Consider the following 72,089-nt stretch of genomic DNA (forward strand, 5'->3'; position numbering starts at 1 on the left):
CATTCGTCCAGAAGACTCCAAGGTTGTGAGTGGCCGCTTGATCGGTTGGTCAGTATAGACCTCTACCACATGCGCCAAGAAGTAGGGTTTTAGCTTCTTGATGGCCATGTAAAGGGCAAAGCCAAATTTTTCAACCATGGGGTACCGAAGCTCTACGTTCCTGAGAACATGGCTAATGAAATACACCGGGAGCTGGATGCCGTCTCTTTCAGCTAAGAGAACGGCACTGAGGGCATGATCAGAGACGGCTAAATACATGAAGAGCTTCTCTTTGGGCAAAGGGCTAACAAGCCTCGACAAAAAGTGCAGATGAGTTTTCAGCTTTTGAAAGGCCGCCGCTGCATCGTCCCCCCATTCAAAGTTGGTCTTCTTTTTTATTGCCTCGAAGAAGTAGAGACACTTGTCGCCTGACCGACTGAGGAATCTCCCCAAGGCCGCCAGGCAACCTGTTAACTTTTGTACTTCCTTCATAGTACGGGGCGACTGCATGTCGATTACCGCCTGTATTTTCTCAGGGTTGGCCTCTATTCCCCTTTGGTCAATCAAAAATCCGAGAAACTTCCCAGACTCAACACCAAAGACACACTTTTTTGGGTTTAGCATGACCTTGTGCTGCCTGAGTGTGGCGAATGTTTCTCGGAGATCAGCAAGATGATCCGCCTGTTGTTTGGATTTGACTATCATGTCATCAATGTATGCCTCTACATTCCTTCCGATTTGATTAATGAAGACCGTATTAATCATTCGTTGGAAAGTAGCAGGCGCATTCTTCAAACCAAACGGCATCACCGTATAATAGAACTACCCCTGATCAGTGACGAATGCCGTCTTTTCTTGATCTTTTTTCCATAGGGGGATCTGATGGAAACCTGAATAGGCGTCCATAAAACTCATCAGGGCATGTTCGGCTGTTGAATCGACCAGACTGTCGATCTTAGGCAGTGGATAACTATCTTTTGGACATGCCTTGTTGAGGTCTGTGTAATCAACACACATGCGCCAAGTTGCATTCGGCTTTTTTACTAACACAACGTTAGCTACCTATTCAGGGAAATTGCACGGACGAATGAACTTGGCGTCCAATAGCTTTTTAACTTCGGCGGCTAGCGCCTGACTTCTTTCCTCGCCATGGTTTCTTTTCTTTTGTCGGATGGGCTTCTTTTTAGGATCCACGGCGAGTTTATGGACAACGAGATCCGGGCTGATGCCTGGCATCTTTTCCACTTCAAAGGAAAAGATGTCTTTGAATTCTCTCAACAGCTGGTGCAGGCTCTCACCAAGCTTATCAAATGCAACCGTCCCCACCATAACCGTCCGCTCTGGGCGACTGTCGTCCACTGGGATATCAATGTGTTTGCCAGCAGGCTGGGGACGGAGATCATCCGACCGTTCCCCGGTCAGTGATTGCTATTGTTTTTCTTTTTGGACCACCACCAGCTGATCAGTCTTTCTTTTCTTTCCGGCTGGTGGGGCCGACTGTTCTTCCTCGACATCGTCGAGGTCAATTGTCTGCTTGCCCCGGCCGGATGCTACGGCTGCGGGCTTGACGTCCAAGAGATAACACTCTCGAGCCGTCTTTTGGTCCCCATTGAGGGAACCGACTGTTCCATCATCCTTCTCATACTTGACCAGCATGAGAGCAGAGATGATGACGAATTTACACTCATTTAGAGTGGGTCGGCCAAATATGAGGTTGTAAGCTATGAGCTCTTCAACCACTAGGAAACGGATGGTCATGTGCCGACCGTCTCCTCTGTTCCCCAGGCGGACGGGTAAGTCAATTCGTCCGACTGGGTGCACAAGTCCTCCCCCAAACCCAACAAGGGTGTGAGAGACCTCCATCATGCTATCCGGTTTGTATTTGAGATTGGAAAAGCATTTGAGGCTGATGAGGTCAGAGGAGCTTCCTGTGTCAATCAGAATTCAACCAACCAGTTGGTTGGCCACCTTGCATTCAATGACCACAGGGTCATCATGCGGCCGACGGACTTTGCCTTTGTCCTGCTCGGTGATGACAACTTTAGAGAAGGTGGATGTACCGGCCGCCTCTCCTTCTTCAACAGAATTGACCATCTTTCTCAGATGGTCCTTGGTGCCTCGAATGGTCGGGCCACCTCCGGCAAATCCGCCTGCTATGGTGTATACCGGATCTTCATCAGTTTCGGCACTCACAGCAGGCTGGGGAGGCTTTTTTCTTGGACTTCCCCGGATTTGCCTTTGAAGTCCCTTTGGACTTCACATATGATTTCAACTGTCCTTTGTCAGCTAGACGATCGAGCTCCCGCTTAAGACTGAAGCAGTCGTTCGTGTCATGACCGACATCCTCATGGAAATGGCAATGCTTGTTTTTGTTCCGATTTTCAGCGGAACCTTTCATAGGAGTCGGCTTCACAAGAGTCAGCCGATCCTTAAGTTCCAAGAGGATGGAGCAGCATTCCTTGTGGAACTCGTACCTTGGAACGTACGATTTCCACTCTTTTTTCTTCTTCTGGGCCGGTTGATCAGAGTTATCAATGGCCCAGATTTGTTTATTCTTTTTTCTCTCTTTTGGCTTAGGAGCCGGCTGAGCAGGCCGACTCTCCTTTTGTCGGTCGGACTTCTTAGGGTCCGAATGCTTATTGGAGGAGCAGAGTTCGGTCGCCTGTGTATAGGCTTCCGCCTCTCGTAAGGCTCCTTGCAGAGTGAAAATTTGTTTGCGGATGAGTTCATACTTAAAAGTAGACCCGTCCTTCAAACCCTTAAAGAAGTCTGTGAAGGCGACCTCATCAGACAGCCCATGAATCTGGATTCGTACCAGATTGAACCACCTGACATAGGAACGCAGGCCTTCTCTATCTCCCTACTGTACATTGCCCAAATCAAGGCTTGTCTTTTTGGCAGGGATGTTCATAGAGAGGTTTGAAGCGAACAAGAACTCAAGCGTCTTAAAGCTATTAATACAACTAGCCGGCAGATTGCCGAACCAATGTTGGGCTATGCCCTTCAGGGTGGCTGGAAAACAACGACACCATGTGGCATCATCCAACCCCTGTAAATACATGAGGTGGGTGTATGCTAGCAGGTGGTCTTCTAGGTGGGAGGTCCCGTCATAGGTTCCAACCAGAACGTTTTTAACCTTAGCCGGGTGTTCAGCTTCGGTTATTTCCCTAGAGAAGGCAGAGGGTTGATCTCCAAGGTGTTGCAGCCTGAGCTGCCAGTCCAGCGGCTAATAGCCGTATGCCGCCTGTCCTCCAAAGAGGGCAGGCTGCATGTAAGGTAAAGCCGGTGACTAGTACAATGGAAGAGCCATGTACTGGGCCGACTGGATCATATGAGGGCCAGACTGAACCCGTAGGCTGCTTGTTGGGGTCTCATGTACAGACTAGGAATACCTCACAGAGGTATTCCGAAAGCTATCATGGTAGGTCGACGTTGAAGCCGACTCTGATAGTTGGGTCTTCTTCTGCTCAATGTATTGTCGAGCATAAGAGAATGCTTTCTTGCTACCATCCAGCTGTATGTGCCGGATGGATTTCTTGTGCCCGTTCCTGGGAAACGGAGCCTGGTGAGGTCAAATTAGGGTCGAGCCTTCTCCGTAGGGGTAGGATGAGGAGTCGGCTGACGGTCCCTGACCGACTTCTGTTTGCCAGCTTGGGCTGGCTTCTTGGCCGACCGCTCCTTTCTAGGAGTAGGCGACTTCTTGGAGGCGAGTTGTTTGATTTCACCCCTGAGACTGCTCAGGAGTTTCAAGAGTTCATCTCGAGTGACGGGAGTCGATCCTGCCGCCTGGGAAGGATCACTCGTCGGCACCGAGGTTTTTTTTGGCTGACCAGCAATTTTGCTTGGCCCCGCCTGATCAATGTGACGCTCCCGCTTTTCCCTACTGCGGATGCGTCTTGAGATGAGGGACCCGTTAGGATCCACATAGGTTTCGACGTCAGCGTCGTCCCCTGAGTCATGGTCCGTTTTGACCACTATGTCTTCTGGAGGCCGATTGGTCTCAAGATTCGGTTCAGGGACTTGTGAAGCCATCTTAGAGATACTCTCCCCACAGACGGTGCCAAATGTTTCGGGGGTTTTTGTCCCTTGAGAGAGTTACAACACTAAGACTAGATTCAGCAAAGGGCGCCTGTACCTGCAAAGCAAACGGACCGCCGGATGGTCGGTGGTCTGCCTCCGAAGATTAAGTTAGTAAGTATTCGGAATAAAACGTGAGGAAAAAAATTCATCTGCTCGGATTCCAAGCTCAGGCAAGGTGCTGTCAGTTTCTTGAAAACAACAGCTCTGTAATAAATGCGAAAGTGACGTGTTGTCTCGTATTGCGTGTATTCCTGTCATAAATGTAGGAACTGTCCCTATTTATAGGGTCTTTTTGAAAAGTGTGCCCTCCTTAGGATCTGGTGACCTAGGGATTAGGTCACGCCGTAAAACGGCGCCTCAAGGTTTGGGCCCTTGAAGGCCGCCATTCCATAAGCAATGCCTGAGTGACGCGTGTCACTGAGCCCATAAGGCTTTTGGGCGTCTCTTAGGGTGACACGTGTCGTCCTCTTAATGGTCTATGCTGGATCATCAATCATCTTAGAACGGGGGAATGCCAGCCTTCCACGTGTCACCATCTCAAAGGTCCAGATGGAACCCCTTCTAATGACACGTGGCGGCTTCCGATTGGGCCACCTGGCCGGGTATAAAAATACCAAAATCACATTTTGTTATGTGATGCTCTAAAAACTCTTAAAAAAAATACTTTCTTTATTTATATAGATTAGATATTAGATTTTAATTACAATATTCCGTGAGAATATTGATATATATATATATATATATATATATATATATATATATATATATATATATATATATATATATATATATATATATATATATAGAGAGAGAGAGAGAGAGAGAGAAAGAGAGAGAGAGACTCATATAAGAATCAATCTTAACCCTTTATTAGTTTTGATCTAACTATCTAAAATGGTTCTTTAATAATGACATTTCTGTAATTTTGAGGTATTCATATTTAGAACATAGAAAAAAAAAGAACATAGAAAAAAATTTAGAATATAGAAAAAAATTAAGAACATAAGCAGAAAATATTTAGAGTATAAGCCGAAAAAATTTAGAATATAGGAAAAAAAAATTTAGAAGCTAGCAAAAAATTTAGAACACAAGTGATGCGGTGTCGAAACGCAAACAAATTAATAATATTTACCCTAAGACTACTACTTGTAATTAGCGGAAGTAAGAGTCGATCCCAGGAAGAATGTGCTTGCAAATAACTAAGAATAAAATCCAAAACACTTAACAAAGACTCAAAACAACAAAATAAATGATTGGGGAAGTTTAAGAATAAATAACAACTAACAACTAGGAATTTAAACTAACAAGAACAAGAACAGATAAGGAACCTGAGATACTCAGCAACTATATATAGAGACCACCGTGCAAATGTATAATCCATGACATATTACTTAACCCTTTAGAATAGCTTGACTTATGAAACAAGTTCCTTTGTTTTCCCTTATTAATGGTTAGATCCCGTGCGAATTTCACTAACCCTAACCAACAGATAACCTGTATACTACGAGCAAGGAATTTAACCTGATGACAGCATTGAGAACTAGGAAAACATCAAGCCCAGACAACGATGACATTATTGGAACACGGTTTCACCTAGATCAATAATTACTTTTAAATTAATAGAGTGGAACGTCCTCCTCTACAACTGTTTGCTACTTCATTAATGTTCCCAAGCAATTACGGACTCAGTATTATTAATTATCAAAAGAAATCAGACCTAAACAAATAGTTGTACACCTAATTATAAGAAGTCATTTATATGAACAAAACCATAATTCAAGAATACTCCAGAGCATTAATCATTAAAACCAACAGTAGTCATCTCAAATACTTAATACATGGCTTCAAACTGAGCATAACAAGCTAAGAATTCATAACACATAGATAAGAAAACAAAACAAAACAAGAACCCATCAAGTTCCTCAGATTCAAATATCTTAGGAAGCTCCGAGTTTCTCCGCTGCAATGTATCACGAAGTGTGACGAACTACTCCAATCCCTTGAGGGGTTTAGGAGTGAATCCTCCCTTATCTCGCGACTCTAGTCTCCCATGTCACCCTAATTTCGTGGCTTTAAATAGCCTAACAAATAAGTGGAAATCTTTCAAAGATAAGGAAAGTAATTAGATAAGATTAGGAAAATATATCTTTTTCCATATCTTAACCTATTGATAAGATCTTCTCTTTATTCATATATATCTTTTCCAAATTCTGTAGATCTTGTAAATTATTCCCCATGACTTTCCAAACTCGTGAACCTAGATGAACAAAACATGCCCAACAAGCTCTTTTCTTCTTTGTCAGTTTGTCAAGTTCCTCCGAAGGAACTTCCAGTTGTGCTTCGCATTGACTCCTTTATTTGGTTCATCTATTTATCTTATAAAATCAATTAATAATTTATAAAAATACACGAAAGAGAAATAATCCCGGACAGATTACTTAACCTTTTAGAATAGCTTGACTTATGGAACAAGTTCCTCTGTTTTTCCTTATTAATGGTAGATCCCGTGCGACTTTCACTGACCCTAACCAACAGATAACCCTTATACTAAGAGCAAGGAATTTAACTTGATGACAGCATTGAGAACTAGGAAAACATCAAGCCCAGAAAACCATGATATTATTGGAGCACGGTTTCACCTAGATCAAGAATTACTTTTCAATTACTAGAGTGGAACGTCCTCCTCTATAATTTTTTGCTACTTCATTAATGTTCCGAAGCAATTATGGACTCAGTAGTATTAATTAGCAAAAGAAATCAGACCTAAACAAATAGTTGTACACCTACTTATAAGAAATCATCATTCGTATGAGCAAAACAATAATTCAAGAATACTCCAAGGCATTAGTCATTAAAACCAACAATACTCGTCTCAAATACTTAATGCATGGCTTCAAACTAATAGTTACTGAGCATAACAAGCTAAGGATTCATAACACATATATAAGAAAAGAAAACAAAACGAGAACCCATCAAGTTCCTCAGGTTCGAATATGAGTTCCTCTCAGGAAGCTCCGAGTTCCTGTGCTGCAATGTATCATGAAATGTGACGAACTACTCCAATCCCTTGAGGTCTTTTGGAGTGAATCCTCCCTTCTCTCGCGGCTCTAGTCTCTCAGGTTTCCCTAATTTCGTGGCTTTAAATATATAAACAAATAAGTGGGAATCTTTCAAAGATAAGGAAAGTAATTAGATAAGATTAGGAAAATATATATTTTTCCATATCTTAACCTATTGGTAAGATCTTCTCTTTATTCATATATATCTTTTCCAAATGCTTTATATCTTTTAAATTATTCCCCAAGACTTCCCAAATTCGTGGATCCAATGAACCTAGACGAACAAAACGTGCTCAGCAAGCTCTTTTCTTCTTCGTCAATTTCTCAAGTGTCTCCGAAGGAACTTCCAATTGTGCTTCGCATTGACTCCCTTATTTTGTTCATCTTTTTATCTTCTAAAACCACTCAATAACCTATAAAAATACACAAAATAGAAATAAGCCACAAAATATCAAAAACCTAAATAAAAATACTAAAATGATAAAGGAACTATCCTAAAATCTAGAGAACATACATATAAATAGTGTCGGAAATGACATTCATCATTAGGCAAACAAAAATTTAGAACATATGAAAAATAATTTAGAACATATATGTTGAAAAAATAATTTATAACATAAGAACAAATTTAGAACATAAGCAAAAAAAAAAAAAAAAAAATTAGAACATTAGAAATAATTTGGAACATAAGTAGAAAACATTTAGAATATAGGAAATTTTTTAAAACATACGCAGAAAAAAAATTTAGAACATAGAAAAAAATTTAGAACATAAGGTATTCTTACATAAGTAAGGGTTCTTATATGAGGAGGAATTCTTACCGGATCCCTCCCCTATATATATATATGTGTGTGTGTGTGTGTGTGTGTGTGTGTGTGTGTGTTGGGAATCGAGTAACTGAAAAAAATAATATCGACGGGATGAAAATAAAGTACGAAAACAAAGAAAAATAAGGCACAATACTTTTACGTGGAAAACCCTTTTAAACTAGGGAAAAACCACGATCCCGATCTCGAGGAACAAAACCTCACTATAATATTTTTTGGAATACAAAGGATACCACAAGTACCACAGTATTATACAATATGTGTTTAGGACAAAGTGCTACTTGGTACCCTTCACAATGGTACGATACTTCCACTAAATAATCCTATACCCTCCTATTATTGTTGTATTTGCCTCACACAAATTTACTCCCTCTTACACTTGTGTTTGTGTATTCTTCAACACTAATACACTCACACTACTCTTCCCTTTCACTCCACATATTTCACTTCTTCTTCTTGCATCAAACTAACAACTACATGCCTCTTTAAATAGACCTAGCACGTAGGAATTAAAAATTGACTAAGTACTTCACCTTGGAGGCCCAGGATACTTCCACCACCACTTTTTTCTTTTTTCTTTTTTACAATAATAATAATAATAATAATAATAATAATAATAATATTATGTGATTTGGGGAGATTAACTTAACAAATTCCTCCCTCGACCCAAATCACCTAATACTTGTATCTCATCATAAAATTGGACCCTTTTTGCGGAATTTCTTGGTCTCAATTATGTGGCTTCGAACAACTTGACCATCAAAATAACAAATATTGTTATATTTCTTCCTCCCTTGCAACACCAATCGGTTTCCTTTATAAACCTTGAACCACCTTCCACTTCCAACATACCTACGCCCGCTTCTAGTCATCTCACCCAATGATATCAAGTTGACACGTGCATTAGATACAAACCTTACATTGTGAAAGGTTCGAATCATACCATCATATAGCTTCATTTGTACACTTCCCATGTGTAGGGAATATTTCAAGCATTACCCCAAACTTGAACCCCACTATGATCATACACTTAAGCATGGTGGCATCCAAAGGGAAAGAAGCTAGAGCAAAAGAGTCGCCAACAAGTTTTAGGAACTTATAAACCGTTCACAGGGTGAAGGTTACACCCCTTAACGATCCAGGAGATCGTTAACTCCAATAGGTCTGGAACCAAAACTGGAAGTTCGGGGATGAAGGTACAAATCCAACCTAAAAGAGATTGAACCTGGCCTAACAATAGGCCTCTACTTTATTCTTTTCGTATTCATGTGCGCTTTCTTACTAACATGCAATCATTAGGTTTACCCTAAACCTGTTTAATCTATGTTGGTTGAATATTAATGCACAAATAAATCTATTATTGGCGATCACTTGAATTATAATCAAATTAACCCTAAACAAGATTATTAATTATCTTATTAAGCTCCATTCATTGATTCAATTGAGGAGCACCAAAAAATAATCTTTCCTAATAATAAAAGAGGGCCGGTTAAGTTCTCAATTTTTCTCATGGAAAATTCTCTCAACAAAGAGCCTAACCCGCAAGAACAAGATCTAATCAATCGTTCCTACAAAAAACCTAAACGAAAAATCACTCATCTTATTTTCAATAATGAGGATAATAATCAATACAATAAAAATTTTCCTGGTAAAAAAGTCCTAGTAGTCAATGAAAGGAACCCTACTAATCTAGGGCAGAATCAAATGAAGTCCTTCAGAGACATGCTGGCTGCTGATAGTCATGGACATATCCATGGAGAACAAGTCATGGTTGAAGAGGAAGAGGACATCTCGGATGATGATGAACCACCGGATGATGTAACGGAGGATCCGAAATGCCCCATCATCCTCTTATCCAAAGAGGAAAAGCAGAGAATTAGGCAACCATGGAAACATACTTTGATTATTAAAATGTTTAATAGCAAAATAGGGTATATGTCTCTAATGAAGCGTTTGAAACGCAAATGGGAATTAAAAGGAGGATTGATGCTGACTGATATTGGGCATGAATACTTCATTGCTCGATTCTCAAGTATTGGTGATTATAACCATGTTCTCACCCAGGGACCATGGATGCTGGATGACAACTACCTTACCATTCGTAAGTGGATTCTGAATTTCATCCCAGATGATGCACCAATGCGCTTTCTCACTGTCTGGGTTCGTATCCCGAATCTTTCTGTTGAATACTTTGATAAGGAATTTCTTATGAAAATTGGAAGTAAGATAGGGAAAGTCATCAGAATTGACAATAATACTGCGATGGCACAACGAGGTCAATTCACGCGCTTAAGTATTGAACTGGATTTATCCAAGCCTTTATTATCTAAATTCTGGCTAAAAGGGAAAATCTGGAAGATACAATATGAAGGGCTTCGTATGATATGCTTCCAATGTGGAAAAATCGGACACCAAGGAGACAATTGTGAAGCAATGGAGCATAACAAAGACGATCATACCTTGGTGCCAGAAACTCTGCCCGTTTCACAAGCAGTGGTGGTGCCTACTCTAGAGAAACAGGACTATGGCTCCTGGATGCTTGTCAAGAAACCACCACCTAGGAAAAGACCAACTAAACCTAACAAAAATACCTTGTTAGGAAAGGATGGTCAAGTCAAAGGGGTGAACCATGGTTCTACTCACAAAGTCACCGAGCCAATGCTCAAGAAAGGAGGATCCAGATTTGAAATCTTGGAGAATCAAGGGGAGGGAGTTAATTTGGAAACAGAGAATATTCCTGAGGAAAATTCAACTGATTTGATAGTAAATCTTGATGATAATACCGTAAATCAAGGAATTAATGTGGAATTAGGAAAATCTCCTAAACAAGATAATTTCCTTGCGCAAAAGGCTCTCTTCTCAGTAGGAAAATCTAGTTAGAATCCCAAGATCAATGGTCAATTTTTGGGCAGTATGAAGATTTGGCAAGAAGTGGGGAAAAAAGATAATCACTCTCCTAGTTTAATTCTAAAAGATAAAACTAATGAATTATCTTTGGACCCCACTAATAACAAGAACTTGAATGCGACTCAAGGCAAAGAAAATACACCTATTGTCTTCGAAGCCACTGGAGAAGCAAACAAACAAGTACTTTCAAAAGCCTTTACCATTGACCCTCAATTCGTAACCTCTGAGCTACCAAATTTGTCCCTGATTTCCCCTCTTGTCACCCATGTCTAATCCACTCCCAACACCAATCCAGCTTCACATTCCCCCGGAGAAGATACTATGCTTGAGCTCGCCAACGGCAGAACCGTATCTCTACACTCTCAACCCCCTGATTCACATGATCGAGGCGGAAATTCATTCATGGAAGGTATCGAGGAAAATGATACCGGAACTAATGATGACTCTGAGATTGCCATGGAAGATTAACCAAGCCTTTAAGCATCTTTTAAGAGCTTATGCAGCCAAATTCCCTCAATCGAATGTGCTTATGAATAATAATCACCACATGATGTCTAATTCCTATCCCATAACGTGTATGGTATGGAACGTTCAAGGAGCCGGTAGTAAAGAATTCCTCACTGTCCTCAGAGAAGTGGTTCGCATAAATAAATCTATTGTGCTTGCCTTGGTTGAGACTCATATGGGAGGGGACCGTGCGACTCACATTGCTGCGGTGCTTGGATATAATGGACACACTCTTGTCGATGCTCAAGGGTTTAGTGGTGGAATTTGGGTGTATTGGAAACCTGAGCTAGTTACAGTGGAGCCAATTGAGCAAGCAAACCAATACATCACAATGAAAATTTCAAAGGTGGGGGAGGAACCTTGGTACTTCTCAGCAATATATGCTAGCCCCGATCCGTCAAAACGGACTAACCTATGGAATGAATTGTCAGAATTTGCTAATAGGAACAACAAACCTTGGCTATTAGCGGGTGACTTCAATGACACCCGGTTTGGATGGGAGCGTAACTCAAGCTGTGTAGAAACCTCTCGTAGGAGTCAAAAATTTAATCACTGGATTCATGAGAACAACCTTATTGAAGTGGAATTTTCGGGGCCTGCCCATACGTGGGCTAGGGGCAACTCTCCAGAGACTAGAAGAAGTGGTCGGCTAGACAGAGCACTCTGTACAGGGAAATGGGGGATGCGATTTGACAGAGCCCAGGTTCGCCACCTTCCAGCGCTTCAATCGGATCATTGTCCATTACTAATCTCGCCCAATGGCTTTACTCCTCTAGAATCGATCGATCGTCCTTTCCGATTCCAGGCAGCCTGGTTAACCCATGAAAAATTTAATGATTTCATTCATAATAAGTGGGATAACACAGCGCCTCTTATGCCCTTTCTTAATTCTTTGTCTACTGAATTACAGAGTTGGAACAAGGAAATTTTTCACAATATTTTTCGTGAAAAAAGGACTCTTATGGCTCGAATTGATGGGATACAAAAAAAACTTGCTTTCGAAAGGAACTCGGGTTTAATTAAACTTGAGGCAAAATTGAGAAGGGAGTTGGATACAGTGCTTACCCAGGAAGAGCTCTTATGGTATCAAAAGGCTAGAGTAGATTGGCTAAAGAATGGAGATCGAAATACAACGTTCTTTCACCTCAGTACAATTGTTCGAAGGTGGAGGAATAACATTGTAGCCATCAAAAACAGTGAAGACCAATGGGTACATGATAAAAATCAAGTCAATTCCATTGTGGTGGATTATTTTGCCAAGCTTTTCACAGATGACAATGACGAGGGAGAATATAATATTCCATTAGGGAAAAGCTATCCGATTTCTCATGAAGAGTGGAATTCTCTAGCAAGACCCTTCTCGAAATGTGACATTGATCTAGCAGTAAACACTATGGGAGCTCTTAAGGCACCGGGTCCGGATGGATATCAAGCGCTTTTTTATCAGAAAAATTTGGGACTTGGTTGCTCCTAACGTCTATGCTATGGCTCTTAGTGCTCTGGAAGGAAAGGGACTGCCGACAACAATCAATGAGACTTACTTGGTTCTCCTGCCAAAATTCGAGAAGCCTGAACTTCCTGCCCAATTCCGACCAATTGGGCTATGCAATGTTGCATACAAAATTATCACCAAAACCATTGTTAATCGGATCAAACCGCTTCTTCCTAAAATTGTCTCTCAATCACAGTCACGCTTCGTTCCAGGGAGACAAATTACTGATAACATAGTAATTGTCCAGGAAGTTATCCATACTATGAAGCGAAAACAAGGAGGAAAGGGTTATATGACGATCAAAATTGATTTTGAGAAGGCCTATGACCGCCTTAAATGGGCATTTATTCGAGACACCCTCCTTGACATGGGTTTTTCTTTGTTGTTGGTTGAAGTGATTATGCAATGTGTAACTTCTTCATCGATGCGAGTGTTGTGGAATGGGGAAAAATCGGAAGCCTTTTATCCCACTCGGGGTATTAGGCAAGGTGATCCTTTGTCACCATATTTATTTGTTCTTTGCATGGAACGTTTAAATCAAATCATCGAATGAGCAGTGTTTCTGGAAAAGTGGAAACCAATATTTGCAAGTCGAGGAGGGCCTTCACTATCGAACTTATTATTTGCAGACGACCTGATTTTGTTCGCAGAAGCTTCCACTCAACAGGCTGCTGTGATTAAGGACTGCTTGGACAGATTTGGCAAAGCCTCGGGTCAGCGTGTTAGTCTGTCAAAATCCTGAGTATACTACTCCAGGAACGTCCCTCTGACAGAGCAAGATAACATTAATCAGGCTCTAGGCATGGATAGTACGGAGGATTTGGGTCTCTACTTGGGTATGCCAACTCTAACGAGTCGTGTTACAAGGGAAACTTTTGCTCACTTGTGTGAGAAAATCGACAGGAGACTCTCAGGGTGGAAAACCAAATACCTCTCGATGGCAGGCCGCATTACTTTGGCTAAATCAACCATCTCAACAATAGCCAATTATTCTATGCAAACAGCAAAACTCCCTAGAACAATATGTGACGATATTGATAAACGTACTAGAAGATTCATTTGGGGAGGATCGGAAGAGAAAAGGCGAATTCATCTTCTGTCATGGGACACGTTGCAACTACCAAGGGAAAAAGGAGGTATCGGTATGAGATCAACTAGACAGTCCAATTCGGCTTTCCTCACTAAGCTCGGTTGGAGAGTCCTAACAGAACCTAAATCACTATGGTCTAGAGTTCTGCGACACAAATATTGCCATGGAAGATGCGACTTGGATATGTTTGTTCCTACATCTAACATGTCAAATGTATGGAGAGGGATTTCTGACAATGCTGAATGGATTAAAAAGGGATCGAAGGTGGCTGTAGGGAATGGAAAATCGACACTTTTTTGGGATCACTGTAAGGCTTCGAATGATCTTTTGAGAGATGCGGCTATTGCCATCATACCTCCTGCTATTGATGGTGCGTTGGTGGAGGATATGTGGGATCCTGTTCTAGGATGGAAATGGGATGTGTTTGCTCATATTCTTCCCAATGAATGCTTACAATTAATATCATCCCATAAACTGATTGAGAATACTGAAGTGGGGGATCTTATTTTCTGGAAAGGATCAACGACTGGTAAATTCTCAATTAAATATGCTATGCACATTATGAAGGAGCATGACACAATAGCAAAACATCCTCAATGGGATCTGGTCTGGAAGGCCCCTGTGCAACAGAGGATCCGTAGCTTCCTCTGGTTTTGCCTTCATCAGCGAATTTTGTGCAATGCAAATAGAGTCAAAAGACAGATAGCAGACGATCCAAGGTGTACCCAATGCTCTGCCAATGAGGATGAAACAGTTATTCATTTGCTTAGAGACTGTCATTCAACTCGACAAATCTGGTTAAGTGTAGGCAATTCTGCTCTCAATCCTACTTTTTTCTCTGGAAATTTGAGTGAATGGTTTATTCGCAACTTGGAAGCAAGTGAGTCCGATCCTTCGGATAAGTGGCCTACTTGCTTTGCAACCACTCTTTGGTGGATTTGGAGGTGGAGAAACTCCAAAGCTTTTGGAAGCATGGATGAAATCCCACTTAATACGGGTTCCTTCCTTAAATCTAAAACGGAGGAAACCTGGATTGCTCTTGGTGCTGATCCTATTCGATAAAATATCCTAGGAAAAAAGGATAGACATGAGATTTTTGTTAAATGGAAGGCTCCTCCTACCAATTGGGCTGCCCTTAACACTGATGGTGCAGCAAAGGGAGCTCCAGGACAAGCTGGAGGAGGAGGGATTTTACGTGATACCACAGGTATGTTCATGCATGGATTCTCAGCTAAATTTGGGGTATGCAATTCGTATAGAGCTGAGCTCTTAGCACTCGAAATAGGACTCCAGATGGCTGCTGACCAAGGCATAGAGAGGCTAGTGATTCAAATGGACAACCAGGCTTGCATCGAAGCTCTCACGAATGCACATCTTCAAGGAGGCGAGTGTTATCACATCTTGAATAATTGTAGAAATCTCTTTAAGTCTTTTCATAGTATTGTAGTTAATCATTGTTTTAGGGAGGGCAATAAAGTAGCCGATCGTCTGGCTAATCTAGGAGTAGTCCTCGAAGAGAAGGTAATTTATTTCGATGCTCCTCCAATCGAAATAAAAAATCTTCTCTGGGAGGATATAGTTGGGGTTATCTCTCCCCGATTTGTTAGTTAATTTTAGTTCTTTTTGTATTCGGGTTTTCCCTCTTTTGCAACAAAAAAAAATAAAAAAATAATTATCTTATTAAGCGTGATTACAAGTACGAATTCCCTTTAAACATGCATAAAAGGTGTGATTAAGCAATAAAAATAAATATAAATATCAAGCAACAAAATAATAATCATCAAAATAATAATCATAATCAAAATCGTAATCATAATTATCATAATCATGTTAAAACATAATATTAATAGCAAGATCCTAGGCATGATACTAACAAGATTAATAACAAACCCTAGCATGTCACTAAACATCAAAGATCAAATATATAGCCCTATTATGATACTATTAGGAAAGAAAATAAAAGGCATCATAGAAATCATAATTGACATTATATTCTTTACCCTAAACATGATACTAGAAAGGAACTTATTGTTGTCATTCAAAACATCAAATTAAGAAAAGCATCCTAACATGATACTAGGAATCAAAATAACAATCTAGACATGATTTCTATATCATAATATCAATTAAACAATTAAAGCACTTACTTGGATGTCTCGTACCTCTTTCTAATAACAAAATACACACATTAGTAACTTCAAGGAAAATATAAAATCAAATAATTAGATTAAATAATTGAAATAAAGATTTGGGACCAAACCCTCAAAAATATCAAACCTTTCACGTCTAGGGCGAAGGAAACTTCGAACTTGGCTAGGTGTGTCTAGATCTTGTGAATGCGGAATTTTGTATTTGAGAAAAGACAAGTTTAAAAAAAAAAGTATATCAAAAATTTCTTGATGAGAATTGGTGAGAATTGGTGGAGAATTGATGATAAAAAATGAAGGTTTTAAGAGGCTATTTATAAAGAAAATCAGTCGGATATGATTAAAAAAAGAATCAGATTTTCGAAAAGAAATAAAACAAGATGTTGTCGCCAAAACACGCGCCTGTCGCCAGACGACAGAGCTGTCCCCAGACGTGTCGCTGCGACGCCAGGCCTGCCGCCAGGCGATAGACTGTAGTTGTGGCGCTGCAATCAGTTTTTCCACGCGCTTTCTTATTTTGATAAAATTTAAGCGTACGAGGGGGTAAAACTGTAATTTCCTTAAAAACACTTCTTTTATTCTAAATAAAACTCTTAAAAGTCATTTATCAATGCTAATAAAATTAGGATTCAAAAGAACTTTCTAGAAGATTCTAGAAGACTATAATCAATCCTAATTGCATAAGGAATGATAAATCATAATAGGCCCTCCTCTAGATCATTGGGCCGCATATAAATATCATACCGAGCCCAGTTTGGTAATTTGGCCATAACTTCCTCATTATTCATCGGAATTGGGCTTATAATATATCGTTGGAAAGCTCTTTTCAAGCCCAATCCAACTACACCATTATTGGACCCTTTCCATGGACCAAACTAACTTGGATTGGCCATTTTAATAAAAATAGGTTTTCAAAAACAGAGAAAAAGAAAGGAATTAAAAACTAACTGCAACATTAGACTTTCCACACTTTCACTTCATTCAATAATGATTCGACATGAAAGGTACCCATCACTGGGTTTGGTTTTGGGGAGACACATTTGGGTGTCTACACCATGCCTTGAACCTTGAGGTCACTACTCATGTTAATATGTCCGAAATCACCTCCTTGTTGTAACGTATCAAACACTGCTTTTTCTCGGCACACATGGATAGATGCGGCCGAATCCAACACCCACTTGTCGGCTTGTCGCGACTGACATCCTCATTGACAACATGAGTCAATAACATCTCGACTTCATAATCATCAGATACAACATTAGCGGAATCACTCCCTTCACCCATCTTTATCTTGCTCAACTTTCGTTGCAGCTGCTTTAAGTTCTTTAAATCTTCTTTCAACTTTGGGAAATTATACTTCAAATGACCCTTCTCATGACAATAATAGCACTCCATATTGCTATAATCTCTCAATCGAGATATTATATTGATATGTTTCTTGGGCCATCACCTCTTGACTTGTTCCTCCCTCTTTCAAAACCCTCTACTGCTAATGCTTGACCTTCATGATAGGAAGCTCCATTTATCTATGACATCATCCTCTCATTTTCCCTCACCACTGTTGTTGCCTCATCTAGTGTAATTTTCTCTCTTTCTACCAACAAAGTCTGCACAATGGGTCGGTAGGATTTCGGTAATGAAGCCAATAATAGAAGAGCTTGCTCTTGATCAGGAATATTCTCATCCACATTTTGCAACTGACACACAAGTTGATTAAAGTTGTTGATGTGGTCCTGTAAATTTGAACCAATCTCCTTCTTCAATTGGTACAACTCCCACTGTAAGCACAATCGATTGGTTATTGACTTTTGAAGCATAAATACTTTTTAGATAGCTTATCCAACAACACCTTTCACTACTACAAATAAGGCCTTAGAGAACTGTTAGAGTAGGCTTTATAGATCGCCTTATGGGCGATCTTCTACTAAGCGATGTATAGAATATAGAGAATGGGTCGTTTAGGCGTTTTATATAATAACAAATAGAGAACGGTTGTTAGTCACAACCGTTCTCTTTTCCCTTCTTAAATCCGTACACTAAGGAAGGAATAAAGAATGGTTTAGGCCACTTAACCGTTCTATATTGCATTACAATAGAGAACGTTTAGGTTAGATAATAGTTCTTTAATGTTTTTTTTTAAAAAAAAAAATCCAGCCATAATTATTCAAATTACCCTTGTACGTATTTTATATTGTATTATTCCTATATTTTAATAATCTGTATTATTTTAGTATTTCATTTAGACTTGTATTTGTTGTATTCCTGTTTTGTATCTTGTACATTTATCCTGTAAGAAAAATTCCACATTTCCCATGTAAAATAAATCCATGATCCTGCATACGTGCAATATAAATTTTTGTATAATAAAATCAACAAAAATATTTCCATATATGACAAAAGCCATCAGAATATACTTTATATATATAATTTAAAACATCGAACCACAATTAAATTGAATCATTCATACAAAATTTGTACTATACAAACAAATACGTGAGTTAAATATCAAAACACCTTTCTAGTTAATGTTGATTAAAAAAAAAATTATGCTTAGATATACCAATACCATATTGATCTACAATTCACATAAATTGTCGTCGTTGTCGTCATTTTGTTGATGGTATCCAGTAACATATGAAATCCACCTTTTCCTAAGCTCGTCGATCATTTGTTGAGAATGTGTAGGAAGAACTTGCTTAAAATACTACAAAACAATGTAAAATACATACATATTAGTTAATAATATACAATAAATTCATCTAATTAAATATAAATATGCATATCCTTTTTTTTTTATCTAAGTTCATTAGAACATATACTATCCAAAAAGGCTGCTCATAATACACATAATATCCATGTGCATAATAGTTTCTGTCAGTGCATGCCTCAGAATTTTTTAGCAATCTCACAATAGAGATACCAGTTTCATACCAAAAACATTGCTTCCTCCACTTGTGGGACTGAAGTTTGTCAAGCCAACTTTCAGCGAAAATGGATCAAATTTTGCCTTCAGTGGAACTTTAGAACTTCTTCTATCACCCCTTCTGCCATTTATATTGTTCTTTTGTTTAACTGTCTGAGATTTGTCTACTGTAAAAATAAATATGAACCGATATCAATCAATTAAACTACAAGAACATCATTGAGACAAGGAATAAGCTTACAAAAAAACTTGAATCTCAATCCTCATATGCCATAAATAAATTAAAACAATACAGACATCAGATTCATGCTAACTATTTTCCACACCAGACATAGTCAAGGAAAGAACCACGGTTGTTGACTGTTTATCAGATGACTTCACAGCAATGATAATTGATAATTGCTATCTTGCTGCACAACACACCAAGCTTTAGAAAAAAAAAAAGAAGAAAAGAAAAAAAAAAGGAAAACAACACAGATGACTGCCTTAACCTACATCACCTCAAGAACCTTTTGAAGACATTATGTTTGAAAGTTGCAAACCTCCAACCTAGCTGCATACAAACCATCTATATTTTACTCATTTCAACATTAGACCCCTTAAACTACCTATAAAAGATCACCCATTTCAACATTAGTGCTTCCTTTTGTTATGTACACAGGCCTTAGACTGTTGTTTTAAAAACAATGGATTAAGCACATTTGCACAATGCAAGTCATTAATCTGTTCAACGGGCCTTACAACTCATTTTTGCCAGCTCATGAGCAACCCGATTGCCATCACGTTTCACAAAAGAAAAGGAACAAACACGACACCTAGCAGCTAAATTCAGGATATCATTCACTACCAAACCAAACTAAGTAGGTTGCATATCTCTTTTCTTCAAGGCATTGCACAGCTTCAAGCAGTCATTTTCTAAACACAGTCTGAAAAAACCCGAGTCCAAGGCAATCCCCAAGGCAAAAATCACCCAAAAATTCAAGGAAATTTGACCCAAAAATCGACCCAAAAACCCCAGAAAATCGATCCAAAACCCCAGAAATTCTACCCAAAAACCCCCAGAAATCCGACAAAAAAAATTCCCACAAATTCAACAACCAAACTGCAATGTTGACAACACCCATAATCGGAAAAAATTCAGGTTTACAAACCCCCAATTTCGAGCACAACAACCAAAAAAAAAACCCTAAGAAACCCCAGGAATTTGAGCATTAATTCGAGCAAATTCGATTATGGGAAAATTCGAGCAAATTCGAGCAAAAAATTGAGCAAATTAGAGCAATTTTGAGCAAAAAAATCGAATCAAAACCCTAGGAATTCGTTGAGTAAATTCGACAAAATTAAGGGTAATTTGATTGAACTTACTGCAATAATTCGGCTTAAATATTTACATACAAACAATCGATGAATTTATCCCAAAAACAAGAACTTTGAAGGTTTTTTCAATCACCTAAAATTTGAATTCTATGAATTTACTTCTGTTTCCTCCATAATTCGAATGATTCATGCAATTAGATTGACAATTATCAGAATCCAATTACTCTACCACAAGAAAAATTCGAACCAAAAAAAAAATCGAGCCTACCTCAATTTACTGGTGGCTCAGCAAACAGGTGCGGTATTGCAGACGTGGAGCGGCGGTGGAGTAAGCGGCTGATGAAGGATTTGCTATGGAGGTTTGATGAAGGTTTCACTTTTTTTTTTTTTACTGATGAATGAGAAAGAGGTTTCACTTTTTGATGAAAGTGAAAGTGATAAGCGCTTCAATTTTCCCTTTTAGTATTTTGGGTAAAATAATTTTGACGGAAATTTCGGAATTTTTTTTTTTTTGAAAACATGGGTAAATTATTATTGTGTATGTACGTATATAATTTCCTCCTAATTAAAAATAAAAATTAATTAATATAATACAAAACGGTTGTCAAGATGATCGTTCTATATCATCTATAATAAATAATTATTATTTTTAATTATTTGAGTAAATTGAAATACAGAACGGTTAACTATGCTAACCGTACTATATGTATTAACAAACAGAACGCCTCGTAGGGGGTTCTATATTTTGCGATCTCTAATCTAGTTTTTGGTGTAGTGTTTGGATCCGTCTCCGTCAAGAAATTATACTTGATCTCCGTAGCTATAGCCAACCGAATTGTAATAACTGCTTTCTTTCTCTTGGTTGCCCATGCGGCCTCATTCAAGTTTGATGGCTTTTCATCTTCCAATGCTATATTCAAATTTTGTTGTACCAACATATCTTCTACATTACTCTTCCACACCGTAAAATTCATTTTCCCATCAAATAGTGGGATCTCAAATTTTGATGTACTTTTGGCCATCGTAATTTCATAAGATCTTCCCCTACAAGTTACTCTTCCCTTCAAACAGATCTTCTTACCGTCGGCTCTGATACCAGATGTTGGAAATCGAGTAAATAATAAAAATAATATCGGCGGGAAAAAAATAAAGTACGAAAAATAAAGAATAATAAGACACAATATTTTTACATGGAAAACCCTCTTAAACTAGGAGAAAACCACGATCCTGATCTCAAAGGACGGAACGTCACTATAATATTTTTGGGAGTACAAAGGATACCACTACAACTACAATATTAGACAATATGTGTTTAGGACAAAGTGCTACTTAGTACCCTTCACAATGGTACTTTCACTTAATAATCCTACACACCCTCCTACTAATGTTGTATTTGCCTCACACAAATTCACTCCCTCTCACATTTGTATTTGTGTATTGTTCAACACTAATACACTCACACTACTCCTCCTTTTCACTCCATGTATTTCACCTCTTCTTCTTGCACCCAACTCTCAACTACATGCCTCTTTAAATAGGCAAAAAAGGTCTTGCTCCTCAAGGTTCTCAACACAACTAAGAATAAATGCACAACAACCAAAGTCTACTACCTATCCTAGCATCTAGGAAATTAAATTTTGACTAACTACTTCACGTTGGTGGCCAAGGATACTTCCACCACCACTTCTTTCTTTTTTTCTTTATACTTACATACATACATACATACATACATACATATATACATATATATACATATATATATACATACATACATATACATATACATACACACACACACACACACACACACACACACACACACACACACACATATATATATATAGGGCATCCACAAATATTTCATAACACTCACCCTTGGATGTCCATTATCGATGACTATGTCTCATTAAAAACTTACTATGAAAAACCCTGTGGGATAAAACATAGTGAAGGCAAAAGAGTACATCATTCTACGTAATACGCTTGCAATGCTGCCTTATTATTAAAAACCATACCATGAAAATCCAATGTGAAACAAAACCATGGTTAATGGAAAAAAAGTGCAACGCGTATTTTCTCCCCCTGATGAGTACGTACATAATGTGAAATCTTCAAGTGCAATAATAAACCTGACACGATATGGTTGAATAACTTCTCCCATGTAGCAGAACACCATTTATTGATAACTGATCCTTTGAAATAGAACTTGAATCTTCAAATCTTCACATGAACTTATTTAGACGACTTCATTTCTTCATACTTGTGGAAATAATTCAAGTGTTTGCCACTATTTCATTCGATATTTTCGTTTTGAATTGTCATAATAATTAAACATATGCCTTCTTCTGGAGGTTATATATATTTCTACAAAATGATGATCAATAATTGATCTTATTATCCAAACATAATTTCATGGCAATACTTGATATCATCATATTTCATTTTCCAATATCATGTAAATTAAGGAACTAATTACATATTTTGCTCATGACTCTTCTAAACCATAAGAATATTGCTCTCTCTCAATGATATCACAATGTTATTATTTATTTAGACTTTCATGTTTTATATGAGAGTTCACCAATGAATACAAAGGTTGGTTGAGTCTCATATACTCAAACTTCAAGTTGAGATATTAATGATGTAGTCACATTGACTTTTCAGGAGATAATAATTGCAATATTCAAGATACAAAATTTGTAGGGTTAGGTATTAAAATACGTCGTATATAAGTCTTTCAGGAATTGTTCTTACATGATTCATAACATGCTATTATATCGACGTCATTAATATTTTCATCACAACTGTAATCCCGTTAGAATATAAACATTTCTTTGTAAGTTCCCAAAAATGTTGTAATCACACCTTACTATAGCTTAGATGATCATTCACACATACCACTGTAGACACCTAAAAATGTCTCCCCAAAACCAAACCCGATGATGAACAACCTTTCACCGCCATTATTGGTCGGGTTGAGTATTTAATCTTGGAGTGCTTAAATCCATATCTCCATTTCATAAACCAACCCAATTCCTATCCCATTTCCCCAAACCATAACTTATTTTCCTCTTTTCGTGCCTTTAAACCCAAAATAATTCATTTCGTGTCCTTTAAAATCATTCATTTCGTGTCCTTTTTATAAAAACGTTTGATCCAATTTATTTTGGTCCATAATATGGGTCCAATGATTAAATAGTTGGATGGGGCTTTAAAATAGCTTTCCAACGATATATTATAAGCCCAAATCCGAGTTATAACGAATAAGTTATGGCCAAAATATTAAACCGAGCCCAAACCGAACCTAAGCCCACCTTACCTACGACCCAATGATCATGTGGAGGGTCCAAATGATTTAATCCCAATCCTAAACCAATTAGGATTAATTAGAAGCTTCTATAAGTTTCTAAAAGATCTTAATTATCCTTTTTGAAAAGATAAGATTAAATAGTTTGAAATTGAATAAAACTCCTTTTTTTTTAAAATCCTATTTATATCCGAATTGAAAGACATTCAAAGATAGACAGATATTATTTTCGTGTCTTATAGTTTTTATCCAAATTTTATATGGTTGGATATCCCTTGAAATTATCTTTCCAATGATATATATTATAATATCAATTCCGAGCTATAACGGAAAAGATATGAATAAAATGTCAAACTCAATCCAAAACTGACACCGTCTCACTATTTCGTCCATATCTTTTATTCTATAAAATATTTTAATCTGATTCTAATTGGGTTAGAAATTAGACTTCAAGAGCTTTCCAACTATATCTTATTCATCTTATTCCAATTTCTGGATCAAAAGATATGATAAAAACAAAAACCGCAAAAAGTGTTGTCTATCGCAAGAGTTTTAATCCGATTCGAACTCGATCTTTTCTTGATTTTGATTCTTCAACCCTCTTTTTTCCCTATAAATAGAGGTCATATCACCCCTTTTTCAATAATCAACATGCTTGATCATCAAGTCATTCTCTTCTCCCTCTCTAGCCTAAACACTAGCCTCCCTATTCTTTCACTACTCCTTCCTTTAAGGACACCAAGGAGTCCATATAATACCCAAAGTTCTATACTTAAACCAAAGCGTGAAAGGTAGAATTGACTGAGGGTTTGGACTAAACCAACTCTACTTTTTATTTAATTTAATTTTCATTTGCTTTATATTTTTTTATTGAAGTTACTAACAGTTTATTCATGATGTAGCAATTTAAAGGAACGTGCTGAATGTAAGTAATTAATTAAATTAATTACTCTTATTTTATTTTATATTGCTAGTATCATGATTAGGTTATTTTATATTTGATTTGACTAACACTATTATTGTTAAATTGCTTCCAATATTGATGTTATTTTATTATATTTATTGATCACCATATTACATGTTTAAAGGGAATATGTAATTGAAAATCACGCCTAATAAGATAATTTGGACAACCGGCTTAGGATCCTTTTTAATCTTGTTATTAAATCAAGTGATCACAAATATTTTAGAATAATGTGTTTCATTAATATTAAACCAATTTAGCCTAATAATAGTTTGGAGCAAATTAAATATTTTGTTTGTATGCCTTTGAGATCACAGGAATCATTTCTCACTATAAGAATAGAGTAGAGGCCAATACGGGCGAATGTGACTCCATGACTCACTTCGTACCATCATCCCCAATCCTCCTTTCGTGGTTCCGAACCATATGGAGTTGGTAATCTCATGGATTATGAATGGGGTGTAACCTTCACGGGTCAATCGTTGTTGCCTTCGTTGTCCCTTTATTCATGGTTGCCTTTTATGATCCGTGAACGGTTTACAAGTTCCTTAAAAACTTGTTGGCGACTCCCTACTTTCCTTGTCCCTAATCGTTATGTCAATTCCCACTTCCTATGAGTGCCAAGCATATTCACACATGCTTTTAACGTAGGCGCACTTCAAACGACTCCTACAATTTGGCGACTCCACTGCGGAGGATTCTTGGTTAATTATCGATTTGAGTGATCGATATTTAATTAAGATGAGTGGATGAGACTTGAAAGATTCTTGAAAAATATTCCTATGATTAATTTGGAATTTTCGCATATTCATTTTAGATTACCTATTTTGCCACAATAGTACGTGTTCTACGTATGTGGCTAGCCCGGGGGATTTAAGCTCTATCAACCCAAAAACGCTCATGGCAATAAGGGTTCATCCGAGTTTTTAAATCCACCCAAACCATGGAGTCGAGTTCGATTTCATCACGAACTCGCGGAGCCGCCCGTTGGCATACACCCTCAAGGGAGGCTGCCTTGCTAACGCGTCCAAACTCTTAACCATGGTACCCTTTGACACCCAAAAGCTTGACCATAGTCGAACATAGAACTTGACTTTAGGTTGCGAACTTAATTGCATCATTCGTGACGATGTGCTTATATGTGCATTTTTTTTATTGATTTTTTTAATTATTTTTTTTTTATTAAACCCTTTTTATTTTTATTTTTTTTTAGAGTCGAGTCATAGATTTTTTTTTTTTAATTTTTGAGTCACTCGGATTTTTATTCCCGTATACTGCACAAGAGTCAACTTGTTTTGGTCATAGCTGGAGTTCTAGAAAGAGTTACGTGTCGTGCAACCTATGGATCTGTAGCCCCGAGTTTTATCTTTGATTTAGAGTTGGTTTCGTCTAAATCAGAGTCACAGATCAAAAGTTATAACCAATATACTACAGCCTGTCCAGTTTAGATGTCTTTTTAGCGTTACCTTTTTTTATTTTTTTTTAAAAAAAAAAAAATCGTGTCAAGCTAGTCTTATCTGGTCCTTTAATCCGTGTCAACTCGTATAACATAGGATTATAGATTTTTATTTTTATTTTAATTTTTTATACCCATGAGTCTTAACTCTTCTAGAATTCTAGTCCTCTTCCTAGTTTCTTGTGATTGATTTTTTGTGCTGACCTTAACATGTGTTCTTTGTCTTTGATTGTGGTTGATCTTATGACTAACGATTGCCAATGGACCGTTTTCACCTAGTAAATAGCATAAACATTAAAATTGGACAAAATTAATCAAGTTAGTTTGTCTTTTAGTCTTCCGTGCTATTTGGTCATTGGGTCTTTTGTTTTTCACAACGTCCTCATGTCTAGCCATGCGATCATACCACGAGTCTTAATAAACTCACCTAATCACACATGTTGAGTCATTGCACACACTTTGTCTTCGAGTAATGCACTATATTGTTTATGATCGTATACTAGGACCATGCATGCATCGCTTTCCGTCGTAATAGGAATGAGTGGAGTATTTCCCATAAGTTTTCAAAATTGTTTCATACACTCTTCCTTTCCAATCCGATTATTGAGTTAATGCATTAGATGAGTTTGTCCTTACACAGTACTTGAGTCTAAAATCAATAGGCAATAGTTGGAAGAATAAGGGGAACGTCACTCCTTCCTTCTTTCATTCCAATCAAAGCATCAACAACAAGAAACTTTTTTCCTCAGTAGGCGTCAAGAAGTAACTCATAAACAGCCATGAAGACAAAGCACGATGCAAGCTTCTCACCAAGATTTCATGTTTTCTTCTTCTTTTGTTTCAAACCCTTCCCCCTAAAAAGTCTAGCATAGGTTCTCCTTATCCATGTGTCTATGTGTCACATTTCTTACCTTCTTCATAAATGAGCATCTCTTTCTTACATTCGATCACGTAATTAGCAAAAATAAAAAAAAAATTGCCGAACTAAATACAAGGTACACCAATGACTTGAGGCACCTTTGGAACCCTGTCATTCCGTATTAACCATTTAATCACATATCCATTTCTTCGTCAACCACTTTGAGCCTCGTCTAACAATTGACCTTATTTATTCAACCCACATTCACTTAACCCTGGGATGGGAAGGTGTGCAATTTGTGTGACAATCAGAAAGCAAGTTCAAATTTAAAATAAAATAAAATAAAATAAAAAACAATGTCTAAAGGCAAGTGTTCCAATGTCTCCGACATGAACATGTCTCAAATTGCGTCTCTCATCGAGTGCTTGGTACCGTGCCTGAGAAACATGAATGCTAAGTGAGTGATGGACCGCATGATCTGAGATTGCCTACATTGATTCACAAGAATGGAAAAAAGAAAAAAAAATTCAAAACAAAAAAAATATATATGAAAAATAAAACTTGCAAAAGTCCAAATTTTCAAATACACAATTACACATCTTGTGGGCTTCTCTCGGGTCTTGAGCCTTTTACCCCGTTCTTCTTTAAACCATCAGCTTAACCACATTACAACCCTTGAAATACCTCTTTGAGGTGTACATACACTTGTGCAAAGTTTAGTTAGAGCTACGTTCGGCCTGATTCCTAACGGATACGTAGGCAACCTCACATAGAGGTGCGGCCACATTCATATTCATATTCATGCATGATCGAATCAAAGAATATCCAATGCTTACCCCTACCCATCTAGATCTAGACTTGGGGGCTTGAACCACATCATTTAGCCTACCCAGCTTAAAGAGTCATCATCTTTGACTCTTCTCACATCTCTTTCCATCCTATAACCCTTGCAGCCAGCCTTAGTATCACATTCACACACATCACTCACACATCCATATCCATATCAATCATCCTTCCCTTTAAGAGCCATTTATCATGAAATCTTGTTTCAACACTGTGCATGTTTCATCATATTTAAAGACAACATTCATTATAAGAAACATTGTATACTTGCTTAGCTTCCTGACCTAAGCAATATTCATTGTTTCATGCATCGCATAATGTGCTGAGAAACATTTATATATCAATGATTTGTAATCATACAAATAATATTTTTCTTAGTTCCTTGACCTAAGCAACATTCATTATGCAATAATCACTTCATCTATACACGTGCTTAGCTTCCAGACCTAAGTGACGTTCAAGATCGTTTCTTTACACCATATATGATGCTTAGCTCCTTGACCTATGTTCATTCATCTATTGTGTCACATGATGTAATTGTCCTTAGCCTCCTGGCTTAAGAACATGCATCATGCATAAACTATTTTCAAGACAAGCAATTCAATCCATACGATTCATTTCGTTTAGCTTAAGGAGGAAGTTCAAAACTTCTTCCCCTTTTTCATTATTTTCTTTTGGGGAAGTTCAAAAACTTTTTCAAATTTTTTATCGAGGGAAGTTCAAAAACAAAACTTCATATTTCACATCTTTCTTTTTAGGGAGAAAGTCAGTACCTTCCACTTGTCTCATGACAAAAATGACGGAAAATTTTTGCTTTTGCATTTTCTGTTGCTTGTGTTTGCACACACACACCATATACACATACAACCACAAGTTATACACATGTCATGTCATGTCATGTCAGGCTTGGTCAATTCAGTTGGTCAAGTCAATCATAGTCTATACGAGTCCATTGGCAAATTTTATTTTGCAGGTCTCAATTACAGCCCACGTCCGGGGACAAGCGGACCATCTACAGCCCACGTTCGGGGACAAGCGAACCATTTACAGCCCATGTCTGGGGACAAGTGGACCATCTACAGCCCACGTCCGGGGACAAGCGGACCATCTACAGCCCACGTTTGGGGACAAGCGAACCAACCACAGCCCACGTCCGTGGACAAGCGGACTATCACAGCCCACGTTCGGGGACAATCGAACCACCATCATTTCATGACGCAAGGTTCTCGATACACAGAGACTTGCAATCTCATCATCTTTCGACTTTCCTCAAGCATGGAAAGTATTATCCGGTGGATCTTTCTTCAAGTATAGAAAACTGCCAAATCGGCTTTCCTCAAGCATGGAAGGCATTATTGGTGGAATTCTTCAAGCATAGAATGACACCAAATTCATCAGTCGGCTTTCCTCAGGCATGGAAAGTATCATCCGGTAGGTTTCTTCAGGCTTAGAAAGCTACCAAATTCATCAGTCGGCTTTCCTCAAGCATGGAAAGTGTTTCAACGAACGTCATCCAGTGGATTCCTTCAAGCATAGGAAGCTACCAAGCTCATTTGCCACCGATACACTGGTGTTAGATAAGCATTCTATCCCTTTACTCTTTTATCAGTAGAACTAACATTTTTCTGCAGGTATCGGCGTATACAGAATGATTTAGGATCGTAGAACGTCTTAAATAATTCTCCGTCCCTATCGGCTACTTTGACTATTGTTTTCGAAACTGACGTATCTACAAACTCAGTCAATGTGGGGGCTTCTGTAGACACCTAAAAATGTCTCCCCAAAACCAAACCCGATGATGAACAACCTTTCACCGCCATTATTGGTCGGGTTGAGTATTTAATCTTGGAGTGCTTAAATCCATATCTCCATTTCATAAACCAACCCAATTCCTAGCCCATTTCCCCAAACCATAACTTATTTTCCTCTTTTCGTGCCTTTAAACCCAAAATAATTCATTTCGTGTCCTTTAAAATCATTCATTTCGTGTCCTTTTTATAAAAACGTTTGATCCAATTTATTTTGGTCCATAATATGGGTCCAATGATTAAATAGTTGGATGGGGCTTTAAAATAGATTTTCAACGATATATTATAAGCCCAAATCCGAGTTATAACGAATAAGTTATGGCCAAAATATTAAACCGAGCCCAAACCGAACCTAAGCCCACCTTACCTACGACCCAATGATCATGTGGAGGGTCCAAATGATTTAATCCCAATACTAAACCAATTAGGATTAATTAGAAGCTTCTATAAGTTTCTAAAAGATCTTAATTATCCTTTTTGAAAAGATAAGATTAAATAGTTTGAAATTGAATAAAACTCCTTTTTTTTTAAAATCCTATTTATATCCGAATTGAAAGACATTCAAAGATAGACAGATATTATTTTCGTGTCTTATAGTTTTTATCCAAATTTTATATGGTTTGATATCCCTTGAAATTATCTTTCCAATGATATATATTATAATATCAATTCCGCGCTATAACGGAAAAGATATGAATAAAATGTCAAACTCAATCCAAAACTGACACCGTCTCACTATTTCGTCCATATCTTTTATTCTATAAAATATTTTAATCTGATTCTAATTGGGTTAGAAATTAGACTTCAAGAGCTTTCCAACTATATCTTATTCATCTTATTCCGATTTCTGGATCAAAAGATATGATAAAAACAAAAACCGCAAAAAGTGCTGTCTATCGCAAGAGTTTTAATCCGATTCGAACTCGATCTTTTCTTGATTTTGATTCTTCAACCCTCTTTTTTTCCCTATAAATAGAGGTTATATCACCCCTTTTTCAATAATCAACAAGCTTGATCATCAAATCATTCTCTTCTCCCTCTCTAGCCTAAACACTAGCCTCCCCATTCTTTCACTACTCCTTCCTTTAAGCACTCTAAGGAGTCCATATAATACCCAAAGTTCTATACTTAAACCAAAGCGTGAAAGGTAGAATTGACTGAGGGTTTGGACTAAACCAAATCTACTTTTTATTTAATTTAATTTTCATTTTCTTTATATTTTTTTATTAAAGTTACTAACAGTTTATTCATGATGTAGCAATTTAAAGGAACGTGCTGAATGTAAGTAATTAATTAAATTAATTACTCTTATTTTATTTTATATTGCTAGTATCATGATTAGGTTATTTTATATTTGATTTGACTAACACTATTATTGTTAAATTGCTTCCAATATTGATGTTATTTTATTATATTTATTGATCACCATATTGCATGTTTAAAGGGGATATGTAATTGAAAATCACGCCTAATAAGATAATTTGGACAACCGGCTTAGGATCCTTTTTAATCTTGTTATTAAATCAAGTGATCACAAATATTTTAGAATAATGTGTTTCATTAATATTAAACCAATTTAGCCTACTAATAGTTTGGAGCAAATTAAATATTTTGTTTGTATGCCTTTGAGATCGCAGTAATCATTTCTCACTATAAGAATCGAGTAGAGGCCAATACGGGCGAATGTGACTCCATGACTCACTTCGTACCATCATCCCCGATCCTCCTTTCGTGGTTCCGAACCATATGGATTTAGTAATCTCGTGGATTATGAATGGGGTGTAACCTTCACGGGTCAATCGTTGTTGCCTTCGTTGTCCCTTTATTCGTGGTTGCCTTTTATGATCCATGAACGGTTTACAAGTTCCTTAAAAACTTGTTGGCGGCTCCCTACTTTCCTTGTCCCTAATCGTTATGTCAATTCCCACTTCCTATGAGTGCCAAGCATATTCACACATGCTTTTAACGTAGGCACACTTCAAACGACGCCTACAACCACATATAAAAATTAATTATGCATGCAATATGAGATTAAAAAAAATGATGATAAGATATTGAACAAAACATACAATGAGTAATGCATCTAAAAACTTCCTACACATGCAATAGGTAATCCATTAACTTATGACCGCATGCGAAATTATATCTTCCTGAATTTTATGTTACTGGTATGCTAGTGACCCGATGAATAATTTGCATATGTATTATAGAACGGACTAGTGAATGAGAGATCTGAAATATATGTCCATTTTGTTGTCGACGCAATGATATGATAATGATCAAAAGTTTATCATGGACCAGTGATTAGCGTGTCGCGTATCTAACAAAAATAAACCTAACTAGACCACTACTATGTAGACGGGCAAGCAAGGGTCGGATCCCAAGAGACTATGGTTCAACCAATTAAATAGACTCAAGCAATTACCAAGCAAGTAACCAATTCAAATAAATGAGAATCAATATCTAAAGGACTAGTTAAAACGATTAAATCTAAATAAAATGACAATTTAATGCTAAAAACATCCAAGATCAAGCTTCACCACGAATACAATTAATGCAATAGTCGTTCTACCCCTAACACATAATTCAATTGATTTAAGAGGAAAAGTAATCCATGAATAATACCAATGGTCTCTCTCGAGTTATCAATGGCTTCTCTAGTCACAAACAAGCCTACTTCCGTGGAATCATGTAAATTAGAGACCTTAAGCACATTACTCTAACTTCCTAATCATCCATTCAACTACTCCCGTGATGAACTTCAAACCCTTAATTGATTTATTCAAATCCGTCAAAACCCAACTCCCGTTGCGATTAAAACAAAGGATTAATAAAAATACCAATTATCCCTAATCTAGTATTGGCATAAGCATAATCAATTAAGCAAATCAATTACAATTATTATTAGAGAATTTAAAGAATTAAATCATGCATTAATCATATTCGGGTTCCGCTAGATCTTGGAATAAAGAACTACTCACACATATTAATGAAAGCAAAAACAATAATCAATGAAGAAAACATGATTAATAAGCAATTAAAAGTAAAAGAAGAAATAAACATGAATACCAATTGCTTGAATGAAGAAAAGTACCAATTGTTGATGAATAAAGATTAAAACTTGAAAGTGGAATGTAATCTAGATCTAGAGAGAATATTAGGGTTCTAATAGTGTTTTAAAATTGCTAGGATAATGATTAAGTACTTAGTCGGTTTTTACAAAGGGGTATTTATATCCCCAATTAAGAAAAATCCCGAAAAAGAGGGAAAGGAGCTCCGCGAAACTCCGCCCGGTCAGACCGGGCAAAGCCGCCCGGTCGGGCGCGACAAACGCTTTGGCTCTAGATTTGATATCCTGTTCGCCCGGTCTGCCAGGGCAATGTCGCCCGGTCCGGGCGGACGGGGGCTGAACTTCTTCACTTCTTTTCTTCTTCGCCCTGGCTGCCAGGGCAATGTTGCCCTCCAGGGCGGACACGGGAAAAATCTCTTCCATCCTACTAAGCTTTCGTGGCTATCCAAAATGTGTCCAAATCATCCGAAAGTCTTCATATGCCTACAAAAATTAATCAAATAGACCAAGCCACACTAGAATAAGGATATTAGCGAGAAATAGCTCCGTAGAGCTTAGAAATCATACAAAAATAGCTATAAATCGAGGGTAAAGTATGGTATAGAATGTGTACATCAAATTCCCCCAAGCTATCTTCTTGCTCGCCCTCAAGCAAGACAATAAATGATTAACAACAACCAAATAAACATACTTCACCCCATAATACAATTGAAAAATCATACTCGAAATCGAGATCAGACACACAAGCATCTTAGCCAACCAATCACCTCATTCAGACTATCAATCAACCTGAATAGCCATCAAACAAAGTCAACCATGTACACATAAGGAATCGATGACTAGAATATCTCACTTAGTGGTCACTCCGCACAATTTTATATGGCGAGCTAAAAATGAGCCCGATCTCTATCCATCCCCACTAATAATAACAACCCCCCCATTCTCACAACACTCGTGTGTTTAGAGGGTAATAATGCCGCTCAACCTAGTCAAAAGTCGACTCGAAATGTGACACATACTCCAGCATTTTGACAAAAGACTCGTTTCATATGAACACAATACTATGCACGAAGGTCAGAAGGTCTTTTCAAGCTTGTAATGTAGGCCGGGTGAAATTCGGTAGGAAAAATTTGGGAAATGTGGGCAAAAAATAGTCCCTTAGGGAAGCCATCGAAAATGAATCAATATAAATCAAAGTCCCATCAAACTAATGCATAAGAGTACACACTCCAATCATAACTTGAATTGAGATCAACTACCACCTTATTCACCCTACATAACAATTCATCGTACTACTCATATTTTTTAAGCTCATTTATTTATCCTTCAAGAAACTGAAATTTTTCTTTCTCTTTTTTTTTCTTTTTTTTTTCTTTTTTTTTCTTTTTTTTTTTTTTGAATGAACTATAGGGGCTTCAAAAGTAGATCATATAACAAAGATTCAAAAACCTTCAAGCTTCAAATTATTATTCTCCAAAATAACATCACAAACCATGAGAGAATACCAAGGTAAATGGCTCCCCCAAGCTAGACTTGGGATAAGCTATCAATTGGGGCCGATAGGTTGATTTTTGTGACTTAGATGAAGAGTATGGGCAAGGCTACAACATGGGTAAGAAAGAAGGGAACCAACGTTTCTAAATTCTTCTGGAGGCTGCCTAACAAAAATGGCCTTCGTCCTCCTCATCGTGCATGTGCAATATATTGTGACACACTACTAAGAGTCTCAAGACAAAACTAAGATCAATGTCACACCAGGAACTAACACACATGAATAAATAATGAAGGCTCAAGCCTCACAGTTAACACAGTCAAGCTCCAGATTCATACACAGTTGAACAAAGTTGACTTCCATTAGGCCAAGACAATCCAAAATCAGATCATGATCATTTAATCCGCATTTCAAGTCTTTCAATCAGAATCAAGCCAAAAACCTTTTAATCATCAAGGATAGGGGCACAGGGAAGTTGTTTACTAGTTGTTCATCATCATAATTCACTTTTTTTTTTTTTTTTTTGAAAATGTTCAAAACTAAACTACCCAAAGCAATTAAATCTATCTAGCAAGACAAAGGAAAAGAGAACATACCAAAGCAGAAACTATATACATCCTCCCCCAAGCTACACTCGGCAATGACCTCATTGCAACGTGGGGTAGGTAGTGCACTACTCGAGAACCTCAGGGAAGGTTCTCATCATCGCTAACATCATCATCAGTTGCTCCATTTCCACCAGCAGAATTCCCATCATCGGGAAGGACATACCAAGAAGGATGTTGGCCATCCCTGGGAATGTGACCTTGCCTGCAAAAAAAGTCATAAATAGGATACATACATAGGCGAAGATCGGTCTCCACGGTCTGAAGACGAGAGGAGAGGCCCTGCTGGGACAACTCAAGACCACGGATACCGGCCATGATGGCATCATGATCAGGGGGGCAGAAGAAGAAGAAGCTCCCGTATCCGATCGCCTAGAGTAGGTCAAGGTGGTCATGACAGGGGCAAGGGGAGGTATTGGCTGCCCCGGGGTCTCCAAGAGGTAGGAAGGTTGATTAGGGTGGATCCTAGTGAGCTCAGGTGCAGGTAAAAAGATAGAACGAGAGGTTTTACCTATGAGCCATCGAATACTATTCGATTCTATGGAAATCCAACCCGCGGAGATGAAGTATTGTTGATCCAAGAGGGTAGGACCTACTATGGGTTGCTGGCTAGCCTCAACAAAACCTTCCTTGACCGCTAAGTGTGTAACAAGGACACCAAGAACTATAGGAATTTGAGTGTGTTCGCCATTGGCCTTGAGGGTGGTGAAAATACAACTTTGTTTCCTAAGGTGAAGGGCAAAAAGGTGGGCTATGTTCATGGTATAAGCATGTTCGGTGGGTTGTGTTTTCAAGTGACTACCCAAAATTGCCGCCTCATCAACTCTCACATTATGGGGCTCTATCCTCCCGAAAATAGTCCACCCCGTAGTACGGGTCCAAAACCGAAGGGCGGGTTGGTGAATTTTGTTAGCGGAAGCATGTTGCCAAGAGTCTATTTGTTCACCGGTTAAAGCTAGCCAAAGATCCCCCGAAATTAAATGGTCCGGTTGAGATTGGAGACCATGTGATGGCAACCCAAATTTTCTAGCAAACCCATCCAAAGAGAGTCTATGGCTTTTGTTTAACAACCTATAGGAAACATATGTCACCAACCCATTCCTCCCCTTTTCAATTCCAAAAGAGCTAAAAAATTCAAGGGTTAGATCTTCATAAGTGTTATGAACCATATTGAATAATTGAGTCATACCAAGTTTTGAGAATAAAAGCTTACATTCATCATTAATTCCTAACTTAGCAAGAAAAGCATGATCAATAAAACGGGTAGGAATTACCTTTCGATGCATTAGCTCCAAAAATCTAACCTTTTGGTTTGGGAATTGCCGCACGAACTTGATATGTGGGAATTCCGGCACACTTTCAAGGTCTAAGGCCGGTTCTTGACTTGCAATCCTACTCCTCTTCCTTGTAGCCATTGTTGAATGCTTAAGCTTTATCTCTCTAGAAAAATATGGGTATGGTGGAAAATTGATGGAGAAAGATGCAAAGAATGATGAAGAGAAAGTAGATGATGGGTAAAGATGTGAAATTTGGAGAGAATTTGGTAGAAGTAGATGATTGGAATTTGGGGTTAGGGTTTAGAAATTGGGTTTTTTTTTTTTTTAAAGAGGAGAGAGAGAGTGAAAGAGGAGTATGGGAAAAAAATAAAAGGGGGAGGAAGAAGAAGGGGTCAGTTTTTTTTCGTTTTTTTTTTTTCGGAGAAGGGTGCTCGCGCCCGGTAGGGTTGAATTGCCCGGGCAGACCAGGCGGAGGGGGTTAGAATTTTTTTTTTCTCTTTTTTTTCGGAGGAATGTGCGACTCGCGCCCGGTAGGGCAAGATTGCCCGAGCTGACCGGGCGGAGGGGGTTCTTCCTCTCCATTCTTCTTCTTCCCTTCTTTTTTTTTCCTTCGGTGCGGCTCGCGCCCGGTAGGGCGGGATTGCCCGGGCTGACCGGGCGGAGGGGATTCCGAAATTTCTCCTTCTTTTCTCTTGCTGTTTCTCGCGCTTGGTAGGGCAACTTTGCCCGGGCTAACCGGGCAATGAAGCTTTTATTCATTATCGCCCCATTCCCTTAGCTCTTCACCTACATAACCATTTTTAACGATGAGTATGGCATTGTAATTCTCTTGACATTCTCTTAGACAGGAAAATTAAGGAAGAAAATATTAAAATAAAATAAAAATAAAATAAAGGCGGATTGCCTCCCGTAAGCGCTTGTTTATATGGTCATAAGCTCGACCACCTTTTTGCTCAACTTTCTTTTGCCGGATTAGAGAGCGTGATGTTTACTCTCTCATCGATTGGGTCACCAACTCGGTAGTGTTTTAATCTTTGGCCATTCACCTTAAAAGTGTCACCATCTTTGTTCCATAATTCAATAGTGCCATAGGGGTAGACTTTACAAATCTTGAATGGGCCCGACCACCTAAAACGAAGCTTACCAAAGAATAGCTTCAATCTTGAGTTGAATAAGAGGACTTGATCTCCTTCTTTGAATTCTCTTCTCACGAGACCCTTGTCATGCCACCTTTTTGTTCTTTCCTTGTACAACTTTGAACTCTCATAAGCTTCAAGGCAAAGCTCATCTAGCTCATTTAACTGTAACAATCTCTTTTCACCCGCTGCTTGAGCATCGAAATTTAAATTCTTGATGGCCCAAAATGCTCGGTGTTCTAGTTCGACGGGTAAGTGACATGCCTATCCATTCACCAATCTATATGGAGTGGTACCAATAGGCGTTTTGAATGTCGTTCGGTATGCCCATAACGCATCATCGATCTTAACAGACCAATCCTTTCTTGTTCTAGCGACTGTTTTCTCCAAAATAGACTTTATTTCTCGGTTGGATACCTCAACTTGACCGCTAGTTTGTGGGTGATAGCCAATTCCAACCCTGTGTTGCACTCCATACTTTTTCAGCATTGCTTCAAACCGATTCTCCAAGAAATGTGTTCCCCTGTCACTGATTAACACACGTGGTAAACCAAATCGAGGAAAAATAACTTTCTTAAAGAACTTACTTACCACACGAGCATCATTGGTCGGAGTTGCGATTGCTTCAACCCACTTTGAGACATAATCAACGGCTACTAGAATATATCGATTACCATAGGAGGAAGGGAATGGTCCCATGAAATCTATCCCCCACACATCAAACAACTCGACCTCGAGTATGTTATTGAGTGGTAATTCGTGCTTCCTTAAAATAGTCCCAGTCCGCTGACAACGGTCACATGCCTTAACATATGCATGGACATCCTTGAACAAGGTTGGCCAATAGAAACCACATTGTAAAATCTTCGCGGCCGTTTTTGTAGGACCTGCATGTCCACCACATGGTAAGTCATGGCAATGAGAAATAATATGATTTACCTCACCTTCAGGGACACATCTTCGGATCATTGCATCCGCACATAATTTGTATAGGAATGGATCCTCCCAAAAATGTCTCCTTGCCTCGTAAAAGAACTTCTTCTTTTGTTGAGATGAGTAGCCATGAGGCAATGTACCTGTTGACAAGAAATTAGCTAAATCAGCATACCAAGGTGATTCAATTTGAGAAAGTGCTAATAAGTGTTCATCAGGGAAAGAGTCATCAATGGGGAGGTCATCTTCATCCCCCTTATCGAGAAGGAGGCGGGAGAGATGGTCTGCAACGACATTCTCGGTCCCTTTTGTGTCCCGTATCTCGATGTCATAATCTTGCAACAGAAGGACCCAACGAATCAACCGCGGCTTGGCGTGACTCTTAGTCATCAAATATTTCAGTGCGGCATGCACTAGTAGAAAAAAAGCATTAGGCACCCCCCATATGGCACCGGTTCAGCCTAAACCGGTGCCAAAAACCGGTCTAGAATTGAGCGGCTTTTTACCAAAAGAGAAAAGGCACCGGTTCAGCCTGAACCGGTGCCAAAAATCAAAAAGGCACCGGTTTGAACCGGTGCCATATTCAAAACAAAAAAAACCGCGTCTTTCCTCTTTTCTTCCTCTCTTTCTCTTTCCTTCCCTTCCCTTCCCTTCATTCATATTCATCCCTTAGCTTCTTTGTCGTGCCTCCACCTTTTCCCTCCACCACAGCCGCCACCTTCACCGGCGCTTTCAGGTGTCGAAAACCACCGTCGTGAATCTCCCTGCCCTACCCTGCCCTCCACCACCTTTCTCTGTGCGAAACAAACAACAGCTGCAGCGCGCACCGCCTCCACCTCCACCAGCGCGCACCGCCTCCACCTCCACCAGCGTGCACCGCCTCCACCTCCACCAGCGCGCACCGCCTCCTCCACCAGCGAGGGTCTTTTCATAAACAAACAAACAACAACAACTGCAGCGCGCACCGCCTCCACCTCCACCAGCGTGCACCGCCTCCACCTCCACCAGCGCGCACCGCCTCCACCTCCACCAGCGCGCACCGCCTCCTCACAGCGAGGGTCTTCTTCCACCTCCAACTAATTTAGGGTAAGTTCATCTTTTCAATTTAATGGGTTCATCTTATTTTATTTAGATTAAAATTGTGCTTAGATTGTATATGAAATGCAAAGAAAATTAATGGGTTCATCTTATTTTAGATTAAAATTGTGCTACATTGTTGGGATTAAAATTGTATGTTTGTGCTACATTGCTGGCTGTGAAATTTGTTTATGATGCCTTGTTTTGGGGAGTTTGGTTTTTGATAATTGAATCAGTTTAAGGATTTATTACTGAATTTTGTTGCTTGGATTCGATTTCAGCTGAATTCTGGCAAAGTTCTTACTGTTGGACCTAGCCTTCGTGACAAGACGGGGAATCATATTCCTGTTGCTGTCAAAGAAGGGGATACCGTGAATACGGAGGAACTACAGTGAAGCTTGGTGAAAAAGAGTGAGTTTATTTTTCTCCATGCACTTTTCTTTTTGTTCCAGATGGTGATTTCTTAGTCAAATTATTGTGATTGAATGCTTTGACTCTTGATCCTCGATTGAATATATTAGTAATTTTGCATTACCTTGTTCCTTGGTCGAGTTTTTGTATGTTTTAATGTGTATATTAGTGACCTTGCTTCTAATTAGTTGTGATTACATTATAGATTTGTGAATAATTTAGAGAATTGTGATTAAATTAGAGAATTGTGCATAAATTAGAGAAATAGTGATATTGCCACTTAATTAGTTGTGAATAAATTAGAGAATTGTGAATACATTAGAGATTTGTGAATATATTAGAGAATTAGTGACGTTGCTAATTTTTGTTTTTTTAATATATAGATTCATATGTGAATTGAAGCAAGAGTTTAATTAGCTTGAGGACTACGTACATATTGAGCTCAAGTGGGTAGTTGCTATATTGGTATGACTACTAAACTTTACTTAGCTATATTTCTTTCTCAACTTATAAACTCCTTGCATCTCAAAACAACTCATAATCACATATTTATAAGTGTTTTTCATTTGAAATTACATAAAAATCGCCAAGTTCTAAGTTTTTGGGTCCAATTCATCAAAAAAAGCCATTTTGACCAGAAATGGCTACTCACTTGGCTATTTTCTTCATTTCTCAACTTATAAACTCCTTGCATCTCAAAATAACTCATAATCACATATTTATAAGTGTTTGTCATTTGAAATTACATAAAAATCTCCAAGTTCTAAGTTTTTAGGTCCAATTCATCAAAAATAGCCATTTTGACCCGAAATGGCTACTCACTTGGCTATTTTCTTCATTTCTCAACTTATAAACTCCTTGCATCTCAAAAAAAACTCATAATCACATATTTATAAGTGTTTGTCATTTGAAATTACATAAAAATCGCCAAGTTCTAAGTTTTTGGGTCCAATTCATCAAAAAAAGCCATTTTGACCCGAAATGGCTACTCACTTGGCTATTATAAGTGATTGTGAGTTGAAACTTATTATTTCTCAAACTATTTCAGATTTCCAATGGAAGCAAAACTTCAAAGAGAAAGAGGGTGGAGAAGCATAAAAGAATTGATCAACCTAAGAAGAAGCTAAGTGAACAACAGTCCAAGAGTGAACAAGCGTCGAAGTTGCACTCTTCGAAAGGTTCACCCATGCCACCTACTCCACTTGTTGAAGACATTGTTCTTCAATCGCTCTCTACTGGCATGACCTTTCTTCACAACCGTGATTGTCATTTGGTCGATCCCATGGAAGTTGCACTTCCTAAGGCAATGTTCCACTATGATGAGGATGCAATTGCATGGATCAACAAAGAAGATGTGAAGGAATTTCTACGTGGTGCAAAGCTTAACATTTCCCTCATTCAAACATTCATGAGGTACTTCAATGCCCACATAATCTATACTTTTTTCAAGTTATTCAAATTGATGGTGATTATCCTACATCTGATAAATTAATCAATGTTCATGCACGCAGAGCACTACAGGAGCACTTAACTGACACTGATTCTCCTTGTAAAGTTGGGTGGTTATGCCCCGAGCAGTTATCCACTACTAAAATCATAGGAAACCCCCATGATGTGTTGTACTATGTTGAACAGAGTATAAGGGAATCAACGCGTGCGGGAGACAAGTTCATATTCGCCCCATGTTATAGAGAGTAAGTCTAACCATGTCAAATTCAATCGATTTGGCCTCATTATATGTTGACTCCTAAATATTAATTACCTTGTCTATTGTGAACTTATGTAGGGAGCATTGGAGCCTCATGGTGATTTGTAATTCCACTAACACAATTTATCACCTTGATTCAGCTCGATCATCGGGGAAGTGGCTCGTGAAGTCTATATTGCAAAAGTAAATATATATAGCAACCTATAGTGATGATTATTGCTAATAATAACTAATTTAGTAATCATACGACTAATCAAATTTGATTGTATTTTTTTATACTACAGTGTTATGAAGAAGCTACATTGTCGTGCTCCAAAGGGTCCAACATGGAAGACACCGTTGGTAATTTACATGATATTATTGTGATTATCTTGAAAATCTATGGTAGTAAATATTTGCTCATTTCCTTTGCATGTTTCACTGATGTGATTTGTTTGTCATATGCTAGTGCGCACAACAAGATAATGGACTTGATTGTGCTTTGTATGTGATGAGATTCATGCTTGACATTGTGACTCATTGTACGGACACTCAACAGCTTGATGAGGTAAGTCCTAAAACTTCTTGAAATGCTATATTGATGTGATTTCTAGCCTTAGACACCTAATATTATCCAACAATGACATGTTATGAGAAACAAAAAGGCTATTTCACAAGAAAGGTAGAAAATGGGTTGAATAGAAGTCATATGGGCCATATTAGGGCCATTTTGTGTTAATATGCTCTTTTGATGTGATTTCTTTCCTTATACAACTATAACTAGATAATATTGACATGTTATGAGATAAATAAAGTTCATTTAATAAGAAATGTAGGAAATGGGCAAAGTAAGGTCATATAGGCCATATTCGAGCCATTTTGAGTAAAAAGCGTCGTAAACCTTAATAAAATGCTCTCCTATACAATTTTAGGGCTTACACACATACAACTACCCAACATTGACATGTTATGAGAAAGAAATAGTTCATTTGATAAGTAATGTAGAAAATGGGCTACATAGAAGTCATATAAGCCCTATTTGGGCCATGTTGAGTAAAATGCGTTGTTAAACTTCTTGAAATGCTATATTGATGTGATTTCTAGCCTTAGACACCTAATATTATCCAACAATGACATGTTATGAGAAACAAAAAGGCTATTTCACAAGAAAGGTAGAAAATGGGTTGAATAGAAGTCATATGGGCCATATTAGGGCCATTTTGTGTTAATATGCTCTTTTGATGTGATTTCTTTCCTTATACACCTATAACTAGATAATATTGACATTTTATGGGATAAATAAAGTTCATTTAATAAGAAATGTAGGAAATGGGCAAAGTAAGGTCATATAGGCCATATTCGGGCCATTTTGGGTAAAAACCGTCATAAACCTTAACAAAATGCTCTCCTATACAATTTTAGGGCTTACACACATACAACTATCCAATATTGACATGTTATGAGAAAGAAATAGTTCATTTGATAAGTAATGTAATAAATGGGCTATATAGAAGTCGTATAGGTAATATTTGATAAAATACATATTTTTTGCCTAATTAATTATTTTTAAAATAATGTTTTTGTATTTCAAGTTTTTCAAGGTCCAAAAGGATGGTCTGTTGACAATCAAGGAGCTTAATGAAGTTCGTGACATGTTGGCGTCTTTCATCACCTTCAACATGTAAATGGCATGCATTGTAATTATAAATTATTTATGTTAACTTTTGAACTATATATAACTTATTATTCATTATATATGTGTACTTACTATTATTTGTATATGTAAGCAACTTTTTTTTTTTTGTATTGCGTTTGGGAATATTTATATCTATATATATATATATAATTGAATTCTTGTATCTAATATTATTTTTGTATATAATAATTAATAATATTATTATTAGTTATTATAATAATAAAATTATTAATTATTATATTTAATATAATTGCTGGAATTACAGGTTATTATTATTGCAGGTTTTTTTTAAAAAATATTATTGCACGATGGAAAAAAAAAACGAAAAAAAAAAAAATTATACAAAAGGCACCGGTTAGGCAGGAACCGGTGCCTAAACTATCCACCACCCAAAAAAAAAATGGCGGGAGAGCAGTATTAGGCACCGGTTAACCGGTGCCTATGCTACCCTATGGCACCGGTTAACCAGTGCCTATTAAACCCTATGGCACCGATTTTGAACCGGTGCCAAAAAGTAGGTTTTTGGCACCCCTCAAATAGGCAGCGGTTCAAACCGGTGCCTTAGACCGGGTTTGAACCGCTGCCTAATGCGTTTTTTCTACTAGTGATGATCTGTGTGAATTATCACCTTCGAACCAACAAGGTATGAGTGAAACTTCTCTATTGCATAAATTACTGCTAGCATCTCTTTTTCAGTCGTGGCATAATTCATTTGGGCAGAATCAAGAGTTTTACTAGAGTAATAAATGGCGTGAAGTTTTCTATCCTTCCGTTGCCCCAAGACGGCCCCTATTGCATAATCACTAGCATCACACATAATTTCAAATGGTAGGGTCCAATCCGGAGGTTGCATAACGGGAGCGGAGATCAATGCTTCCTTCAACCTGTAAAAAGCCTCAAGACAAGCATCAGTAAATACAAATGGGGCATCTTTGGCCAAAAGCTCAGTTAGAGGTCTAGCGATTTTCGAAAAATCTTTAATAAAACGCCTATAAATTAAAATCCTGCATGACTAAGAAAACTCCGAATTCCTTTTACAGAATTAGGAGGGGGTAGTCGCTCAATGACCTCTATCTTTGCTTTATCAACCTCAATACCCTTATTTGACACCACATGGCCTAGAACAACTCCTTGTTGTACCATAAAATGGCATTTTTCCCAGTTCAAAATTAAATTAACTTCTTTACATCTATGGAGCACCTTTTCCAAATTTTCGAGACATACATCAAAAGATGTTCCATAGACAGAGAAGTCATCCATAAAAACTTCCATTGAATGTTCAATAAGACCTGAGAAAATTGCCATCATACAACGTTGAAACGTGGCTGGAGCATTACATAATTCAAATGGCATTCTTCGATAGGCGAAGGTGTCATAGGGACATGTGAAAGTAGTCTTTTCCTGATCGCATGGACGGATGGGAATTTGAAAGAAACCAGAGTATCCGTCCAAGTAGCAGAAAAAGGAATGCTTAGCCAAACGTTCAAGCATCTGATCAATAAATGGGAGGGGGAAATGATCCTTCCGGGTGGCCTTGTTCAACCACCTGTAATCAATACACATTCGCCAACCTGTAACAGTTCTAGTGGCGATTGGCTCACCCTTGTCATTCTTGACAACGGTCATACCTCCTTTCTTTGGAACTACTTGTACAGGACTAACCCACTTACTATCTGAGATAGGGTAAATTATTCCCGCAGCAAGTAATTTAAGAACCTCTTTTTTAACTACCTCCATCATGTTTGGATTAAGTCGTCTTTGAGGTTCTATGGAGGAGGTATGATCGTCCTCAAGAATTATCTTATGCATACAGAATGAGGGATTAATACCCTTAATATCATCAATGGTGTACCCAATAGCACTTTTATATTTTCTCAAAACAATGAGCAGTTGCTCTAATTTTGTGTCATTAAGCTCAGCATTAACAATAACATGATATATGTTATTAGGACCAAGATATACATATTTAAGAGTAGAGGGAAGGGGTTTCAACTCTACCTCGGGAGACGTAGTACTCTCCCCAACACTCGATACACTAAGGACTTCCTTCACAAGAGCGGTGGTTGGATTTGCTTTTCCTTCCTCAAGTAGCCGTGTGTACTCCCTTGTTTCCCAATCTTCCTCATTGGCACTTCCCACCAACACCGTTTCAAGTGTATCATCCGTCTTGATCAAGGGAAATTGCTCACGTTCTAAGTCATCAAAGACATCCACTTGGCAAATAGTCTCTCCCATGGAAGGAGTTCCCATAGAGTTCAAGAGTAAATACTCCATTTTCTCGTCTCCCACCTCAAAAGTGATTTTTCCATTCTTCATATCAATGATTGCACCTGCAGTGGCTATGAATGGTCTACCAAGTATAATAGGGACATGTGCATCCTCTTCCATATCCATCACAACAAAGTCACATGGGATAAAGAATTTTCCCACACGAAAAGGAACATCTTCAAGTATACCCAAGGGAAATTTAACCGACCTATCTGCAAGTTGTAGAGACATGCGTGTAGGCTTTAGTTCACCCATTTGAAGCTTCTTGCAAATAGAGAGCGGCATGAGACTCACACTTGCACCAAGATCACATAATGCCTTGTTGATCTCTATATCCCCAAGCTTTACTGGAATTGAGTAGCTACCCGGATCACCTAATTTCTTAGGAAGTGTATTTTGCAAAATAGCACTACACTCCGCGTTCAACACAACAGTAGCATTCTCCTCTAACTTTTTCTTGTTAGAGAGCATATCTTTTAAGAATTTTGCATAAGATGGCATCTCGGATATTGCATCTAAGAATGGAATGTCGATGTGAAGCTTCTTCAAAATATCGAGAAATTTTTCATACTTCTTCTCTAACTTAGCTTGGGCCAATCTTTGCGGGAAAGGAACTGTTGGCACATATGGGATAAGTGGTGGTGGAGTTGATGCCTTTGGATCTTCCTCATTCGCAGTACCATCGACCACCTTCTCCTTTGGGACTACCTCGTCAACAACCTCCTTGGATGGCTCTCTCATGGGAGGATTTTCCAATTGCTTTCCACTCCTCAAAGTCACAGCATTCATATGCCCTTTCGGTGGTTGCTCTGTTTGACCCGGAAAAGTGCCCAGAGTCTTCAAAGATTGGCCAACTTGATGAGCAAGTTGACTTATCTGATTTTCCATGAGCTTGTTCTGAGCTTGTAGTTGTTGGATGTTGGTGTTCGTTGTGGTAACGAAATTCTCAAGCATCAGCTCAAGGTTGGATTTTTGTGGAGGTGGTTGCATAGGTTGTTGGACTAGAGGTGGTCTTGCTTGAAAACCGGGTGGAGCATTATAGTTATTATTTCGAGGTGGTGGTGGAGGGGGATTTTGTTGAGCTTGGGTATTCTTGTAAGAGAAATTTGGGTGATGTTTCCAACCTTCATTGTATGTGTTTGAGTGAGGATCATATGGCCTTTTGGGATTTGAAGTGTAGAATGCATTAGCTTCCTCAATCAACATCTCCTGTGAATTTTGTGGGCAATCAGGGGCAATGTGACCTTGTACATTACACATTTGACAAGTTTCAGCAGGTGAGCCAGAAGATGTTGCTTGGAAGTTGTCAAACTTGCTTGTCAATGCCTGCATAGAGCTAGTTAAAAGGGTTAGAGCATCAACATCATGCATACCTCCCTTTTTAACATTACGTCGTCCTCCTGGATGGTAATTATCATTTGCCGCCATCTTCTCAATTAGCTCCTTTGCCTCAGTTGGGTTCTTAGTAAGAAGAGAACCCCCAGATGCAGCATCAATGTAGATTCGGAACTCATGAGTCAAGCCATTGTAAAAGGTTTGGATCAACATCCATTCAGGAATACCATGATGAGGGCATTGTCTCTGCAATCGCTTGAACCTCCTCCATGCTTCATATAAGGACACATCATCTGACTGCCCGAATGTAGATAGCTCATTTCTCAACCTCGCGGTCTTTTCTTGTCCCAAGAACTTGACTAGAAAAGCTTTCACCAGTTTGTCCCATATATCAAAAGAGCCAGTACCTTCATCTCTCAACCATTCCTTCGCTCTATCCCGTAATGAGAAAGGGAACAGGCGAAGTCTAATAGCATCATCTGTAACACCATTTAGTTTCATGGTATCGCATTTTTCCAAGAAACTATCAATATGACTGACAGGGCATTCGTGAGGTGTGCCTGCAAATGAATTATTAGAGATGAATTGAATGAATTGTGGCTTCAATTCAAAATTCTGAGCAGTAACGGGTGGTCTGACAATGCTAGAGAGGAGTACCGTTGTGGTATCGGGAATGCCATATTCCAAAAGAGACTTTGTGCCTGGATCGACCATGTTTCTAATTAAAGTGTTGATTCCTCCTTCTTCTTCTACCTCCTCGTCTCCTTGCAGTTGCTTCAATTTCAGAATCAAGTGGAATTAAATCGTCTGACCCTGAACGTCGAGTTTGCATGCAACAAAGAACTAAAAGCAAAGAAATCAAGAACACAAGAGACAATAGCCGAAGCAACAGATAAAGCTTAGTAAAAACGAATCACAAATAACTAATATAGAACCGTCAGTCCCCGGCAACGACGCCAAAATTTGATAGGCGTGTCGCGTACCTAACAAAAATAAACCTAACTAGACCACTACTATGTAGACGGGCAAGCAAGGGTCGGATCCCAAGAGACTATGTTTCAACCAATTAAATAGACTCAAGCAATTACCAAGCAAGTAACCAATTCAAATAAATGAGAATCAATATCTAAAGGACTAGTTAAAATGGTTAAATCTAAATAAAATGACAATTTAATGCTAAAAACATCCAAGATCAAGCTTCACCACGAATACAATTAATGCAATAGTCGTTCTACCCCTAACACATAATTCAATTGATTTAAGAGGAAAAGTAATCCATGAATAATACCAATGGTCTCTCTCGAGTTATCAATGGCTTCTCTAATCACAAACAAGCCTACTTCCATGGAATCATGTAAATTAGAGACCTTAAGCACATTACTCTAACTTCCTAATCATCCATTCAACTACTCCCGTGATGAACTTCAAACCCTTAATTGATTTATTCAAATCCGTCAAAACCCAACTCCCGTTGCGATTAAAACAAAGGATTAATAACAATACCAATTATCTCTAATCTAGTATTGGCATAAGCATAATCAATTAAGCAAATCAATTACAATTATTATTAGAGAATTTAAAGAATTAAATCATGCATTAATCATATTTGGGTTCCGCTAGATCTTGTAATAAAGAACTACTCACACATATTAATGAAAGCAAAAACAATAATCAATGAAGAAAACATGATTAATAAGCAATTAAAAGTAAAAGAAGAAATAAAGATGAATACCAATTGCTTGAATGAAGAAAAGTACCAATTGTTGATGAATAAAGATTAAAACTTGAAAGTGGAATGTAATCTAGATCTAGAGAGAATATTAGGGTTCTAATAGTGTTTTAAAACTGCTAGGATAATGATTAAGTACTTAGTCGGTTTTTACAAAGGGGTATTTATATCCCCAATTAAGAAAAATCCCGAAAAAGAGGGAAAGGAGCTCCGCGAAACTCCGCCCGGTCAGACCGGGCAAAGCCGCCCGGTCGGGCGCGACAAACGCTTTGGCTCTAGATTTGATATCCTGTTCGCCCGGCCTGCCAGGGCAATGCCGCCCGGTCCGGGCGGACGGGGGCTGAACTTCTTCACTTCTTTTCTTCTTCGCCCTGGCTGCCAGGGCAATGTTGCCCTCCAGGGCGGACACGGGAAAAATCTCTTCCATCCTACTAAGCTCTCGTGGCTATCCAAAATGCGTCCAAATCATCTGAAAGTCTTCATATGCCTACAAAAATTAATCAAATAGACCAAGCCACACTAGAAGAAGGATATTAGCGAGAAATAGCTCCGTAGAGCTTAGAAATCATACAAAAATAGCTATAAATCGAGGGTAAAGTATGGTATAGAATGTGTACATCAACCAGAAGTCCAATGAAATATGGATATTTATATCCACACTATATAGTGTCTTATATTATTTTGAGTCTTATATATTCTCGTACATAAAGGTTGACTAGCAAACTTAAAAACTTAACAAAACCTTGAAATATTTGCTTCAGGATGTTAAATAACTCATTATAGAGGAAGGTTACAATCTTAACAAAACCTTGAAATAAGAAGGTAACAATGCTTGAAATAACCCATGAAATCGTTGGTTACAAGGGTTGAACCTATAAGGGTGGTCATGCACGATTAATGGCTGAGAGTCTTGCAAACAGTGAGGAATATAACATTTTATACAAATGGGTTCAAATTAAATCAAGTTAAATAAATTGTATTATAATTAATTATAAACTAGATGAAAGCCCGTGCGATGCACGGTTTTTTCATCTAAGGTTTTAATTATGTAATTTATTGTATTTAATAATTTCAGACAAAATTATAAAAGTTTAATTTTAATTTTTTATTCATTATAATTGAATTTATTAAACATAAATAAAGTGTAAATATGATATTTCATCTGTTACTAAATCTTTAATGTGAAAATATATATATATATATATATATATATATATATATATATATATATATATATATATATATATATATTTTAAATAATTTAAATCCTAGATCATTTTCTTGCCAAAAAAAAAATCTTAAATCATTAATCGTTGTTTTTTGTATACCATATCTTTTCTTTCGATAGATTCACCAACTTCGTTGACAATCATACATACTATATCTAATTAAAGTGGATAAATTAAACAGGAAAATGATAGGAAAAATAAAATTAATATAAATTAAATCTGTACATATATAAAATAAATTTATATATTTACCAATAGATGAAAAATTGTTGCGAAATTGATAAAAAAAAAATATTTTGATTGTATAAAATTAAATATGATTTTCCAATCATTTTTGCTCGAATTTAATTATCTAATTACATTAGATGTGCATGTAAAAAAAAATTCAGTAAACAAAATATAAACAAATAGTCGTTACGTATCCCAAATATATACAATGTAACTAATAATTACAAATATAACACAAAATTCTCTTGATGGTCTTTTATGATGATACGAAATTACATTGGTGTCGTATGATGCGTTAGATCTGCATATAGAAACAACATTTAGTAAATAAAACATAAACATTTAATCGTTAAGTGTCCAAAATTAACACAACGTATGTAATAATTACAAATACAAATTTATATTTTCATAATTCGAACGGTTGAACCCTATTAAATATCTTTTTGGTGATTTATCTTTTCCTATATTTTTTTAAAATTTCGTATACTCGTAGTATTGATTTAATAGATTTATCTTTTCCTATATTTTTACTTTATCTTTTTCCATTTAAAAAATTTAATTCGTGGATTATAATCTACGTGGCATTAAAATTTTATATACATCAAATCTAATTTGTTACTTTTATCTTGGTGGCGATATAATTTTTTAATTCAAAAATATAATACAAATTTTTTTTATTTGTCGAAATAATTATATTTCTTATGTGGCGCTCCGAATGCTTATTAAAAATGGCTACTTTATTTATATATATTAGATTAGATTAGATTTTGGTAACCAATGGTCTCGACAAAAATCCCTTATTTTCTTCTCTTTCCTCAAACTTATACCCCAATACATATTACGGAATATTTTAATAAATTCAACCAACTTTCCTAAGCACGGTAAAAGTCAAAACATGTCATTTTTAAACACGTATGGAGTAACACTTAACTTTTTCTTTTTCTCTTTGGTAAATTGCAATAAAAAGTTGTTATCATTGGTAACCAGTATTATAAATTACCAAAGATAATTATAATTTTAGTTAAGTCTTTAACTATGGTTAACATTGCATTTTTCTTTTTTTAAAACCCCCTCCCCTGCTAGCAACCGTGACCTAGATCCCTCCCTCATCGGCCATGAAGACACATCCTCATTCCCCGTTAGCTAGCCATCATTGAAACCCCCACCTGAGCAAACCCACCACCTAAAGATCAAAACCGGTTTAGAGTAATATTGAGGTAGTAATAGAAAAACGTTTTATTTATTTAAACATGAGGGAGTACCAACGACAATTTCCCAAACAAAGCTTATCATAAAATCAAATATGTTGTTAGATAGATATATTAATATGAAGTTACATATTATAATATATTTTTTTATTAATTTTTATTAATGTGTAAGGGCATGTTCACATTTATTGAACTGAACTGAACTGATTGGAGCTGAGCTGAACTGAACTATTTGGAGCTAAACTAAACTGAAATGAATATTTTATTAGAGAGGGAAATTAGGAGCTGAACTGAACTGAACTTATTGGAGCTGAACTGAACTGGTTGGAGCTGAACTGATTGGAGCTGAACTGAACTGAACTGATTGGAGCTGAACTGAACTGAACTGATTGGAGCTCAACTAAATTGAACTGAGCTGAACAAAACTGAACTAAAATTAAGTAAATGTGAACAGGCCCTAAGTATGTAAAAATAAGGTCAAAATATTGACATATTTGCAAACTTTAATTATGTTAGTTATTTTAGAACAGAGGGAGCATTATATTTGACTTAAAATTTATATCAAATATATATTAGATAATTCTTAATTTGTATTCGGTGATATATTGTTAGATTAGTCACAATGTCTAGCTACTTCTATATTTATTTTTTTAATTATTTTTTTACTAATAGGTAGTTAAAGATATTGGTGTTAAAAATTGTATCTCGACAAATGTACAAACACAAGTAATAGTATTTTAAAAATCAGAAGGAGTATTTGGAAATTAAATATCTTAACGCGTCAAGGTCTTATTTGACTGTTTTAAAGCATTAAAAACTTAATCTATCAATATTCTATTAAATCGGGCAAATATGTAAAATGGAGAGGGTGTGAAATTTGAATGCGTTACAAATTATTTTTGGGTAAGGAGCGGGGGATAAAGGGAAATCCTCTCAATTTAGAGAGAGAGAGAGAGAGAGAGAGAGAGAGAGAGAGAGAGAGAGAGAGAGAGAGAGAGAGAGAGAGATAATTCCTTTGCAAGTAGGGGAAAAATTGGGGATCACACTTGATTAAGTTGAAAATTAATTTAAACCCCTTCTCTCGGGTGTAGAAGGACCTCCAAGGTTCCAACTAATTACTAGTATTTGTTAGAGTAGGCCAACCTCGATTTTGTTTAAGTATTTTACTACCTCTGTTACATATTATGTGCAACTTTTGGGTATTATTTATGAGAAATAAATTGTTAGGAAATTAGGGTTTAATTGTGTTTGATTAATGCGGAACAAGTCAATGGAATTAAGAATTGAGAAAATCAATAAAGAAGATAAACAAAGAACACAAGGATTTACGTGGTTCGATCAAAATAGACCTACATCCACGGGTGGGGGATTCGAGAGCTTCTTCACTATAATGGAGAAAGAAACAAGAGAATAATACAAGGAGTCTTAAATCTAATGGCTCAAAAAAAAGTATGATCTAAATGATCATAGCACAAGGAAACCCTAATAAAACCCTAAGATTGTTCCCTAAGTATATTCAAATAGCCGTCATAGAAAAGATATATTTTAGGAAATATTCCATAAATTATCCTAGAATAACCTAACTACCGAGCTATAGCTCGGCAGCTAGCTCATGCCTGCCACAAGTCCTCATAGGGCCGAGCTATAGCTCACTCGCATAGAGTTATAGCTCGCAGCCTCGTTGCAAATTTCCAGCTTTGTCAGGTTTTTGTAAAACGGTCATAACTTTCTCGTTTCTTATCGGAATTTGGCATATGACGTATCGTTGGAAAGATATTGAACCAAGCTATCACCACCAACTTGAATCACCTCAAAATCGCTTGTAGTTTGAGAGATATATGCGTTCAAAGTCAACCCTACTAGATTTTGAGTCACAATTTAACAACCTCCACCTTGACTTGAAATTGACCAAAAACAAGGTAACTCCACCTTGAACCATAAAAAAGAAGTAATGCTCATAATAAAACATAAAACCTCCACCTTAAACAAAACTCCATAAGCCTACTCACATTAGGCTATCACCAAACGGACATCTTCCATAACTTGTGAACCGGTGCGTCTCCGAACACAAAATTCCGTACACAAAACCATCACATGGCCTAGATTGAGAGTATAATGTCCCGACGCCAACCATGCTTATCAAAATTGACTAAAATCTCTTCAAACACTTCTTCTTCTCAAAAAAACCAAACTAAAAAACGTAAAAAATTCTAGAAAAATAAAAAATTACATCAAGAATTTCTAATTTGCAATTGTACTTGGTAAATCACAAAAGTACCAAAAATGAGATAAGAAATAGCATAACTAGAACAAAATCTAATGCATAACCAGGATTGCTACTTTATTACAAACGAAAATCAAAAGCAATCTATCATAGACTCCATACCAAAAATCCACACGGTTTCTCGTTTTACCAAGAGATCTCAAAGGGGAACTTATCATGAAGAGATCGTAGAAACCGCAACCCCAAAGCTCGTAATCCTAAAGTGCATAATCATCATCGTCATCGTCGGTATTGGCAATATTTGCGGATTTGTCCTCATTGGACTTCTCCTCATTCTTCTTCTTTGATTTCCAACACTCGGCTTTGATATGACCCTTCACATGACAATAGTTAAAAAAATTTCCTTTACCAAAATTCTTATTACCACCATGAGCAACTAAAGCATTATTTTGAGCAGGATTATTAGATTTATTAACCAACTTATTATCAATTAAATCTCTCTGGGTTAAGGCATCCTTAACATCCTCCAAACTCAAATCATCTCTACCATACAATAAAGTAACTCGAAAATGCTTATACGTAGGGGGTAAAGAACACAACAACCTAATAGCCATATCCTCATCATCGGTCTCAACATCGATGTTTTGCAATTCCATAATAATAGTGAAGAATTCATCTAAATAAGACTTAAGCGGTTTACCTTCTTCTAGACGAAGATCATGAAGTCTAGATTTGAGTAGTAGATGGTTGGTCACGCTCTTTGTCATATAAAGTGACTCCAACTTCAACCACAAACCCGCAGAAGACGTCTCCTTGGAAACCTCTTTCAAAACATCATCAGAGAGACATAATTGAATTGCCAAAAGAGCCTTCAAATCGATCTCCTCCCACATATCCACCGTCATGCCCGAAAGCTTGTTGGATACACCTTCAAGAGCCTTGTGACAGCCACTTTGAACCAAGATGGATTTCATCTTCAATTGCCATAGGCCAAAGTTCACTTGCTTATCGAATTTCTCAATATCAAATTTCATTGGCATAATTTAATCAAACTAATCTATAAACACCTAAACCTTAAGACCTTAAAAACTTGACTCTAGATACCACTTGTTAGGAAATTAGGGTGTAATTGTGTTTGATTAATGCGGAACAAGTCAATGGAATTAAGAATTGAGAAAAGCAATAAAGAAGCTAAGATAAACAAAGAACACAAGGATTTACGTGGTTTGGTCAAAATAGACCTACATCCACGAGTGGGGGATTCGAGAGATTCTTCACTATAATGGAAAAAGAAACAAGAGAATAATACAAGGAGTCTTAAATCTAATGGCTCAAAAAAGGTATGATCTAAATGATCAACTAAAGGGTCCTTTTATAGCACAAGGAAACCCTAATAAAACCCTAAGATTGTTCCCCAAGTATACTCAAATAGCCGTCATATAAAAGATATAATTTTAGAAAATATTCCATAAATTATCCTAGAATAACCTAAATATCGAGCTATAGCTCGGCAGCTAGCTCATGCCTGCCGCAAGTCCTTATAGGGCCGAGCTATAGCTCACTCGCATAGAACTATAGCTCGCAGCCTCGTTGCAAATTTCCAGCTTCGTCAGGTTTTTGTAAAACGGTCATAACTTGCTCGTTTCTTATCGAAATTGGGCATATGACCTATCGTTGGAAAACTCTTGAACCAAGCTATCACCTCCAACTTGAATCACCTCAAAATCGCTTGTAGTTTGAGAGATATATGCGTTCAAAGTCAACCCTACTAGATTTCGAGTCACAATTTAACATAAATAACATAATGTGTAAAAGAGGTAGTATTTATTTTACTCAGAATGTATTGTTGGTATGGATATTTGATTGTGTGACTAACATCCTTGTAGCAGGTGTGAGTGTGACACTTTCAATTGTTGAAAAATATACTTTGACCAATTGAATTATGAAGATTAGGTTTAAGACTAATTTGATACGAAGATAGGTACGTAATTACAAAGAAACAATAAGTAATTTTCTTTGTCTAGTAGCCTTTAAATACATGTCCTTTAATCTTGGTATTCTCATCCCACTATCCAAACCAAAATAAAAAGCAAGGTTTTTAAAAGTTTGAATAGCAAATTAAAATGGCCTCTTCCAAGACTATTTTTCTAATTACCATCCTTTTTGCAATTACTCTTCTTAATTCTTCTCATGTCTCAAACTCAACTCGACACCTTGTTGAGTCAAACTCAACTCCAAATCCAGGTTAGTCCCGTTTTCAATTTTATCCATTTGGTAATACTATTTGCAACACTTAATCTTTTAATTATTTTTTTGAAAAATTATCATCGGCACACCTCTGGTATTAGCGTTTCCCATTGATACACTCTTAACCTTTTGCTTTCTCACTAGTACACCCCGTGGTTTTAATTTGTTTTTTTTTCAACCGTGACTCTAACACCGTTAATAACTAGTAAATTAAGTTAACTAATTAAGAAAAATACTATAATACTACTTTTAAACATTTAATGTCTCGATTTGCGCGACGAAAATTTAATTAAGGTTTTTAGTATCATTTTAGTTATGAAGGTCCAAATTGACCTCAAAATTAGGAAAAAAAAATGCAAATGTCTCGTATGTGTGTCAAGAAATGTACCGATTTACGTGTCGATATTTTTTGCATGCTAATAATTGCTAAGTTAAGGTTTTAGGGGTCATTTATGGGCTTAAATCGAGCTCGGAATTGGCAAAAAAAATTACGAAAATGCCTCATTTTATGTATCATGAAATGTTTCGTTTTGACTTTTGAGTGCTAGTAAAGAAAACTGCTTGAATATTTTATTTGTCTAATTTGCCCTTATCAATTTGGGTTCTTAAGGGCCAAAATGACCCTTGAACTTTAACTGAACAATTTTTTTAGAGAAAAATAGTAGCACTAAATTTAGACATTTATTTATAGATAAAACAAGACATTTCCTAATTTTTTGCCAGTTTCGAGTTTAATTTAGGCCCATAAAAGACCAAAATGACCCCGAAAACCTTAATTATCGCACAAAAAATACTGACACGCAAATCAAGACATTTCTTGACACACATATGAGACATTTGTGCTATTTTTTCTGCTAATTTCAAAGTTGATTTGGACCCATACGAGCTAAAATGACCTCAAACACCTTAATCAATTTTTTTTGATACGCAAATCGAGACATTAGATATTTAAATTTAGTATTATAGTATTTTCCTTAATTAATTAACTTAATTTATTAGTTATTTAACGGTGTTAGTCACGGTTAGGAAAAAGTCTAAACCACAGGTGTACCATGGGAAGACAAAAGGTTAAGAGTGTAAAAGTCAATACCAGAGGTGTACTAATGATAATTTCTCCCTCTTATAGTAGTTATTGATCTTATTCTGCCATAAATTAATTGTATCCTACCTTAAAAAATCATAAATAAAAAAAGAATTATATACCTTTTAAAATGTCGGATGAGAAAACACTTATGAATAATATAAAGACAATTATAACCTTCAAAATGTTTGTTTACCTATATACCACTATTGATATATATGATGTTAATTGGCTTTAAGTTTTTCCTTGTGTAATTAATGATTTATTTAATTCTTGTGAATAATGTTTGGACAATTATATCCTGTAAAATGTTTATTTACTTATTTGCCCTTATTGACGTTAATTGTATTTTTTTTTTTTTAAGAAAATCATTAAAAAAAAAAAAAAAAATAGTGTGCGGATATCTATATTCCTAAAAAATTTCTTTACTTATGTTTCTTTATTATGTTGTCACCAGCTAAAGGAGCTTCTCGAAAATGACTAGGGATAGCGCGCGTCGAGCGTGTTAGCTCCCTAGTCTCTAATAAATAGATTTGTCTCAATGATATGTGTTAAGATCAGAGTTATTATTTGGGACTAAACAGCTCGGACATTGCCTAGATGAAAAACTAGTGTGTTAATAAGCATAACAAGTAGCCAAGTACTCCATACCCATTAAAAATTAAAAATAGATTAAATAAATTTTAACTTTATTTTTCATTCAACAACTTAGCTAGCTAATAACCATAAATAATTATTTTGCAGAGACCGTGGTGAAGTCACATTTTCGCACTTTGCTTGCTTTTAAGCCATGGCCACCGGAACAATCATCTTACCCTCCTGTTAATGGTAAACCTCCGCCCAATAAAGGCTAGAATCCACGAAAACGAAAAGAATGAAAGGAAAACATATGTACCCGTATTATTTATAATTTTATATAGTACTATACATGTATCGGATAATCTAGCTTCTTTTATTTTTATTTTTTTTTTTACTATTTCCCTTTGTACATGAGATGTTTTTAGAATGGTTGTTTGAAATATAACTAATATATTATTTTAACTAGAGCATACCCGTGCTTTGCACGGGATACATTATATGCGAAAGAAATCTATTTAAAGTAAAATGTTGGTGGTTATTGCTTATTGGTATTCCTTGAAAAAGAATTACAAAAAATAAAATCAAAAAATAGTGGGATGGGTAGGGTAGTTATGGGTGTTTCAAAATAAAATTTTAAAAAAAAGTGTGATCAATAGAATTTTAGGATTGGGGATTTGGGTGATTGTGGTGAATTGACTCTACAATTATAATATAGATTAGTAATAAAATAATATGATGGTTTTTTTTTTTTTTATTATACTTCCTCCGTTCTATTAATATTGCAACATCTTTAAAAAAAAAAAATAATATTGCAACAAGGAAGAAATTACGCATTCCAAAGCACGTTTTATATGCTAATTATCTATAATTGTGTAAGAGTAAAAATTATAAAAAGTTGATATTGTGAAAGTATTTTATAAGACGAATCCAACAAGATCACACATGCCTATATTTTGCTTAACGTATAAATCATGCATGTGGGCTGGTGTGGATTGTTGGGCGGCGACTAGTGGTAACTGGTAAGGTAGGTGGCTTGCAGTTTAGGTGAGGCGGTGAAATATTGGATCGTTAAAGGAGATGGCGGGTAGCATGTGTTGCTGCAGCTAGCCGGTGGGGGGAGAGGTGTGGGTTTTCCGGTGGAGAGGAGAATGGGGTTACTGGGCTCCGGTGGCCGGTGGGGATGGGGTGGTCAGGGAAAAAGGGTGGGGCTGAGTTTTCTGAGTTTTTTTTTTATAAAAGTTTTTCTTTTTATTATTTTTGTTTTTTAATAATTAAAAAATCAATTAACCTATTAATAGCTACCACGTGGTTACATACAAAAACCAACCAGCAACAGGTAATGAATCATTAGATGAAGGCGAGGTATAAAGGTTGGATTTTTGTGGGATTAAATGAAGGTTGTATTTTTTTACAGAAACAAGTGCAAAGGTTGGGTTTTTAATTTTCATTTTTCCTATATTGTATTATTTGAAGAATAATAAGTCGGTCATAAAGTGTATAATTATTAAAACGTTATAGTAGTCATACTTAAATTTATCGACCACTATAAAATTTCATTGTGCCGATGATTTCTAACGATTTTACTTTTTCTTACCTTTAAAAAAAACTAGCTTCTTTTTGCCTTTATTTCTCTACTAGTGTTTTGTGCATGTGGTGCTTGCAAGAAAACGATTTAAAATACATGTATGCCATCGTTAATTAATAAATTCATTTTAGATATTGTAAAGCTCAAGAAAAATCAGAAAAAACAACTTAGCTCGTGTTGATATTCTCAATTCAGTTTATAGTACACACAATAGCAAACCCTAGCTACTTGCCTTCAAATCCTTGAATATATATACCAAAATAAATCAACAAGAATATTAACGTAACCCGGAAAGATGAATTAGTACACCACTAGACCTAGAGTTAATACTCGCTCTCAATTTAGAGCATGAAGATCACAAAATGCCCAACTTGGGTAAAAGAAACCTAAATTGTTAATTAGTGCTCTGTCGGAATATAGGACGTAGAAAGATTACCCTTGCTTTAACAATTCATGACAAACAAAATGACAGCCTATCTATCTTAATACGTTTAATAAAACCATAAAACACCAACTTCTTAGCATTATGATGTGCAAAGTTACGTGACAATACATCACAAAACAACTGCATAGGTTTGGAATGAATAACACTAAGGGATGTAGAGAATAATAAAGCTTTTAATCACATCATTTCGTAAGTAGCAACATAAACAGAACAGTGCTCTGCTTTTTATAAAGATCGAGAAACAATAGGTTTCATCTTTCTTTGTCTTCTAAGAAACATAAGAACAACCTTAAACACACAAAATAACATGTCAAAGAACGTTGAGTCAAAGGATATACCGCTCAATCACTATTACAATAGGACATCAACACTAGTGAAAAAAAACCTTATTTGTAACGGTAAAAAATGAGGTTATTGTAACAAATTACGTTCGTTACGTGTGCGAGGGTTGTAACCCTGCTATTTGTAACAGGTGTTGTCCGTTACAAATAATCAATTATTATAACGGGCGTTTTGTTTGCCCGTACGGTCGTACAAATGATTGATTATTTGTAACTACTCCCTCCGTTTTTAAATACTTGCTCCATTTCTCCATGCGCAGAGTTTTAGGAGAAATTGGAGAAAGTAATAAAATATGGAGGTAGTGTAGTAGTTTGAAAATAAAAAATTGTAAAAAGCAAAAGTAATGGAAGAATAGGAGAAGAGAGAGTATTATGTTGGGTCCACCAAGTATGACAAATGAATCAAATATTGTAAAAGCTTTCCAAAAATAGAAAATTGAGCAAGTATTTAAAAACGGAGGGAGTAACATTTATCCGCCCGTTACAAATAACTGATTATTTCTAACTGACAAGTTAATGTTGGTCACAGAGAGCCACAAGGGCGGGGGTGAGAATCGATCCCAAGATCTCTTGGAATCGGGAGGGAAGCTCTAACCACTTGAGCTACCCTCACTCTCTCAAACCTGCTCATATATTAACTATACCTGTGCATCTTTTTTAGTATAAAATATAGTATAACAAATAAAAACTAGGAAAATTTGTCAGAAAAACCTTTAAATACCTCATTTTGCAAGAAAAAACATTTTAAATGGATCTTTGTAAAAAAAAAACCACCACAATCACTTTTTTTGTTAGATAAAATCTCTCCTCCCTTTTTCGGCATTGACATAGCTTTGCTGGCGTGGACCACTTATTTTCTTTATTAACACCCAAGTAAATTTATATTTGCACTCCTTCATTTTATTTTCCCTTCTCTCTCCACTTCTTCAATGAATGCACTACACTTTTTCAATCACATCATATGGGCTCTCTCTCTCTCCCCTTTGCTTCACAACATTAATTGAGCAACAATTATGTGAGGTAAGTGTAAATTCATGAACTTATTTTGTAAATAGTATCAAAATTGGGGTTTTTAAAAACACATCCACAATTCACCACTATATTGATTCTATAAAATTGGACAAAAATAAGAAATTGTTAGAGAGATGAAGAAAGATAATTGACCACTACAACGGTAAAAACTACAATGGTGAAAGAAAGAGAATTGAAACCCTAATAATTTACCTTCCAATTGAAATAGTTGGGTGGTTTTGTCTTAATTAACCTTTTAGGGGGAAAATTGGGAGCAAAAAAAAAGGGAAAAATTACCCTAGACTTGGCTGTAAGTAGAGAAAATTAAGGGGTCAACGTCAAAAAGCTAAGTCAATGTCGGAAAAAGGGAGGAGAGGTTTCATCTAACAAAGAAAATGATCATGGTGGGTTTTTTTTTTTAACAAAGATCATTTTAAAAGGTTTTTTTTCTTGCAAAATGAGCCATTTAAAAGGTTTTTTCAGACAAATTTTCCTAAAAATTACAAACAAAAATATATAGTTCAAATTGTGTTTTTATCACTACCTATGTTGCAAAATCCTAACACTCAGGGCCTGTTCACATTTACTGAACTGAACTGAACATATTGGAGCTGAACTGAACTGAACTAAACTGATTGGAGCTGAACTGAACTGATTGAAGCTGAGTTGAACTGAGCTAAAATAAATATTTTATGAGAGAAGGAAATAAGAAGCTGAATTGAATTGAACTGAAATTAAGATGAAGTGAACAGACCCTCAAATCTCATCAAACTTTCTAACTAAATATTTTATCTACAAATGTTTTGATCTAAAGTAGTGCGCTCATCCGTTCAAAAAAAAAAAAAAAAGTAGTGCGCTCATTGCTCTAGAATCTCATTCATCTCTACATCATTATAAGCTGCACTTCTCAGACAATAATACTTTAAATTAAATGGACAAATATAATTAAAACATAAAAACAATAATTTAAATTAGTTTAGCGATTATATATATAGACTTGTAAATAAATAAGCTCCTATGTACCAAAAATAAATATATATGCTTTAATTCTATGGACTAATGAAATAACACATTGGAATCACATAAGTATGTCATGTTGCTAAGTTTTTGGAACACTTTGAACCAAAATGGTTCAAAAATGGCTAAAAAGGACTTCTATCATTCCCGTTTTCAATGTAATTTTCCAAAAGAATGATATAACACCCACACCATGTCTTATACAATTAGTTTATAGTTTCCAATGCCTTGAAATCAAATTAATATTAAGAAAATTTGTTAGGAACTACACGCTTAATAGGGGTATTTGGAAACAACTATCCACTAAAAAAATTTATCAAAAAAACTACCCTCTAAATTTAAAAAATTAGAGTAGCACTACCCATTTGCATTTTTCGGCGAGAATGCCCGGCGCATGGACTCACTTTTTCAATTTTTCTCTGAAAAGACACGATGCAATGACAAATTGGACCTTAATTCGTTACCCTAAGATAACCAATTTGAATTAAAAGCAACAAATTCAACCAATTTCAAATTATCCCCAATTTCTAAGAACCCTAATTTTTCTAATTGTTACACCCTAACATCAAAATTTATAATTAATGGATTAAAAGAGAAGAATTACCTATGAATTGTATACTCTGCTTGTTTTCACTTCTTCAATTAGGAATTTTCAGAAGAAAAATTGAAAAAGTGGGCCCCACACGCCGGACTTTCTCGCTAGAAAATGCAAATGGGTGGTGCGGCTACTCTAATTTTTTAAATTTAGGGGGTAGTTTTTTTGATAAAATATTTTAGTGGGTAGTTGTTTCCAAATACCCCTATTAAGCATGTAGTTCCTAATAATTTTTCCTTAATATTATTACAATTTACAAAGTTTTGGGAGCGATTTGGACTAAAATCGTCTAAAAATGTCCTTATGGACTTTTACCATTCCTACTATGCCTAAAATAGTTAATTTAACTTATAGTTTCTATGGCTTGAAATCAAATAAATATGTCAATTTGTTATATTTTGGGAACATTTAGAATCAAGTTGGTTTTATTTCAATTTAGGCCCTGTTATCTTATCTTAGTTTCATATTAGCTTCATATTTGATTTTGTGACATTTGTGTAATATTTTGAACATATTTTTACTAAATTGAAACTAAGGGCCTGTTCTGATTTACTGAGCTGAGCTGAACTGCATTGAACTGAACCGATTGGAGCTGAATTGAATAGAATTGAATAGAGCTGAAATGAATTGTTTATGAGAGAAAGAAATTAGGAATTAAACTGAACTAAAATTTAGTTGAAGAGAACAGGTTAGTTTTCAGTTCAGCAAAAATAATTTCGATTCGTAATTTGGTATAAAGAATTGACTAAATCATATATCCTCAAATATGAGCAAAATTAATTTTTATTTAGCAAAAATAATTTCATTTCAATAAAACATAATTTAAAAAAAAATAAAAATAAAATAAAAACCTAATTTAGCAAATCATAATGATAACTTATGTCCATGAATCACTTGATGTAGTCTTTTTTTAATATAAATTTGGAAATTTTGATAATTACCATCATTTTTTTTAAATCTTACCACCTAGTTTTTTTCCAAAAGTTTTAAAATTCCCACCACTTTGACACATGACGTCATCATGGGACCCACACTTTCGTTTTCCCTCAATTTTCCCTGTTCTTCTACTCCCTTCTTTCAATTTCATCTCTCAAATTTGATTTCAATTACACAAATTTCGCAAATTAGATTATAATTTCTACAATTTAACCTACAACGAACTGAATTGATTAGTTTAATTAGGTTTTGGAAAATCAATTTGGGGGTTTTGCTAAATTCGACAAATTAGGGTAATCAATTTGGGGATTTTGCTAGATTCGACAAATTAGGGTTTATGAAGTTAAATTTTAATGAATAACTAGACAATTAAACAAGTAATTACCACAAATATTTTGAACATATTTTTATTAAACTGGAACTAAGGGCATTTTCTGATTTACTGAACTGAGCTGAATATAGCTGAACTGATTGGAGCTGAACTAAACTGAACTGAAATTAAGCAAAAGAGAACATGGCCTAAGTTTTCAATTCAACAAAAATAATTCCAAGTCGTATATAGAATTGACTAAATCACATTATCCTCGAATATGAGAAAAATTTTAGCAAAAATAATTTGAATTCAGTAAAAAAATAATTTCATTTCAACAAAAATAAGATAAAGATAACAGGGCCTAATCGAAACTATGATCTATATATATATACTAAAATAACAACCGTTGACGTCATCACTGCTTATGTGTCACTTTCTTATTTAATCTTTTCCCTCCAAAATGCAAGGTTGATGATGCCATATTTTTTTTTTCATTTTTAAGCTTCTCTATTTAACATTGCTCTGAAAATTAAATTCCATTTGAATTTTAAAATTTTGGGTTTTCTACACATATTATGCTATTTAGTTATTTATGAGTTATTAACAATAGTTAACAATATAATTTAATTGAAATTTTCAATTATATATGAAATTATGCACTTTTGGAAATTGTATATTCATATTTAATTTAAATTAATTAGGAAAACGGAGGAAGTAGTTAATTTCTTTCAATATATGTTAAAAGTCAATAATTCAATTCTTATTATAAAACTGTGCATCGCACGGGGTTAACCTAGTACAAATTAAAGAAAATATCTTTGTGGGTTCAATCCAACGTGGACACTGATTTGAAAAATAGTTTTAAACTTTCAATCAACAACACCAATCTATCTATTAACTATTGCTAAAACAAAACTTTGCTGATGTCATCACTGTCCATATGTCACTCTCATAATAAAAAATTTCCCGCCTAAATGCATGATGATGTCATCTTTTTTTTTTTTTTTTGAGCTATTATATTTAATAGATTTTGAAATTTGAATAATAGAAGCTTCTATATTACAAATACAACCTAGCAATTTATCCTTAAAAAATGAAATAATTTTAAGTTGTACACTAATATTAAATAGACTCCTACATTAAAATATGTATTAGACAAAGTTAAACAGATATTATATCATAATTTTGATGAAAATCTAAAATTTTCAAAATATAGATATTTTGTACAAGGTTCATATTCTTATTTATATTTAGCCATTTTTTTTAAAAAAAAATGTACAAATTATAAAAATAAATTTTATATAAATTGTGCATTGCACGGGTTCTAACCTAGTTTAGCAACCAATCAAAAAATAATAATAATCAAATTAAAAAAAAAAAAAAAATGACTTTTGACATACGACTAGTATAACGTAGGACTTGTACCAAAGAACCCAAAGTTGGAATTTTTATGAGCATGTTAGAATTTTACTGTCATCGACTAATACTTCATACGAAAACTAAAAAAAAAAAAAATGGCTGCTTTAATCTTGCCTTGTTTGTATGTTTATTAGAGGTAGAGTTTTCCTTCTCAATTAGTTTCAGTTCTTTGTTAGTAGTTACAGCATTACCTTCAACACTTTACATAATGTCACGCTTAACTCTATCATTTTACATGATCATTTTTGCTACCATTATTCTGTTTCATTGTATTCAGCTCGCAACAACTCAGAACAATGAAACAGAGAGGTTGGCATTGCTCGAAATCAAAGCCAAAATAACAGATGATCCATTGGGTGTAATGAGGTCATGGAACGATACCGTCCAATATTGTGAGTGGCACGGGGTTACTTGTGGTGGTACATACGAGCAAGTGACAAAACTAGACCTGAATTCGTCAGAAATCACAGGTACACTCTCTCCCTATATCGGAAATTTAAGCTTCCTGCAGGAGTTGCGCCTTGACAGTAACAACTTTGTTGGGATGATTCCGGATATTCTAGGAAAATTAAAGAATCTGACTATTATGGTTTTAGATGAGAATATGTTCAATGGAATAGTCCCACCTTCAATCTTTAACCTCTCATTTTTGACACAATTATCCTTAAGGCAAAATGAGTTTGAAGGAGATCTTCCTGCAGGTTTAGGTAATACACTTCCGCGTCTTCAGTATTTGTCTTTAGGCTCCAATCGATTCACTGGTCTTATTCCTGCTTCAATTTCCAATTCTTCAAGTCTCAATGTTCTTCAGTTGAGTCAAAACCATCTTCGAGGTCATGTTCCTTCTCTGCACAAGTTGCAAAGGCTTTCGCGCCTAGTCCTTTCTGATAACTCCCTTGGGTATGGCCAAGACCAAGATTTGAACTTTGTTTCTTCTTTAGCCAATGATACCCTTTTACAATGGCTTCAAATAGGCCAAAATAACTTCAAAGGAGTTTTTCCTGAAATCATATGCAATTTCTCATCCCTTACTATATTGGCATTACACAAGAACAATATAGCAGGAGAAATTCCAGTGTGCATTGGAAACTTAGCCAAACTGCAACAATTTGTGGTTAATGACAACAGACTTTCCGGGGTCATTCCCTCGAGTATAGGGGAACTCCAAAATCTATACTTCCTTTACATGAATGGTAACAGTTTATCCGGGGTCATTCCATCTTCGATTGGAAACTTAAGCAGGTTGTCTATATTTTCCTTGTCTCATAACAACCTTATAGGGAGAATACCGTCTAATCTTGGAAACTGTAAATCTCTAACAACATTATATTTTGCTAATAACAGTCTTAGTGGTGATATACCCTTGCAACTTTTTGATCTCCCGGCCTTGTCTACCATGATCGATTTTTCTGAAAACCACCTAACCGGATCCCTCCCGGAAGAAGTTGGGAAGTTGAATAATCTTCAAAGTATTTTACTGAATGGTAACATGTTATCAGGTCAGATTCCAAGCTCTATTAGTAGGTGCGTTGTTCTAGAGTACCTATACTTGGGGAAAAACAACTTCGAAGGCTCTATTCCTGATGCACTGAGATCATTAAAGGGTCTTGTTGAGATTGATCTGTCATACAACAATTTAACAGGGCAGATACCGCCATTTCTAGCAGACTTACAGTTAAGATTGCTAAATCTCTCACACAATAGCCTTGAAGGTGAGGTACCTATTCGCGGAGTCTTTGATAATGCAACAAATGTTTTACTAAGTGGAAATGATAGGCTCTGCGGAGGCATAGTCGATTTAAATTTGCCTCGATGCAGTAATAGTCCGGACAAACAGGAAAGCAGACAGGGGCGCACGAAGAAATTGATAGTCACAATTCTTCCTTCATTTTTCGGAGTTATTCTGGTATTGGCTTTAGTACTTGTTTTGTTGAAAAAATCAAGGAAGAGAAAAAAGACTAGTGAACCTGTGTTTCCCGATATATCAGGTCATAAAAATTTCCCAAATTTGTCTTACCAGACACTCCTTAGAGCAACTAATGGGTTCTCGCAGGAAAATCTGATTGGCAGCGGAACATTTGGGGTTGTGCACAAGGGAATCCTCGAGGAGGATGGATCAGTTGTTGCAATTAAGACATTTAACCTCGAACATCATGGCGGTTTAAAGAGTTTTATTGCTGAATGTGAGGTCCTTAGAAGCATCAGACACCGAAATCTTCTGAAGGTAATTACAGCTTGCTCAAGTGTTGATAATCAAGGAAGGGATTTCAAGGCATTGGTATGTGAGTACATGGTGAATGGAAGTTTGGAAGATTGGTTGCATCCATCACATGAAACTAGTAATGTCAAAAGTTTATATGATACCTCAAGATATTTGAATTTTCGCCAAAGACTTTATATTGCTGTTGATGTTGCATTATCGTTAGATTACCTTCATCATCAATGTGGTGCCCCCATAGTTCATTGTGACTTGAAGCCAAGCAATATCCTCCTCGATGATGACTTGGTTGCTCATGTGGGTGACTTTGGGCTAGCCAAGATCCTCCTTAAAGGCATCAATAGCAGTCATGCGAACCAGTATAGCTCTGTTGGAGTTAGAGGAACTATTGGTTACACTCCTCCAGGTAACAACTCAACTTAGTGTTCTAATTTATTGCTTTATAATGTTTTCATTGTAATAACATTTGAGGCATGATCTGAATGCAGAATATGGTCTCGGAAATGAAGTGTCTACCATTGGTGATGTCTATAGCTTTGGGATCCTTTTACTCGAAATGTTTACAGGAATGAGGCCTACTAATGACATGTTCAAAGGCGGCTTGAGCCTGCATACCTTTGTGAAAAATGCTATACCCGAAGAGATTGACACGATTGTAGATCATACTCTTATAGAATACACAGAAAAAGAGGAAAAGACCAACAAGAGTGTGATGTTGGAGGCCTTAACTTCTGTACTACTTGTAGCACTTTCTTGCTCAGCTGAAGTGCCACAAGAAAGGTTGGACATGAGTGATGTAGTTGCAAATCTATTACTAATCAGAAATAAGCTTCTTGATTAAGAAAATGTATTAACAAGTAATGTATGTAAATCATCCCCATTAATTATGTAATAAAGTTGAAATCCATGCTTTCATCTAGTTTGTAATCTTGTATGTTTACCAATGCATAAAAAGAATGTATTAATTAAGGAAGGACTCTTCCTCTCAAACTTATACGTAGTATTACTAATAACTCAGTCAAGTAAATTAGTCATTAATCAGTTTCAATGATACGATCATCCACACGAATGGTTATATGAGCCAAATACGAGTTAAATCAAAGATAAATAATATTAGGGGATGGTAAAACACCAACTAATCATGGAACAAATATAATAGAAACAGAACTTAAACATTTTTTCTGCAAAATGCAAGATAGTTGATTGGCGCAGCTGAAGGGCATGTCCATCCTCAGCCTATCCACTTTCCTTATAAAATTGCAACAATCTGGTACATCGCGTAAGTACAAATAGCTTCCACATATGAAGCTGTTTCAGAGTACCTGGAGGCAACTCCAGAATCGTGTCATCCAATTCCTGAACTAAAATTTCACACTGGTCCCAGAATACGTCTGGTGATGTCTTAGCACAACTCTGAGCCAAGATTATTAAGTCCTCAATAGTTTCTTACCATCCAGGATGATTTGCAGCATTCTTTTCTAAGAGACCTACTAAATCTGCTGCAAAAACAGCTAAATCGGAGTCTACTTCTTCTTTGTCTTTCTCAAACCTTTCTCGTATATATCAGCACAAAATTAAAGCCTCCTACATATAATACTGATTTCAGAAGGTAAAATAAGTACTGAAAGGAATCTTAATGTACAACATCCAGAGAAGGTAGTGGTCCACTGGTCCTCGAGTTCAACTTTGTAGTGTTTAGATAATGGAAAAAAACATGAGTGCAGGCTGAGTAATCTGCAAGCTCAATTGACCACAAGTACTTACTCCTAGACTAAACTCAGAAAGAAGTACTAGGAACAGAAGCAAATAAATTAATCTACTTGTGTTTTTATATCCTCCAAATTGGATAAAAAGCTAGCTTAGTTTGTAGAAACTGTGACTTATGCACTGTATTAACATTATACTTGTAAAATTGCAGATAGAAGATATTATGCTGTGTGAAGGTGTTTAGAGGGGCCTTGAATCACCTGCATATAATACTGGAAGATATGCACCCACTCGAGAAACCAATGCACCATTTCCATTGCTTGTTATACAGCAACGACAGTCATTTCAATCTTAGGTTAATTATTGAGGAGTGTCTACGTGCTAAATGCAATGGTTGTGCCAAGAAGTTGTGGCGGATCCAGGAATTTAAATAAGGGGTACGAAATTAAGCTTAACATAAAAAATAAAAATAAAAATAAAAATAAAAAAATTACAAAGTAATATGTGCAGTATTATCATTTTTGTCAACTTAAATTTGAGTTATTAATTAATTTCATTGTTGTATTAGTCTTTGCGTGTACAATGTACCCATCCTTCGGTAACAATGTCTATAAATGAGCAACTGGATAGTGACCCTATTGACCTTTATTAATTCTTGTGCTAACTTTATATTAGTGTATACTTGAATTTCACACGTGTTAGCTAACATAATGACCCTAATATTTAATCTGAGTATGGTCTAGATTAGACTGTATTTTGCGGTTTGGTATGATTTGCAGTTTGAAAATTATGGTACGGTTTACAGTTTGAAAATTGTGGTGCGGTTTCCCAAAAATGACCAAACTACAGTTTGGTGCAGTTTCTACAAAAATTTTAGACCAAACTGTTTCACAAACCTTGATTTTACATGATATTATTTGGACTTTACGGTTTTTATGAGAGAAAGTGTAAAGATCTTGATGAAGAAGAAGGTTGTAGAGAGAAATGGAATTTGAAATGTTGGTTTTGGGGTGTTTTTTATGTATATATATGTGGGGTGGAGTGGTTAATCTTGAGTCACCGTGGTTAGTGGGGTCAATGGGCAGTTACTGAAGTTCATGAGGGAGGGGGGATATCGCTACAACCCTAAACGCTGTGTTTTGTAGGAGGTGTAGGTAGAAGTACCTACTCAAGGTTGTAGATCTTAAGAAGGGATGGCAATGAGTCGGATTTAAAGCAGATTATGCTAAATTCGACTCCGGCCATACAAGAAGTTGGAGGTTAAATCTGACTCCAAATCCAACTCCAACATTCGATCTGACTTCGAGCTGTTTTTTTTTTCCCCTCGGTTAATCCACTTTGAGAAATTGGCCTATTTGGACCTTTGCAACCCACACTCACTGCCACAACTACCCACACCCAAATCCGACCCTCCTTCGACTCGGAGTCAGATTATTTTAACGAAGTCGGATTCAGACTACTTTTTCTCGAACTCGGAGCTAGCGGATTTTTTTCCTCGGATCAGAGCTGAGTAGGGTCGATCCAAAGTGGATTGCCATCCCTAGTCTTAAGAATTAGTCAACCCTCCCAAAAGGCCTGAACCCACTGCCTAAATTGATAAGTCACCAAATCTGATTTAATTGGCCCTAGCCAATAACCTTTGATGGGCCTTGTTTGTGCGATGCTATGGCTAAAGAAAGTCAATCAATACACACTGATATTGGGCCATTAATTTCCTCAAAGTTACCCAATCATTCTTATATGCGCTTTCATTTTAATTTTTTTTTTCGTTTTTGAGCAAATCTAAGTCTAAATGAATTTCTCAAAAAAAAAAAATTAATAAATAAAAAATTAAATTAAATTAAACGAAAAATAAAAAATGATATATATATATATATATATATATATATATATATATATATATATATATATATATATATATATATATATATATATATATATATATATATATATATATATATATATATATATATTTGGTGTATAGAGAGCCACAAGGGCGGGGGTGAGAATCGATCCCAAGATCTCTTAGAATGTATATATGAATGTATGAATGTTTCATTTTTATATGTACATGTGGCTCACTTGTTCTATTTCTTTATCGTCACTAATTATGCTCAAGCTATTCTCGGATATTTCAATTAAAACATGGTTGAATTATTTTGATGTATAACTAGTGTGTAGCCTTGGCGTTGCACCGAGTTGCTACTTTAAAACATAATATTAGTTTTTTAAAAAAACGGATTCATATTTAATATTTATTTATCTATTAGTTTAACAAAAAAAACGGATTCATATTTATCGTCACTATTTTTATATGTACATGTGGGCGATGTGGCCATTATCTTTATTTATTTATTATAAGGAAAAAAAAAATTAGATATTAATTATCCATTATTGTGCCTATTTAAACATGGTTGGTATCTAATTTGATATTAGATTTATGAGGTTTAGTGTTTGAATCTTGTAGAATAAATTTTGTTATAAAGGCCTTTTATATATTAGTATAAATAGGAAAATTAATTTTGTGCGGAGTATGATGATTTACCTAAGTTAATGGATCAATAACTGAAATTATCATTATGATTTACAAAGAATCTTGTTGCAAAAAGAGTACTACTACATGGTATGTAGTATGTTATACTTGTACCTCTTTTTTTTTTTTTTTTTAAGGGAATGTTATACCTGTACTTTGAATGACATAAGTTAGTGATAAATTATCTAGTCTTTGATTTGAGTTTGCATGCATTGTATGTACCTTCTCATTAAGGTATACAATTCAAATTGATCTAATTTGAATAACCCGTTTTTCATCTTTATTGGTTTCCATAATACAATTCTTTCAACTTGAACGTAAATACTATAATATTACTTTTAAAAAAAAAAAAATTATTTTACATGATAAGATACGCGAGATGTCCTTCCTATCACAACAGGGGTGGGATGAGGATCGAATCCAGGTCGTTCCTGGGGATGATGGAGGGAAAAACCGTCCCTCCACTCCTTGATCCTTCAACCTATAATTTTAGCATAAACTTATTGTGTTATTTGAATTGCATTTGGCATGTCAAAGTTTTCCTTCAACAAAGACTAACCAATGTTTTTACTGAAGCCTTTGAGTACGTAGTGACTAACCAAACCATTTAATCCATTCAGTCTGAATGAAGACTTATGCACTTCTGGTATTCACTTTCCAAAAAAATACATGACAAGACTTATATTATACTCCGTAATGTTTCACCCAAAAACTTAGGCAGTCTTAAACTGTTTATCTTGTTCGACGATTATCCGATGTCAGTCAAATTGATGGGGGACCTGGACAAATTACTTGACAATTCTACCATAATAATACAACGTTTTACGAAGTAGTTAAAATATACTAGTAAATAAGGTGGTCAACATTATCACATTGTATTGTAGGGAAATAG

General features: G+C 36.3%; 2 protein-coding genes, 1 long non-coding RNA gene and 1 other non-coding gene across 4 annotated transcripts; 3 read left to right on the forward strand and 1 right to left on the reverse strand.

Moving 5' to 3' along the window:
* Window positions 1-9,649: 9,649 nt before the first annotated feature.
* Window positions 9,650-15,256, forward strand: LOC145636733 (uncharacterized). The gene is given in 5 exon segments (XM_081688288.1): window positions 9,650-10,729; window positions 11,316-12,774; window positions 12,866-13,339; window positions 13,625-14,817; window positions 15,014-15,256. Coding segments are annotated over 5 exon segments (4,449 nt in total).
* A 3,234-nt stretch (window positions 15,257-18,490) lies between these two features.
* LOC145634660 (uncharacterized) lies at window positions 18,491-20,735 on the reverse strand. The gene is made up of 3 exons (XR_014113468.1): window positions 20,597-20,735; window positions 19,020-19,178; window positions 18,491-18,792 (listed from the first exon to the last, which is right to left on the reverse strand). It is a non-coding gene; the product is annotated as an uncharacterized LOC145634660 (long non-coding RNA).
* A 26,040-nt stretch (window positions 20,736-46,775) lies between these two features.
* LOC145637528 (small nucleolar RNA R71) lies at window positions 46,776-46,882 on the forward strand. The gene has a single exon (XR_014114302.1). It is a non-coding gene; the product is annotated as a small nucleolar RNA R71 (small nucleolar RNA).
* An 18,065-nt stretch (window positions 46,883-64,947) lies between these two features.
* On the forward strand, window positions 64,948-67,198 carry LOC145636734 (uncharacterized). Its single transcript, XM_081688289.1, has 2 exons — window positions 64,948-67,017; window positions 67,166-67,198. The coding sequence occupies exons 1-2, from the start codon at window positions 64,948-64,950 to the stop codon at window positions 67,196-67,198; spliced, it is 2,103 nt and encodes a 700-aa protein (XP_081544415.1).
* The last annotated feature ends 4,891 nt before the right edge of the window (window positions 67,199-72,089 follow it).

The sequence above is a fragment of the Chenopodium album genome, chromosome 6 (assembly GCF_948465745.1).
Source record: "Chenopodium album chromosome 6, dcCheAlbu1.1, whole genome shotgun sequence".
In the NCBI taxonomy this organism is placed as follows: Eukaryota; Viridiplantae; Streptophyta; class Magnoliopsida; order Caryophyllales; family Amaranthaceae; genus Chenopodium; species Chenopodium album.

Excerpts from the sequence above, each read along its gene's own strand:
- LOC145636734 (XM_081688289.1), top strand. The coding sequence starts at position 64,948 with ATGTCACGCTTAACTCTATCATTTTACATGATCATTTTTGCTACCATT. Across the intron at positions 67,018-67,165 it reads GAAGGGATTTCAAGGCATTG|ATTACCTTCATCATCAATGT; the intron begins GTATGTGAGTAC and ends CATTATCGTTAG.